This window comes from Macaca mulatta, chromosome 1 (genome assembly GCF_049350105.2).
Source record: "Macaca mulatta isolate MMU2019108-1 chromosome 1, T2T-MMU8v2.0, whole genome shotgun sequence".
NCBI lineage: Eukaryota > Metazoa > Chordata > Mammalia > Primates > Cercopithecidae > Macaca > Macaca mulatta.
In genome coordinates this window covers 171,665,872-171,737,960 of record NC_133406.1, presented here as the reverse complement: position 1 = coordinate 171,737,960, position 72,089 = coordinate 171,665,872, and the positions used below count along the sequence as shown (strand labels likewise).

The window sequence follows — 72,089 nt, the reverse complement described above, 5'->3', positions numbered from 1 at the left end:
ATCTTTAGCAGTTAACTGATGTACCCTGGGAATTCTGGGGTTTGTGGGTCATTAACACTTCTGTCTCTTTCTTGTGCCTCTCATTCTCCATTGTAAAAGACTCAGGTGACCACTTTCAGGAGGTCCTCTAATATACTGTCTGCGGCTGCCTGAGTAATAAGTTTATCCTTTAAGATTAGCTGTCCTTTTACTGACTCAGGAGATAGCTGGGTATGCTTTACCAAGGCCTGTCTTAGCCTTTCCAGGAAGGCAGTAGAATTTTCATCAAATCCCTGGTCAATCATGGACAAGTTAGTATAACTGAGAGACTTGGTCCTAGTTCTGTGTAAGCATTACATATACACACCTCAAAGTGTCTCCTCTTCCAGTCTTCCATCTTGTCATTGGGATCCCATTTAGGGTCATTCACTGGTACTGCTTCTCTTCCAGTTGGATAATATTTGCCCCCTTCCCTAAAACTACATGTGATGCAAAGCTTATCCCCAGATCTCTCTGCTGCTTACAGAACGGCCTGCTTTTAAGTGTCTGCCAGGGTCTGATTCAAAAGTAACATACCATCTCTCCAGGAGAGTTCAAATATTTGGGTGAAATTCTGGAAAGCCTCTATATAACTATCAGGGTCATCTGAAAACTTGCAAAGATCCCTCTTAATTTGCCTTAAGTTTTGTAGGGAGAAGGAAACTTGGACCTTACTAGTCCCAAATTCACTGGGCATCTGTTGCATGGGCAAGGGTGAGACCGGGGCTTGTTTAGGGTGAAGATTTCTATAGCGGGCAAGTGAGAGGCTGAGGCTGAATAGGGAGGTCGGGGTAGACCCAGAGAAGCAGGGCTGGAGGGAGCTGGTTCCTCTGCCAGTGGTGCCTCTGGGACTCTTATCTTCAATTCCCTGGGCATGCCCCTTGCAGTCTTCCCTGAGATGGCAAACAAGAGGGCTGGATCAATTCTACACTGTCAGCAAAGGTCTGGATTGCCTTGCAAGGTTTAGAAAGCCTGCACATATGGGATCTAAGGCCATCTGTCCTCATGTTTACAGAAAAGTTCCAACTACTGGATGGTATTGAAATGAATGGCTCCTTCCTGAGACCAAGCCAGTTCTTGCTGTAAATCATAATTTGGGCAAACCTTTGTGCAGAGGGTTATGAGGTGTTTTTCCTCCAGATTCTGAGGGTCAAAGCAGTCCTGATGGTTCAGGATAAACTCCTGAGGAGTACAAACTGGGGGTGGTGAACAGAGCTCATTGCTCATTCTGAAAGACAGGGAATAAAAGCATCCCCTCACTTCCCTTCCTTCTTTCAGTGAAAACTCAGAGTGTGATGGCGAGAGAACATGAGCGTCCTCCTTTTCCCTGCCATCCTGTTATCCCTGAGTCTTGGTGACCTTGGCAGGTGCTGGCCATAGGTACCAATGCAGTATATATCCAGGAAGCAGGAAACCCTAGAGAATAGGAATTAACTGCTCTGACCTATGTCTCCATTTTCCCTGCTTTGACAATCTTTGAGTTCCATGGGCCTGCTTATGCCATGGACCATGGCCTCCTTCTGCGGGGTGGGGGTTCAGTCAGCAGGAATTGGTCCTGTTCTTTTTACATTGTGCCTATTGCCTGGCTTTGGATCCCTCAGACCTGATTTTCCTTTCTAGGGACTTAGCCTGAAGCTTGGAATCGAGTTTGGGATTGAAAAAGTATTTCAGGGCCTGTTTGTATCTGAGTATCTCAAATGAGCCCTGCTGAATTTGCAGCTATCAGCCAGCAGGGGTTGTTCCGTTAACTTTCCTATCAGAATCAGATTGCTGGGGATGGGGAGCCCTCTCACTTAGAAAAGAATAAAGAGAAAAACAAAGGGGCAAAAAGAGGAGGTCCTCGGAGAAGAACCCCTTGCTTAGTGCAAGTGGATCTCTTTAATCTTTGCATCCTTCCCTCCGTTCAGACCAGGTTTAATTCCTTGGCCAGTGCAGAAAAGTTTTGTTGGCACGGTGGGCAAGAAGCACCCACCTTTCAGCCTTGTGGGGTCCCGGTCGTAAACTACAGTTTTCTTTCCCATCCCTTGTGGCTGTTTGGCATGGCTTTTGCAAGCTATGGACATGCCCAGATGCCTGAGCTGGGAGGGGAGAGCGTAAGGGAAGGTACCCTGAACCATGTGCCTCCAGCTGTCAGTGTGTAGGTGGAGATGGTACTTCTAAGAACAATTGCTCTGATTGCACCTTTGGTGGCTGAGCCAAACGCTCATTTTACTTAGTAACATTGCGCAGCCTATAGCAAAACTCTTAATGTTATAAAGGAAGAGATAAGAGCCATTTGAAACCATGAGAGAGACAGAAAAGATATGAAGTCTGGGGATTTTGACCAGCCCACTTAGGGTGGTTAAGCCTTTGTAAACGGAAACAGAGTTTTTCTTTTTTTTTTTGTAACCTGCAGGAAAGAGAGAGAGGTGGCAGGGCTTTGGAAAAGAAGCCGATCCTACAGTTTTGCATTTGCAGTCATTTTCCTGTATCCCAGGCGAGGCCCCAGTTGAAACGGGAGGAGTTCCCTTATCCCTCTTGAAGGGCATGCAACAGGAGTATGGCTCACTTCTTGGGTGCCCCACTGCTTAACCCCCTAGGGGCAGTATGCAGATGGGCAGGTTGTGGAAAACGTTTTTGGGTTCCAATCTCACAGCAGCATTTGGAGTTGAGTGTTTACAGCTCCTGAAGCCCCAGTGTGCGTATGTTACTGAAAGACAGGACTAGCTAAATTTCCTAGGCCGACTAAGAATTCCTAAGCCCAGCTGGGGAAGGTGATGGCATCCATCTTTAAACACAGGGCTTGTAACTCAGCTCACACTCAACCAATTAGGTAGTAAAGAGGACTCACTAAAATACAAATTAGGCTAAAAGGAGGAGGTAAAGAAATAGTCAAATCATCTATCATCTGAGAGCACGGGGGGAGGGACAATGACTGGGATATAAACCCCAGGCATTCAAGCCGGGAGTGGCAACCCCCCTTTCGGGGACAGCTGCCTCTGGGTTCCCTTCCATTGTATGGGAGCTCTATTTTCACTCTATTAAATCTTGTAACTGCACACTCTTCTGGTCCATGTTTGTTACAGCTTGAGCTGAGCTTTTGCTCACCGTCTACCACTGCTGTTCGCCGCTGTCGCAGACCTGCCACTAACTTCCACCCCTCTGGATCCTGCAGGGTATCTGCTGCACTCCTGATCCAGTGAGGTGCCCACTGCTGCTCCCAGTTGGGCTGAAGGCTCACCATTGTTCCTGCAGGGCTAAGTGCCCGGGTTCATCCTAATAGAGCAGAACACTAGTCTCTGGGTTCCACGGTTCTCTTCTGTTACCCATGGCTTGTAATAGAGCTGTAACACTCACCACATGGCCCAAGGTTTCATTCCTTGGAATCTGTGAGGCCAAGAACCCCAGGTCAGAGAACAAAAGGCTTGCTGCCATCTTGGGAGCAGCTGCCACCATGTTGGGAGCGGCCCACCACCATCTTGGGAGCTCTAAGAACAAAGACCCACACGTAACCTTACAGTGTGCTCTTTCAGTTTTGCCATCTGCAGGCAGTTTGTGCTAATCAGCTCAATTAGACCCTCTGCCTTATTGCAAGGGCAGGGAGCTTTCTGTACCCTGAGTTATTGCCCTAGTGTACCAGAAAAATCAGATCATGCCTGGGCTTGGAGGGTAGGCGCAAGGTTTTATTGAGTGGTGGAAGTTGCTCTCAGTGAGGTGGATGGGGAGCCAGAAGGGGGATGGAGTGGGAAGGTAGTCTTCTTCTGGAGTTGGGCCGCCCAGTATCCAGACTCTCCTCTGATTGCCCTCAACTGAATTCCACATTGTTCCACTCTCGATGGCCTGCCTGCATCTGCTGGTGTCTGCTCTTCTGCTCCTCTCGACGTCTAGTCACTTGTGTGTGTGCCTGCTAAGTTCTCTTGGGTTTATATGGGCACAGGATGGGGGAATGTAGCAGGCCAGAGTGGTCTTGAAACATACAATATTTGGTCACAAAAACTGGAGTGCCTGTTCTCACCTAGGTCCATGGGCACAACCCCAAGGGTGGAGCCCTTGCCAGGGACCCCACCCTTCTCTACCCTTCCCATATCATCAAGGTCAGGATATTCATTTATTCTGTATTTATTTATTCATTAATTCATCCACTCAGCAAATATTAGATATTAAACATACTGGAAACAAAATTAAATTTATTACTGAGCACCACTGTATAACAGGTACTGTTCTAAATATTATAGATTCATTAGTGAGTCAAAAACAAACATGAGGGTCTTTAAGCACTCTTTGAAGACCATCACTCACTTTCATTTATGTCCCCCCAAAATTCTTACATCGATCGATTAGAGGTAGAAAAAAGGATGTTCACCCCAGGTTATTTGTGTCTGCAGAGAGTTGGAGGAACTGCAGAGGATTACAGAGAAATACAGAGGCTTACAACATGGAGAATGGAGAGGTAAAATACAATGGATGAACATTATGACGAACTATGCAAGTGTTATAAACAGCAGATTGACACACAGAGTAATGTAGGTGGATCACAAAGGCATAGTGCTGAGTGAAAAGAACAAGCTATTTAATAAAATAACTTTTATGTGAAAATTTTTTTTGAGATGGAGTCTCGCTCTGTTGCCCAGGCTGGAGTGCAGTGGTACAATCTTGGCTCACTGCAACCTCCACCTCCTGGGTTCAAGCAATTTTCTTTTCTCAGTCTCCCAAGTAGTTGGAATTACAGGTGTGCATCACCATGCCTGGCTAATTTTTGTATTTGTAGTAGAGACGAGGTTTCACCATGTTGACCAGGCTGGTCTCGAACTCCTGTGTTCAGGTGATCTTCCTGCCTTGGCCTCCCAAAGTGCTGGGATTGCAGGTGTGAACACTGCGCCTGACCCTTTTATGTGAATTTAAAATATGTGAGGACAAAACACCAATATTTTCTTGAAAAGAATACTTTTTAAAAGATAGACAAATACATTAGAATGCTGCCTTGGTGGGAAGGACATGAAATGGAGAATGAGAAAAAGGCAATGAAATGAAGCAGTGAGTGTGTAAATGAGCAAGTGAAACCTAAAAGAGCAGTGTTCAGTGGACCGATGATGTTAACATTTTATGTTTAACTTAATCAATGACCCAAGTTTTCTCATATCCAGGGTGAGTAGGGCTTTTTGAGCAGATTTTTGTGTGTTACAATTTTTAGAATCTGTGGCATCTTAGATCATCTCTTCTGAGTGCATCTAATTCTGTCTCCAGTTTTTCTGATATCCAAATATGTTTTCCTGTAACCATGTGTGGAACAATACAAGCATACCTTGGAGATATTGAGAGTTTGGTTCTAGAACACTGCAATAAAGTGAATATTACAATGAAGCAATTCAGGTCAACTTTTTGTTTTCCCAGTACTTGTAAAAGTTATATTTACACCATATGGTATTCAGTTAAGTGTACAATGAGATTATGTATAAAAAACAAATGTACATATTTGAATTAAAAATACTTCATTGCTGAAAAAAAATGCTAACAATCATCGGAGCCTTCGGTGAGTTGTAACCATTTTACTGGTAGAGGGACTTGCCTCCATGTTGATGGCTGCTAACTGATTAGGGTGGTGGTAGGTAAAGGCTGGAGTGGCTGTGACAATTTTTTAAAGACAACAATGAGGTTTACTGCACTGATTGACTCTTCCTTTCACTAAAGGTTTCTCTGTAGCACATAATGCTGTTTGACAGTGTTTTAGGCACGGTACAACTTCTTTCAACATTGGAGTCAATTCTCTCAAATTCTGCTACTGCTTTATCCACTAGTTTATGTAATATTTTAATCCTTTCTTATCATTTCAACAATGTTCACAGCATCTTCAACATGAGTACATTCCCCCTCATAAAACCACTTTCCTTACTTATGAATAAGAAGCGAATCTATTTGTTCAAGTTTCATCATGAGAGTGCAGCATTTCAGTCATATCTTCAGGCTCTGTTTCTAATTCTAGTTTTCCTTGCTATGTCCGATATATCTGCAGTCAGTTCCTCCACTGTAGTCTTGACCTCCCCAATTCATAAGGGTTGAAATCAGTTGGTTGCAAATTCCCCTTAATATTGATTTTTTCTTTTTTTGAGATGGGGTCTCATTCTGTTGCCCAGGCTGGAGTACAGTTGCATGATCTTGACTCATTACAACCTCCACCTCCCGAGCTCAAACAATTTTTCCACCTGAGACTCCCAAGGAGCTGGGACTACAGATGTGCATCACCACACTTGGCTAATTTTTTATATTTTTGGTAGAGACAGGGTTTCACTATTTTGCCCAGGCTCGTCTTGAACTCCTGAGCTCAAGCGATTCACCTGCCTCAGCCTTATAAAGTGCTGAGATTACAGGCATGAGCCACCATGCCTGGCCTAAAATTGATATTTTGACCTCCACCCATGAATCACAAATATTTTTAATGGCATCTAGAGTGGTGAATTTTTTTTTTAGAAGGTTTTCAATGTACTTTGCCCTGATCCATTAGGTGAATAATTACCTATGACAGCTATAGCTTTAAGAAATGTATTTCTGAAATAATAAGACTTAAAAGTCAACATTACTCCTCGATTCATGGACTGCAGAATGGATGTTGTGTTAGCAGGCATGGAAATAACATTCATCTCCTTGTACATCTTCATCAGAGGTCTTGGGTGACAAGGCATATGTCAATGAGCGGTCATATTTGGAAAGGAATCCTTTATTCTGAGCAGTAGGTCTCAACAGTGGGCTTAAAATATCCAGTAAATCATGTTTCAAGCAGATGTGCTGTCATCCAAGCTTTGTTGTTTCATTTCTAAAACACAGGCAGGGAGTATGTGACATAACTGTCAAGGATCCTACCATTTTGGGAATGGTGAATGAACACTGGCCTCAACTTAAAGTCACCAGCTGAGTTCTCCCCTAACAAGAGGATCAGCCTGTACTTTGAAGGTCTGAATCTGGGCAATAGTTTCTCTTCTTTAGCTCTGAGAGTCCTAGGTGGCATCTTTTTCCAATAGAAGGCTGTTTTGTCTGCATTGAAAATTTGTAATTTGGTTTAGCCAGCTTCATCAATGTTCTTAGCTAGATCTTCTTGATAACTGCTGCAGCTTCTCTATTAGCACTTACTGCATCATCTTGCAGTTTTACATTACAGAGATGGCCTTTTTCCTCAAACCTCATCAACTAACCTCTGTTAGCTTCCAATTTTTCTTCTGTCACTTCCTCACTTCTCTCAGCCTTCACAGAATTGAAGAGTTAGGGCCTTTCTCTGGATTGTGCTTTGGCTTAAAAGAATGTTGTTGCTAGTTTGATCTATTCAGACCACTCAAACTTTCTCCACATGAAAATAGTAAGACTGTTTTGTTTTCTTGTCATTGTTTGTTCACTGAAGCAGTACTTTTAATTTCCTTCAGGAACTTTCCCTCTGCATTTATAATTTGGCTTAATGTTTGGTGCAAGAGGCCTAGCTTTTGACCTATTTCAGTTCATCATGCCTTCCTCACTTAATCACTTCTAGCTCTTGATTTTAAGTGAGAGATGTAAGACTCTTTCTTTCACTTAAGAGGCCATCGTAGAGTTATTAATTGGCCTAATTTTAATATTGTTGTGTCTCGGGCAATAATGAGGCCTGAAGAGAGAGAGACAAAAAACTGCTGGTGGCAGGAGCAGGCAGAACACATGCAACATTTATTGATTAAGTTTGCTGTCTTTTATGGGTGTTGTTTAGGGTGTCCCAAAACAATTACAATAGTAACATCAAAAGTCACTGATAAAAGATCACCACAGCAGATGTAATAATTAAAAAGTTTGAAGTATTGTGAGAATTACCACAACATGACACAGAGACACAATGTGAGCACATACTGTTAACAAAATAATGCCAGTCATGTTGCTTCACACTGAGTTGCCACAAACCTTCAATTTGTAAACAAATCCAATATCTGTGAAGCTCAATAAAATGAGTCATGCCTAGGCTGGATGTGGTGGCTCATGCCTGTAATCCCAGCACTTTGGGAGGCCGAGGAAGGCAGATAACTTGAGGTCAGGATTTTGAGACCACCCTGGCCAACATGGTGAAACCCCATTTCTACTAAAAATATAAAAATTAGCAGGGCATGATGGCACACACTTGTAATACCAACTATTCAGGAGACTGAGGAAAGATAATCACTTGAACCTGGAAGGTAAATGTTGCAGTGAGCCAAGATCACACCACCGTACCCCAGCTTGGGTGACAGAGAAAGACTCCATCTCCAAAAACAAAACAAAACAAAACAAAAAAAGTTATGCCTATATATGTGTATTTGTGTGTGTATGTGTTTGTACACATAAACATTTCTATATTTTCTTTTATTCAGCTCTTTTGATTAGAAATCCCATGGAGAAAAGCAGGAAATTACCAGGAGGAAAGAATTCACCTTTGATTTCTTCTTTTTTTTTTTTTTCTATAAACAATGATGATACCTATTATTTATTCACTATTTACTATGTGACAATGTGCTAAGCAATTTTATACCCACCACTGCATTAAAGTCATCAAACTTTTCTACACAAAGCTACCATTGTACCAATTTTATGAATGGAAAGACTAAGAGCAAGATTAAGACTGAGTTTGTGTAAGTTAACATTTACTATAACATAGGTCAGCGGGGATTCTGACCCTGGTTGTACATAAAAGTCATTTGGGAAACTTGAAAAAAATGCCATGTCAGCACCTCAAGATACTTTAATTTAAATAACCTACTTATTGCACATACTGGCATTTTCTTTTTCTTTTTTCTTCATTTTTTTTTCTTTAAGTTCTAGGGTACATGTGCAGAACATGTAGTTTTGTTACACAGGTATACATGTGCCATGGTGGTCGTGCCATGATGGTTTGCTGTACCTGTCAACCCATCACCTACATTAGGTATTTCTCCTAATGTTATCCCTCCCCTAACCCCCCACCACCCGACCCACCCCAGTGTGTGATGTCCCCTTCCCTATGTCTATGTGTTCCACTGCTCAAGGAAATAAGAGAGGACACAAACAAATGCAAAAACATTCCATGCTCATGGATAGGAAGAATCAATATTGTGAAAATGGTCATACTGCCCAAAGTAAATTATAGATTCAATACTATCCCCATCAACTTACCACTGACTTTCTTCACATAATTGGGAAAAACTACTTTAAACTTCATATGGAACCCAAAAAGAGCTCTCATAGCCAAGAAAATCCTGGGCAAGAAGAACAAAGCTGGAGGCATCATGCTACCTGACTTCAAACTATACCACAAGGCTACAGTAACCAAAACAGCAGGGTACTGGTACCAAAACATATAAATAGACCAATGGATCAGAACAGAGGCCTCAGAAATAACACCACATATCTACAACCATCTGATCTTTGACATATCTGACACAAACAAGCAATGGGGAAAAGATTCCCTACTTAATAAATGGTGTTGGGAAAACTGGCTAGCCATATGCAGAAAACTGAAACTGGACCCCTTTCTTACATCTTATACAAAAATCAACTCAAGATGGATTATAGACTTAAACATAAGATGGATTATAGACTTAAACGTAACACCTAGGACTGTAAAATTCTTAGAAGAAAACCTGGGCAATACCATTCAGGACATTAGCATGGGCAAAGACTTCATGTCTAAAACACCAAAAGCAATGGCAAAAAAAGCCAAAATTGACAAATGGGATCTAATTAAACTAAAGAGCTTCTGCACAGCAAAATAAACTATTATTAGAGTGAACAGGCAACCTACAGAATGGGAGAAAATTTTTGCAATCTACCCATCTGACAAAGGGCTAATATCCAGAATCTACAAAGAACTTAAATAAATTTACAAGAAAAAAGCAAACAATCCCATCAAAAAGTGGGCAAAGGATCTGAACAGACACTTCTCACAAGAAGACATTTATGCAGCCAACAGACATATGTAAAAATGCTCATCATCACTGGTTATTAGAGAAATAAAAATCAAAGCCACAATGAGATACCATCTCACACCAGTTAGAATGGTGATCATTAAAAAGTCAGGAAACAACAGATGCTGGAGAAGATGTGGAGAAATAGGGACACTGTTACACTGTTGGTGGGAATGTAAATTAGTTCAACTATTGTGGAAGACAGTGTGGTGATTCTTCAAGGATCTAGAACTAGAAATATCATTTGACCCAGCAATTTCCTTAACTGGGTATACACCCAAAGGATTATAAATCACCTTTGATTTCTAGCTGTTGGCAAAATAATACCAATCACCTTGCTTCACACTGAGTTGCCACAAATCAGGAAGGAATCTAGTTTTTGTGAGTCCAGTTGCTTGTGTAAAGTGAGGGATTCTTGTATGAAAATAAAATCACAAAATTATAAACACATAATTATGATAAATTATAAATTTTTTAAAGCTAACAAACACCACACTATAAAAAACCATCCAGACAATTAACATTTTTAATTAATTAATGCCCTGACATAGCTTTTTAATACCTATTTATCTAAATTTTAAGGCTGTAAATTTTTTTATCTTTTTTTTATGTGCAGTTATGTTTAATACTTTCTGTAGATTAACAATGTCATTCTGAATTTTCTCTGGCATTGTTAATCTAGGATTGTTTCTTGTTGACAGAGTAGAATAATTTTTTTCAGTTTCAAGGCTCAATTTTAGGTAGTATTCATCTGTAATTTTCTTTGTGGTTCTACTCAGATGCATTTCTGGCTCAGCAACAAGCCTACAAAGAACTCCTGTCACTCGCTCTCCCTACGTCCAGCAGAGAATAGAGAGATTTTTGCTTGCCTCAGCACCACCTACCACACTCATACTGTTCCACCATCATGATCCTGGGAATCAGAAGGACCAGTTTGCCATAATCTAGATGGTAGTGGCCCCATGATGATGCACAGCAGCATGTTATTGTTTTGTTGAGATCTAAGATAGGGTTGGGATGGCTGTTGAGGTACACTGGGGGCAGGCTGTTGATGGAACTAGACATAGATAGAAGTAGTGATGGAAGCCTGTCAGCCCGCCTACAGTATCAACACTGCCACCAGGAGCAGGTCTCCTGTTTTTCTGTTTATTTCTACTGCCTTGGAGAATAACACATGGAGAAATGGAAGATGCATATCTAAGTTGTAGGTTCTCATACTTATGCTTCATCTGCTTCATGGTAGATCTGTCTCTGTATAAACCTTTTTTGGATGGTTCTTTTTCAGGTATTGTTTCTTTTGCCTTGAAGTCTTTCCTCCCTTTAAGGCACATTCCTGCTTATAGTTGTATACACAGCTAAACTGTTAAATCATCTCTGGATACCTCTGCCAGAGTTAAGCATGACACCCTGCAGTATTTTACTCATTTTTAATCAAAATATTCACCATGGCATATTGTAATTTGTGTCACTGTATGTCTATCTCTCTTACTATATTAAGATGTTATTAAGGTTGGGAGCTATCTCTATTAATTTTATATCTTTTGCCTCTACCACAAGTTTTGTCACATGGTAAGATTTTAACAAATAATCATTAAATGAATAATTAAAAGTTTTACCTCTAAGCACCACCATCTCTAAAGGGTTTCTTTAACTCCTTTTTAAAGAATTATTATAGTGTTTTGTAGTATCAAATTCTTAACAAACTGTGCAGCAGAAATTAGTGTATGCTTTTTATTGTATTCACTAGATTATTAGCATATTATAGAAAAAAGTCTAGTCCTTGATTTTTGTTCTCAGAATCTAACACAGCACCTGGGATAAAGGAATGATTTACTTTGTTAAGATAGAAAAAGCTAACATTTATTGAGTATGCATTGGGTACTAGGCACTGTTCTAGGTGCTTTACATGAAATATTACACTTAATTCTTACAGTAACCTTGTAAGCAGGGATGTTATCCTTCCTTTCAAAATAAAAATACTGGGGCTTAGTAAAGCTTAGTAAAATGCACGAGTCTCGTTGTCAGCAAGTAGAAAAAACAGAATACAACCACTAGCCGGCTGAATCCAGAAACCCTGATTCTAATCAATTCACTACACTGCCTTTCAAGAAATCAATATTCAGTGGTTTGGGTCACTACATGACTCACTTTTACTGCTGCCAGTGATGGTTACATATGCCTTGTAACTTTATGTAAGTCACATACAATAAAATATCTGTCAACTGGAAAGCTCAGAGCATCTAGTTAATTGAATTTTTAAATTAAAATTTAGTAACCATTACCTTGCCTTAATAAGTAGAGAAAACATAACATAATTGAATGCTTATTTTCAAATTTAGAATCACTCAGGTTCTCAAGGACAGAATTTTGTATCTTATTAATTTCAAGTATACCTCATTTTATTGTACTTCATTATATTGTGCGTTGCAGATATGTTTTATAAATTGAGAGACTGTGGCAACTCATCAAGGAACAAGTATATTGGCATCATTTTTCCAATGGCCTGTGCTCACTTTGTGTCTCTGTTATATTTTGGTAACTCTCACAATATTTCAAACTTTGTAATATTTGGTTATTAAAAATAAGCTGTTATGATCTGTGATTAGTGATCTTTGATGTTATTAGTGTAATGTTTTGGGACACCCTGGACTGCACCCATAAAAGATGGCAAACTTAATCAACAAAGGTAGTGTGTGTTTTGACTGCTCTGCTGACTGTTCTTCATCTCTTTCCATCTCCTCAGGCCTCCTTATTCTCTGAGAAACAACAGTATTGAAATTGGGCCAATTAATAATGTTACAATGGTCTGTAAGTGTTTAAGTGAAAGGAAGTTTCCCACATGTCTCATGTTTAATAAAAAATCAGGAATGATTAAACTTAGTGAGAAAGACATGTCTAAAGATCACATAGACCAAAAACTTGGTTTCTTGTGTCAAACAATCAAGTTATGAATACAAAGGGAAAGTTCTTGAAGGAAATTAAAAGTGCTAATTCAGTGAACACATAAATGATAAGAAAGCAAAATAGCCTTATTGCCAATATGGAGGAAGTTTGAGTGGTATGAATAGAAAATCACACCAGCCACAACATTCCCTTAAGCCAAAGCCTATATCAGAGAAGGGTGCTCTTTAATTCTATGAAGGCCTGAGAGAGGTGAGGATGTGATAAGAAACTTTGGAAGCCAGCAAAAGTTGGTTCATGAGGTTTAAGGAAATAATACAGCTTTGTAATGTAAAAGTGCAAGGTGAAGCAGCAAGTGCTGATGGAGAAGCTGCAGCAACTTTTCAAGAAGATCTAGCCAAGAACTTTGATAAAACTGGTTTAACTAAACAATGGATTTTCAATGCAGACAAAACAGCCTTCTATTGGAAGCAGATGCCACTGAGCACTTGCATAGTTAGAGAAGAGAAATCAATGCCTGGCTTCAAAGCTTCAAAGTACAGGCTGACCCCTCTTGCTAGGGGTGAATTCAGCTGGTGACTTTAAGTTAAATCCAACACCCATTTACCATTCTCAAAATCCTAGAGTCCTTAATAATTACGTTAAATCTTCTCTACCTGTGCTGTATAGATAGAAAAACAAAGTTTGGATGACAGCACATCTGTTTGATGCAGGGTTCACTGAATATTTTAAGCCCACTGTTGAGACCTACTGCTCAGAAATAAAGGATTCCTTTCCAAATTTTACTGCTCACTGACAATGGCACTGATCACCCAAGAGCTCTGATAAAGATGTACAGGACATGATGTCATTTTCATGCCTGCTAACATAACATCCACTCTGCAGGACATGGATCAGGAGTAATTTTGATTTTCAAGTTTTATGATTTCAGAAGTACATTTCTTAAAGCTATAGCTGTCATAGGTGGTGACGCTAATTGATCTGAGTAAAGTAGATTTAAAATCTTCTGGAAAAAATTCACCATTCTAGATGCCATTAAAAACATTCATGATTCATGGGAGAAAGTCAAAATATCAACATTAGCAGGAGTTTGTAAGAAGTTGACTGTAAATCTCATAAATGACTTTGAAGAGATAAATACTTCAGTAGAGGAATTACCTGTAAATGTGGTAGAAATAGCAAGAGAACTATAATGAGAAGTGGAGCCTGAAGATGTAAGTGAATTGCTTCAATTGCATGATAAAAATTGAATGGATCAGGAATCACTTTTTTTTGGATTATCAAAGAAAATAGTTTTTTTGAGATAGAATCCACTCTTGGTGAAAATGATATGGACATTGTTAGAATGACAACAAAGTATTTGGAGTAATACATAAAACTAATTAATAAAACAGCAGCGGGGTTTGAGAAGATGGACTCCAATTTTTAAGAAATTATACTGTGGCTAAAATGTTGTCAAACAGCATAACATGCTACAGAGAAAACTTTTATGAAAGGAAGAGTCAATAGTTGTAGAAAAAATTTTGTTGTTTAATTTTAAGAAATTATGACAGCCTCCCCAACCTTCAGCAAACACTACCCTGATCAGTCCAGTAGACATCAACACTGAGGTAAGACCGAGCATCAGCTAAAGATTACAGCTTGCTGAAGGCTCTGATGATTGTTAGCATTTTTTGGCAATAAAGTGATTTTAAATTAAGGTGTGTACATTGTTGTTTAGACATAGTGCTATTGCATACTCAATGGACAATGGCATAGTGTAAACACAACTTTAACATGCCCTGGGAAACTAAAAACTATACTGAATTCTTTTTATTGCAATATTTGCTTTATTTTGGTGGTTTGGAACCACACTTGCATATCACTGTGCTATGCCTGTGTTTTTAAAGAAGATAATTTTGGAATCAGTAGATTAGATAAATAGAAGTAAAAGGGAATATTCAGAGAAGTAGTTTCCATATATCAGGAAAATGGCAAAGATCTGGACAGAGACAATTACAGAGAGGATGAGAAAAAGAGTCAGAATGTACAGGCCTTCCTAAGGGACATCTGAAGATAGTAGATGACTAGTTTCTTTCTGGGACTGTACAATGAGGAGGGTTGACATTTTCTTTATGCTTGGGCAGTTAAAAACTTGTGGCGTTGTGGAGACAGAATGATCACCCATAAGAATGGGTTTTATGAGAAAAATCATGAGCTCAGTAGGTAGAAAGAAATATAGATTTAGAGCCTTGGTGAGATATCGGGGGTGTAGATAAATATGTAGGTGTTATCAACATATGGATGGTAGTTGCAGCCTTGCAAAAGGAGAAGATATATAATAAGAATGAAGAACAAAGAGAGGAAATTCTAAAAAAAAAAAAAAAAAAAAAAAAAAAAAAAAAAAAGAAGAGAACAATTAAGGGGGAAAGTAAATAAAGCCAACAAGTAAGTAAGGAAAAGTTGCCATAGAAGTTGAAACCAGAAATATTGTGGCACCTGAAGACTAAGTGGGGAGAAAGTTTCAAGTAGTGGATGGTTAATTTGAAAGGTTTTAAACAAGGATTGAATATAATCAATTTTGCTTTTAGAAAGTGAACTAAATGAAAAAAAATACAACTTAAAGAAAAGGAGATGGACGCTATCATATGCTAGGAGAAAGGAATTGACCTCCACCAAGCTATAGAATTGAGGATATGATGAAAAAAAGAGACAGAGAGGAAGTCACTTGGCTGGAAACTGATGGTGGCTAGAAATAAAGATTGGAGAAGGCAAGAGTCAAAGCTGATTTTTTTGTTTCTGCTTGGTGAATGGTTTTCTGTTTACTGAGATGGGTAATGGCAGAGAAGCCGATTTGGGGAAACTTGGGAAGAGATAATGAGGTTTCATTCAAATTCATTGAATGTGACATACATGTCTTAAGACACTCAGGTGGCAACGTCCTGACAAAGACTCAGGAGGGAGTTTTGAGCTGGAGTTATAACTGAGAGTGGGAACAACACAGGTTCTAGGTAAACCATGAGAGAAACTGGAGATTGTTTATTAAGAGCACACGAATGCTTGAGAAGAGTGCTTAAGATAGAAAACCGACAGCTGTGTGAAAGAAGCAGAGCCAATGGGTAACTGAATAAAAATTTTCCTAAACATTTTCGTAAAAGGCAAACAGCAGGGTCACAGTGAAGCCATCTGGCTTGGAATATGTGGTGCTTATTAGTAATATATAAACTGAGGTAAGGAGAAGAAAGAATGTGGGCTTAAAAGTGTTCCAAAGTTGAATTCAAATCCTGGATCTTTTCGTTGTATGTTGTGGAACTTAGGGAAATTTACTTAATCTTGTTGACTTACAGTTTCCTTATGTGTAAGGTTATGATAAAAAGTTCTAATAAGGCAAAGATCTGCACATTGTAGGTGCTCAGTGAGGCTAACTTCCTCCATCTCTCACTTTCTAATACTTCTCTGGCTTTCTTTTTTCTCTCTTTCTTCCCTGTTGTGTTTTCTTTCTTTCTTTCTTTTTTTAAAATTATACTGTAAGTTCTAGAGTACATGTGCACAATGTGCAGGTTTCTTACATATGTATACATGTGCCATGTTGGTGTGCTGCACCCACTAACTTGTCATTTACATTAGTTATTTCTCTTAATGCCATCTCTCCCCTCTCCCCTCACCCCACTACAGGCCCAGGTGTGTGATGTTCCCCGCTCTGTGTCCAAGTGTTCTCATTGTTCAGTTCCCACCTATGAGTGAGAACATGCAGTGTTTGGTTTTCTGTCCTTGTGATAGTTTGCTTCAAATGTTGGTTTCCAGCTTCATCCATGTACCTACAAAGGACATGAACTCATCCTTTTTTATGGCTGCATAGTATTCCATGGTGTGTATGTGCCACATTTCCCTTCCTTCCTTCCTTCCTTCCTTCCTTCCTTCCTTCCTTCCTTCCTTCCTTCCTTCCTTCCCTCCCTTCCTCCTTCCTCCCTTCCTTCCTTCATTCCTTCCCTTCCTTCTCTTTCTTCCTTCCCTTCCTCCCTTCCTTCCTTCCTTCCTTCTTTTTTTTTTTTTTTTTTTTTTTGAGACAGAGTCTTGTTCAGACACCCAGGCTGGAGTGCAGTGGCATGATCTCAGCTCACTGCAACCTCCGCCTCCCGAGTTCACGCCATTCTCCTGTCTCAGCCTCCCAAGTAGCTGGGACTACAGGTGCCCGCCACTACGCCCGGCTAATTTATTATTATTTTTTTTTTTGTATTTTTATTAGAGATGGGGTTTCACCGTGTTAGCCAGGATGGTCTCGATCTCCTGACCTCATGATCCGCCCATCTTGGCCTCCCAAAGTGCTGGGATTACAGGCATGAACCACCACGCCCGGCCGTGCCACATTTTGTTAATCCAGTCTATCATTGATGGTCATTTGGGTTGGTTCCAAGAAGAAAACCTAGGCAATACCATTCAGGACATAGATATGGGCAAGGACTTCGTGACTAAAACACCAAAAGCAATGGCAACAAAAGCTGAAATAGACAAATGGGATCTAATTAAACTAAAGAGCTTCTGTGCAGGAAAAGAAACTACCATCAGAGTCAACAGGCAACCTACAGAATGGGAGAAAATTTTTGCAATCTAGCCATCTGACAAAGGGCTAATATCCAGAATCTACAAAAAAACCCTGTTGTGTTTTCAATCATTTGCAATGAACACTGCTTTAGCTTATAATCTCAAATTGAAACACACTTTTTCTGTTGTTAAGGAATTATACCGTAGTCAGGATTGCAGCCATAAATTAAAATAACTGTTTGGATACTCACATTAGCAGCACACATTTGAGAACATCGATTGAATAGGCTCTGATGCTAAGATGGGTCACCTAAAACACAAGAGAATAATGAGAGAGAGAGAGAGAGAGAAAGGAGAGAGAGAGAGAGAGAAGAAAGGGAGAGAAAAATGTTGAAACAGGCTAATATGGTTTGGCTGTGTCCACATCACAAAGACTGTTTTTACATTTTCAGAAAATAAATCTTCTGTTTCTTGCCAGAGGAAGGAAGAAGTAGTTACCTGACTGTATGGATTGTATGGAGAGAGAGAGAGAGAGAGAGAGAGAGAAGAAAGGGAGAGAAAAATGTTGAAACAGGCTAATATGGTTTGGCTGTGTCCCCACCCAAATATCATCTGGAATTCCCATGTGTTATGGGAGGGACCAGGTGGGGGGTGATTGAATCATGGGGACAAGTCTTTCTTATACGGTTCTTGTGATAGTGAATAAGTTTCATGAGACCTGATGGTTTTAAGAAGAGGAGTTCCCCTGCACAAGTTCTCTCTTTTTCCTGCTGCCATTCACATAAGATGTGACTTGCTCTTCCTCGTCTTCCACCCTGATTGTGAGACTTCCCCAGCCACATGAACCTGTAAGTCCAATTAAACCTCTTTCTTTTGCAAACTGCCCAGTCTCAGTTATGTTTTTATGAGCAGCATGAAAACAGACTAACACACAAGCTAAATAAGTTGTTTTTTAATTTCTGAATAAGGACAATTTTTAAATGCTGTGAATACTATGTCCATGGACACATTATAGAATCATTGAAAAAACTAGTAAGGATCTTAGAGATTATGGAATCTGATATTTCTCATTTTGCTTTCTTTTGCAGCAGAACTTTCTTCTGGCAGATAAAACCTTATGCAATTTTTTTAATTATTATTATACTTTAAGTTCTAGGGTACATGTGCATAACGTGCAGGTTTGTTACATATGTATACTTGTGCCATGTTGGCATCCTGCACCCATCAACTCGTCAGCACCCATCAACTCGTCATTTACATCAGGTATAACTCCCAATGCAATCCCTCCCCCCTCCCCCCTCCCCATGATAGGCCCCGGTGTATGATGTTCCCCTTCCCGAGTCCAAGTGATCTCATTGTTCAGTTCCCATCTATGAGTGAGAACATGCGGTGTTTGGTTTTCTGTTCTTGCGATAGTTTGCTGAGAATCATGGTTTCCAGCTGCATCCATATCCCTACAAAGGACACAAACTCATCCTTTTTTATGGCTGCATAGTATTCCATGGTGTATATGTGCCACATTTTCTTAATCCAGTCTGTCACTGATGGACATTTGGGTTGATTCCAAGTCTTTGCTATTGTCAATAGTGCCGCAATAAACATACGTGTGCATGTGTCTTTATAGCAGCATGATTTATAATCCTTTGGGTATATACCCAGTAATGGGAAGGCTGGGTCATATGGTACTTCTAGTTCTAGATCCTTGAGGAATCGCATTATGCAAATCTTTAAAAGAATTTCTCATATTGATGCAGAGATGGAAGCCACTGAGCCTTACTTTCTCAGCCTCCTTCAGTCCTCTACTTTGGATGATCACTGAGGCACCATAGTGAAACCCTAGGGCTCTGAAGCATGAAGCATGAAGTAAAATCATGCTTTTAGTCCAACTGCCTTATTTAAGGAAGGGGAAACTGAATCATATGAAGGTAAGTAGCTTGCACTAGATCCTGGCAGAGCAGTCTTCACTTTCCCCCAGGGCTTTTGTTGGAGTGGCCTTTTAAAGCCTGCATTTTGAGCAAATCTCCACCTTACCACTTTATTTTTGCAACCAGTGTTCCACAAAAATAAGAAAATATTCATAATGGAACTGCAGCCCCTCCATCCACAGCAGAGTCCCAGGAGGATGACAATCACATGGGAAAAATACATAAAAGTTCCATTCAGGGGATTAACTAGCCACCTGCCAAGTTCAATTAAGTAGGAGTGGTAGCTGGCAAGGGAGGTGGGCCTGAATGAGTAGATTCCTTGATGGCAGGCAAGAAGCAGAAGTCTCTCACGTGAAAATGTAGCACAGAATCCAACTGGGACTAAACTGTGCGTCTGGGAGCCAGGACTTCATGGGCACACATTCATTTCTGGTGCTTAGATGAGGAGACCACTGTTGTTGGGCTTTCCAAAAGCTATCTGTGCGTGTATGTGGGTGGGTGAGTGGCAAGGGAATAAGAGGTCTGAGCTCTGCATGGTCAGGAAGCACCAAAGAGACATCGGGGGCTTTAAGGATGAGGTTTGCTGGTTTTAGGAGGAAGGAAATGATGTCATAACTAATCTTTTCTGGGTTAAAATCTCAGATTTTATCCCAGTGGAATATTCAACTTATTTAAAGTAATTTTCTGAGCATCTACTATGTCCAAAAAGTTGTATGGTGAGCTTCGGATGATCAAAATAAGTTATTTTATTTAAGAATTAGATACGGTGAGAGAAGTAAGCATGCAAGTAAAAACTGAAGTAGTGGCTTATTCATTTGTTCATTGTCTCATATGGTGCTTAGCTCAGTGTATTTACTTACTGAATGCATTTATAGCCCATCTACATCTGAAAAAGATTTGAAGCAGTCACAAAACACTTTTCAAAGGTATATTAATAGAAAGAGAAATCAGGAGCAGAACAGAAAGAGTAATATAATTTTGGACTGCAAAAGAGGATTGCATTAAATTGGTTTCAGGTCGTGAGTCTACCACTCATTACCTGTGTGAGCACTTGAAAGTTATTTAAACCTTCTGTCCTTCAGTCTCTTCAGCTATAAAGTGGTGATAATGTCTACCTTATGGATTGTTGCGAGGATTAAATGACAACACATCTATGTTGTGATCAATAAAGTTTAATTATTTTGTTTTGCTTTCTGGGAAATTTCCTCTATATTTCCTTCCTCCTGTTTTATGAAGTTCTAAATTGCTATTGAATCTTGATGTTTCCGCTTAACTTCCAAGGACGATTTTGGGTATCATAAGTGTTCCTTTTTTGTGTGTAATGTACTTCATTAATGCAATTATAATTTTTCTGAATATAGTAAGGGTCTTTCATTCATAATTCATTTTAGTTTTCTTCTACCTTCATAGACTCTGATTTTTCCAGGATTTTACAATCAATTTTTTTGTGGTTATTATCAGTGAAATTACAGCATGGACTTTCAAACACATTTGACTGTACAGTAAAAAGTATTTTTTATTTCTGTACTCACTACCCATCTCACTCATACACACACACACACGAAAAGAGAGGGCAGGAGAGAGAGAAATACACATTTGCACATCACTGGGGATTAGAACTTCATGTAACAGTATTTCCCTTACTATGAACTATCAGACATCTGATCATCCATGACTAAAAATCCTAATTGAAGGCTCTAAGTGTGCTAATAGGCATTATTGACTGTGAGTTTCACTAAATTGACCTGGCTTGGTCATGCAGTTGATGATACATCAATGTTAATATTCTTAAGACTTTTCTATTAGGCTCAGCAGATTCTCAGGGAGGTTGCTACTAATTTCCTGTCTAGATGGTCAAGGACTGGTTGCCAGAAGTTTGGAAGCACAGTGGGGGAAAATGCTCCGGATTTCAGCATCCAAATGCACTTCCTTTATTCAATTCAATGTATCAAGTCTCAATTCTATCTGGTGAGCCACATCACAAAGACTGTTTTTACATTTTCAGAAAATAAATCTTCTGTTTCTTGCCAGAGGAAGGAAGAAGTAGTTACCTGATTGTATGGATTGTATGGAGTACTGTCTGATCTTTTTTTCTTTTTTTCTTTTTGAGGCAGAGTTTCACTCTGTTGTCCAGGCTGAAGTGCAGTGGAGCTATCTTGGCTCACTGCAACCTGCTTCCTGGGCTCAAGCTATCCTCCCACATTAGCCTCCCGAATAACTGGGACTACAGACAAGTGCCTCCATGCCTAGTTAACTTTTGTGGTTTTTATAGAGATGGAGTTTCGTCATATTGCCTAGGTTGGTCTGAAACTTCTAGGCTTAAGTAATCTACCCACCTCAACCTCCCAAAGTGCTGGGATTACAGGAATGAGCCACCATGCGTGGACATAATCTGATTTGTATAGTTGATTCCTACACAGATATTCAACTAATCTTTGTAATTTTAGCCCTATTCATCCCCTCTTTCAGAATACTGATGTTACCAATTCCTGAACCTACTGGGAATTCTGCAGCCTCAAAATGATTTGGTTTTTAACTTTCACCCCATCAGCCTGTGGTTTAGTATTCTCAAATCTCCCAAATATTGACTTCTCATCCATTTGTGGTTTAGACTTTATGAGTTTGCTGCTGATGTCCTCTCTGCCTGTCTCCCTGTCCTTTGTGATTAAGCCTAAAATCTTCTTTACCGTCAGTTTAATGGAGTTTTGGAATGGGTAAATATAGACATTACTTTTGAAAGTAAACATGTACATTCAGTGCACCACGTTTAACTGAAAATTCTTTTCCATCTGTATACCTAAGTAGCTATGTGCCTTTGAGCAAAAATATGACAATAGTAAGATCTTGTAAAATGATAAGATACTTTCCTTGGGTATGAAAAGTACCTTGCAAAGTTTCTGCAACATTAAAAGCAGAGGTGACATTCAAAATATTTCACAAGCATTGCAGCATGAGCACTGGCCACCTAGATTCATCAGGATTTTTGTTCCATTTCAAGACTATTAGAGTCTCGGGAGAAAGAAACCCATTTCATGTTTCTTATTTCTTCTCCTTTTCCACAGCCTGTTATTAGGAGTCAATCATTGTTTCTACTATTTGCAGATATAGGAAGTGGCTTTTCATTACACTTACTAATAATTCCTATAGATTTATACTTTAAAAATTATTATTCTAATTTAATTTGGGCTCTATATCACTGTAGATATGACTTTTTGAAAATTTCATCCTCTTATCCTGCTACCTGGTTAGGATGGGATGATTCATGCAGAAAAACAGGCAAGGGGGCCGGGCACAGTGGCTCACACCTGTAATCCCAGCACTTTTGGAGGCTGAGGCAGGTGGATCACCTGAGGTCAGGAGTTCGAGACCAGTCTGACCAACAAGGTAAAATCCTATCTCTACTAAAAATACAAAAATTAGCTGGCTGTGGTGGCAGGCACCTGTAGTCCCAGTTACCAGGGAGGCTGAGACAGGAGAATTGCTTGAACCGGGAGGCAGAGGTTGCAATGAGCCGAGATCACACCTCTGCACTCCAGTCTGGGCAACAGAGAGAGACTCTGTATCAGTAAAACAAAAAAGCAAAGGGAACATTCATTTGGGGATCACTGAGCTATTGTCTCCCCAACCAGAGCCTTGAGAGTGAGAATCTCCATTGGTTGGAGTTTATGGCGGTTACTCTTTCTCCAAATGGAGTGAAGAACTGAGTGAATTTGAGGACCAAGAATAAATGTGAGTGTTTGGTAGCCACTTCACTACTTCTCCAAAGTGTAAGCTCTGAAAGAGTGTTAAGGAGAAATAAGAAAAGGAGAAACATCCATACAGTGTAATTTACACAACAGTAATTGGGTTTTCCTCACATTTTCTGGGTAGAACAGAATGCTACATCCCCTTCAAGAGATATTTTCTCTCTGGCCTAGTTCTGTGTTTCTTTTTCTTCACGACATTAACAGTTGTACAAGTACCTTATGCAATTTCAGTGAATTGTTGCTCAGATCAATCAATAAAGTTCCAGTACTGACAATTTCTCAAAGCGCATACCCCTTAAAAGCCACCTTGTGAACAATTCTGTATAAGCCTCATTTAAGGCTCCCTTGGAATTTAAGTACTCTGCAGGAACGATGATGCCTAATCGATTTTCCACAGCAAATTGACCCCCTCAGACCTTGGGCAAGCATTGGAGCTCGCCATAATAAACTGAAATGGGAGCCTTTAGGATAAATGGTTGTGGGGGTGGGGGAGAAGATTCAGAGGTGCCGACCTGCATTGGAGAATGCTGACTCATTCATCCTCCCAAATAGCCAGTTAGCGTGGAAACTCTCACAGTGGTAAAAGAGATAACCAAAATGCCTGTATTCCTTCTTTTGCTGAAAACTACAGGCCCTTTTAATTCATATTTTCTTGATATTTTGCCCTCAAGATGGAGAATACAACTAGGTATGCTTATCATATTTTTAAACAAAACGTAAGATTTTTTTTTCCCCATTACAAGAGGAACATACTCATCTAAAAAATTGTACTATACAGAAAGGCCAAAAGAAGCAGGGAACATTCTGCCATGTTCTTAACACACAGAAATAATTATTGTTTCTGTATATTTTGGGAAGTCCTTTTTCTCCCTAGAAGTAAATTTTTGAATATATGAAAAAATACAGTTTTAAGCCTATTGTTTCTAGAATTTGATTGCTTGCTTTCCTCCAGCATAAGATCAAGGTATTGAAAATTCATTGTAAACATTATATTTAATTACAGCCCAATATTTTATTGAATAGTTTGATTTAATTATCTTTTGCTATGTGATATTCAAGTTATTTCTAGTTATTTCAAATTTAGAATCTGATAAAGATAGTATTTCAAAGTAGTGGGCAAATGAAAATAATATTCTGAACACCATCACCCCAAAATAACCACAAATTATATTACCTTTCTTAACTTTTTTCTAAATAAATTCCAGATGAATTGATCATTTAATCTTTAAAATGGTATCAAAAAAGGGTTAGCAGAATATAAGGGTGAATTATTATATAATCTTGGTATAGAAGGGAATTTCTAAGAAACAAAGCAGAATTCACACAAAAATATTTAGTATATTTAACTGCACAGAATTTAAAAGCTGCTTTTAACTGGATACATACATACATAACATTGAAGGAAACATGACAAACCAAACTTCCTAAAATACTCTTAGAAAAATCAATAACTAAAAATACAAAAAAAGACATAAAATGGTCTAAAATTGATGCATAGATGATACACTACAGAAAGGATGACAAACATTTAAAATGTTCATATATTATAGTAACAAAAGACATGTAATTAAAATATGTTTTATCTAAACACTAGTAACATCTTGTGCTGTCGTAACTGTGGGGAAATAGGCATTTCCAAGCACTTATAGGAGTTGATATAACTTCCCTACAAGATATTTTAACAGTATATATCAAAGACCCTAAATATTGGGTACTTTAAAGAAATTGGGCCAGGCACAGTGACTCACACCTATAATCCTAGCACTCGGGGAGGCTAAGATGAAAGGGTTGCTTGAGGCCACGAGTTGGAAACCAGTCTGGTCAGCATAGTGAACCCTGTCTCCACAAAAGAAAAATTTCAAAATTAGCTGGGTCTGGTAGTGCACTCATGTAGTCCTAGCTACTCAGGAGGCTGAAGCAGAAGGATTGCTTGAGTCTAGGAGGTCAAGGCTGCAGTAAGCCATGATCATGCCACTGTACTCCAGCCTGGTGACAGAGCAAGACCCTGTCTCAAAAAAATTGAAATAGAAAAAGAAAGAAGAAAGAAATTGAACTCTTTGTATTTATTCTAAGCATGCAATTAAAGAAGTATCCATAGGTATGTACACATAGATATTCATCTCCATGTTGTATATAAACCATGAATAGTTGAAAGGAACCTAAATGTCTAGCAATGCTAGATTGTTAAAAAGCATACTGGCATGGTCTCATAATAGAAAGTCATGTGGTTCCTAAGTAAAACGTTGCATATTTATATATTATAGTATTACAGAATTGAGGAGAATTATTATTTTTAAATGAGAAAAAAATTATTAAAGAAAATTTTATTTTATGGTAATCTATTTTTTGCATATATTTATGTTTCTGATCACTTGGAAAACATCTGGAAGAATCAGCCAGAAAATGTTAACAATGATAATTTCTGGGGAATGAGATTTTGGCTGATGTAACTTTACGTACCTCCTCCAATCTATATTTTCCATTTTTTGTTTTATTAGAATCATGTATTTCTTAGTCTGTACTTGTTCAAGTAATAAAAATATGTAAGTAGTATTTCAAAAAATACTGAAATCCATATATTCTTAAGTATAATTATATTTATTATTTTTTTACCTTAGGATACATAATTAGAATTGGGAAGTTCAGTTCAAAAGGTGGGAACATTTTTGAAATTCTTGACATACGTTGCAAATTGTCCTGTATCAACATAGCAACTCCAGAAAAAGCAACATAAAAGTGCCCATTTTTACCATACTCTTGTCATCACTGGTGAAGTGACTATTAGTAAGAGTACATTTTCACATTTTAAAATATTTGTTAACCCGTAGAATTTTCACTGTGGAAAATTGTTTCTTGGAAGGCATATTTTAAAAACCATAAGAAGAGAGCTTATACTGTAGACAGTAGGTTTTTCAGATCATCATAAAAGGCCACATTAATTCCTTGGCCTATGGGGTAACAGTTATTCTAGGAGGGAAAGCAAATTGGAAGCCTCTGGAACTCCCTCACTCCAAGAAAGATAAAACAAAACAACAACCGCTTCATCCTAAGGAAGAGTTCCTGAGTGCAGTGGGGTGATCTCGTCTCAGTGCAACCTCCGCCTCCTGGGTTCACGCCATTCTCCTGCCTCAGCCTCCCAAGTAGCTGGGATTACAGGCGCCCGCCACCACACTCAGCTAATTTTTTGTATTTTTAGTAGAGACATGGTTTCACTATGTTGGCCAGGCTGGTCTCAAACTCCTGTCCTCATGATCCGCCTGCCTTGGCCGCCCAAAGTGCTGGGATTACAGGCATGAGCCACTGCGCCCGGCCAGGGCTGATCCTGTTAATCTACCATTTAACACACCACGATTGCACTGGAAAAGCAGACAGGTCTTGGAGGGTGACAGTGGACTCTCATAAACTTGAACAAGTACTTGTTTCGATTGCAGCTGTTGTGCCAGATGTGGTATCTTTGCTAGAACAGGTTCATGCTGCCACGGAACATGAAATGTGTCCCCTGATCTTGCGAATACATTCTTTTCCATTTCTATCAGGAGGAAGAAACAGAAGCAAATTTCATTCACATGGGATGGAAAACATTTTACATTTATGATTTTGCCCCAGGGCTATGCTAACTCACTGGGCCTGTCACAATATAATCCAAAGGGATCTGGATTGTCTGAACATTGCACAGAATATCAATGTAGTTCAGTGAATCAGAGGCATCATGTTCATGGGATCAAATAAGAAAGAAGTAGAAAGCACCTTAGAGGTACTTCAGAGAGTGGAAGAGAAATCTTAGGAAGCGTCCTGCCAAATTAATGATGTTTTTAGAGATTCAGGATTCGAGGGCATGCCGCAATATCCCCTCACATTAAAGAACAGATTCTTTTATTCTAAATTTTTCACAACTAAGAGGGAAGCACAACATTGGGTAGACATTTCTGGGTTCTAGAAGCACATATTCCACACTTGAGAATATGTCTCTATTAATGATCCCAGAGCAATAAAGCCCTCAGCACCTGATACAGGCTACAATGTAGGCAGCCCTGATGTTGAGCCATGTCTGGATAGTTCATATAGCATTATAGATATCTACGATGAGAAAAAATGGTATGTGGAGTTTATAGCAAGCTCTGGTTGAAAAACTACAATACAGATCTTGAGTGTTCTAAAGAAAAAAGTCATGTCATCTGCTGCAATGAATTACAAACCATTCGATAGACCACTCATAACACGCTACTGCATCCTGGTAAAGACAAAGCTTGCCACCATGAGCCATTAAACACTGTTTGAACAGAACAGCTCATCAGAAGCTGGATTCTATCAGGCCCACAAGTCATATAGCTGGGCAGGTCCAGTCAGAATAAGGTCATTGTGAGGAGCACCAGGCAAGACCTCAGGAATCGTATTGGAATGGAGGACTGAGACTGACCAGAAATGGCCAGCCTACTGATTAAGAACACTTTTTAGTCATAATCCAAGACCCTGTCATCTATCATTAAAGACAGAATTCTATCATTAAATGAGCCAGTACATCATCCTGAAAATTCTTATGAATTAACTGTCAAACTTCTACTATTCAAATGAGTGGAGTCATTTTTGTAAGGCTTGATATATTAATTGTTTATATCATAAGAATGACTCTCAGTTAAATCTCAAGAGCTTTCATAAACCCTAGGGTGACACTGGCATTTACTAAGACGTTGGTTATACTCCCTACCTTTAATATTCTTTGTATACCTTCTTGCTTCATTCCTCCACCATAGTTATCAATAACATATTATCTATTATTCATCTTGTTTATCGCCTCTTTCTCCCATCAGAATGTAAAATCAACGAGAGGAGTGATTTCTGTCTGTTTTGGTAACTCAAACTAAGACTATACTTAACATACAGCAGTTGCTCAATAAATATTTTCTGAATGAATGAAAGATATATAGGAGTCTAGTGCAGTATCCTACTTCTGTCTGGTTAATAGGGTTATATTAGTACACTGAACTTGGAGGGAAATAAAATGGATACTCCAGTTGTAGCAATAACTGTGAGTTACAGGAAAAACTGGGAGAAGTGGAGAAGCTGCTTTATGGAGGTGTTAACTATCTTCTGAATCTTTTATTTATTTATTTTTTCTTAGAGACAGGAACTCTTTCTGTTGCCAAAGTTGGATGGCAGTGGCATGATCATAGCTCACTGCAGCCTCCAACTCCTGGGCTTAAGTGATCCTCCCACCTCAGTCTCCCGAGTAGCTGGGACTATAGGCATGCCACCATGCCCAGATTTTTAAAAATTTTTTTGTAGAGACGGGGTTTCTCTATGTTGCCCAGTCTGGTCTCAAACTCCTGGGCTTATCCAATCCTTCCACCTTGGCCTCCCAAAGTGCTGGGATTACAGGTGTGAGCCACTGTGTCCAGCTGGCTTTCTGGCTATTTGTTTATGTCCTTTCTTGAGGGGACAGCAGTAGTCCTGGTTAACCATAGACCCAGCTCTACGCTACTTTACTTAATAACAGGAAAACCAAAAGTAGGAAAATTCTGACCTTTCAGGTGATTTTGAAGTTCTCCATTTGGTGAAGGAACACAGGTGTGGAGGCCGTTCCTACTAATTTGAGGTTGCAACCTTTGAAAGCCATGAATGTGAAGCCCGGACTAGCTTCACTCTGGATATTAGGAAATGCTCTTTCACTTTTGCTTTTCTTCTTCTCTGGTGTCTCTCTCTTCTTTGAACAGGTATACCTTTGCCCTCAGAGTGAGAGATAAGTATTTAGTAGTACAGAGATAGGTAGTGAGAGATAGGCTCAGGGATGAACAAACGGGAAGTTATAGTTTGGTCAGCATATGAACATGCCAAAAATGGTGTGTGGATTCAGCTCAACTCGTTAACAGATGCAAGGCAGAATGGCAAAAAGGAAATTATTTATTATGTCCAACAGCATGCCTAAAGGCAAAATAATTTATGGTGATGAAGAGACTATATATGTCTCAAACGATAGGAAATTAATAATGATGCTTCTGTACTCTTGGAATCAGGCTTGAATTCAGTGGTTCTTGGGAATTCCAACAGCTACTTCTTATTCACATTCAAACTAAATTTATATCAGCATTAAGCTAAGAGAAACTGTATCTGTCAATTTATTCCTACAAAGGGTCACATATCTACTATCTACCTTAGGAAATTCCTTGCCATGAGAAAGCAGTGGAAACATATTTAGGCGAGAATATTTTATGTAAGATTTTAAGAACTTGTTGAGGCTTGTTTTATTGATCCAGTCTGGAAAAATCTTAGGCCATGGCTCTGGAATGGCTCTTTTTAATTATATATATATACACACACACACACACACACACATATACACACATATATGATATATACATACATACACATACATATATACATGCACATATATTTTTTAAAATTAAATCATATTAAATTTAATTTAATTCTATTAAATTCTATTAGATTAAATTAAATTCTATTAAATTCTATTAAATTAAATTATATTTAATTCAATTTTAAGTTCTTAGATACATGTACAGGATGTGCAGGCTTGTTACGTAGGTGAATGTGTGCTATGGTGGTTTGCTGCCCCTATCAACCTATCACCTAGGTATTAAACCTCATGTGCATTAGCCATTTATCGTGAGGCTATCCCTCCCCACCGACACCCTGAGAGTGTGTGTTGTTCCCTTCCCTATGTCCTTGTGTTCTGATTGTTCAGCTCCCACTTATAAGTGAGTGCATGCAGTGTTTGGTTTTCTGTTTCTGTGTTAGTTTGCTGAGGATAATGGCTTCCAGTTCCATCCATGTCCCTGCAAAGCACATTATCTTATTACTTTTTATGGCTGCATAGGTTTTCCTGGTGTATATGTACCACATTTTCTTTATCTAGTCTATCATTTATGGGCATTTGGGTTGATACCATGTCTTTGCTATTGTGAATAGTGCTGCAGTGAACATATGCATGCATGTATCTTTATAACAGAATAATTTATATTCCTTTGGGTATATACCCAGTAATGGGATTGCTGGGTCAAATGGAATTTCTGGTTTTAAGCCTTTGAGGAACCACCACACTATCTTCCACAATGGTTGAACCAATTTACATTCCCTTGGTGAGAATTTTTAGATAATATTACATTCCATTTCCAAATAAAAAATAGCAAAATAAATTTAAATTGATCCAAGTTCTTGACAACCTTTTCAATATGGTTATATAAACTGCCATGTTATTCCATTAAAATATAATCACTTTAAATTCATTTTCTACTGAGGATTCATTACAAATGATGAAATTATTCCCAAGTACTATCACTAAGTGAATCACAGTGAATATTTGAACCTTCATTGTCTAAAATAAGTATTTTTTTTTCAAATTTGTCAAAATGCAAGAATTTGTAGCATGACACTTGAGGGAGTTGATCTAGCACAAAAATACAGACTTTTGGATTCTGTAAATTTTACCTTGAAGGAAGTGTGGGATGTTCTGAACTGCATGCTATTCTATTCAAATTCTAGCTGTCTTTTCACACTGAAATACATGACACCTACAGTATGCCACTGATTGACCACTTGTAAACTCAGGAACTTAATGAGGTGACTTTATATATATATATGTGTGTGTGTGTGTGTGTATATATGAATAAATTAAAATTATCTATATATTTATGATATATAGTTTAATTTATCCCTCATCAATTCCACTATGAATGCAACTATGAACGGCTGGTGCTATTATTTCCATTTTATGGATGAGGAAACTGAGGATCAAATAATTTACATAATTGTGTCCCAAGATTATGCAGTCAGTAAGTGTGATCAGTCACATATTCCAAAACCAGTTTGCCAACAGTAAAGCCTATCCTCACCAATATTATGCTTGGCTGCTTGTTACTATAGTAGTGTCATTTTCTGACATCCCTATCATTGTTTAATGTTTACCTGGCAGTATCTGGAAAGGTGCCAGCAAGGTATCCCATCACTTTTCTGTTTCCTTTTTAACACAGTCTCTTCATCTTATGAGCTAAATAGTTTTTAAAAAGTAGAAACAGGAAAAAAATTAAGATATACTACATACAAAAAAAAGAGTTATGTTCACTTGAAGGACACCATAGCATTTTAAAAAGTCAAGATGTACATGTGTCTTCTGAGTATAAAGACTTGAGTTTCAATCAAAAGTTTGCCAATTATTGACTGTGAATCCTTGTTTGATATTCTGGTCACTAGTCTATTTGCTCTTTGATTTTTTTCCTTGTACTTTCTCTGCTCTATTCTGTATTAAAGGGCACTGACTTCATCAAATTGCTTTTCACAAGCTCTTTTGCCAATTGGATTCTAGCTAGGATCAGCCAATGGAGGGCACTGGACGAGAACTGAAAGGTGAAACAAGAAGAAAGCTGGTTTCTTTCTCTCCCACTCTCTTCTACAGGGAGTCCTTGGGCAGCGGAGTCCATCTTCTTTGTAGTTTATAGTTCTTGCATTGTAGTGATTGTAGCTTACACTGGGCCACTTTAGCACTTAGAGTCTGGTAATACCACCTACTCCTTGGCCCTTCAGTCCCAGGGCTGATGATGGCTTTTTGCTATTCCTGAGTTCTGAGTTGCTTCACTACTTCTTATTTGCTTTTTCAGCTCTGCCAACCCCTTTGAGAATAGTTCTCCATATTAAATATTTTCTACTGAGCTACTCACTGTGGATTCATTTTGCTAACTGAAAGTGACATAGCATGGCCAGATATTCAACTTTACTGAGACTCAGTTTCCTTGTTTACAAAATAAGAATGATAATAACTATTGCAAGTTACTTTAATCCTTAGCTAGAATAACTAAGAAAAAAAAGACATATTAGTAAAATCAAAAATGAAAAAGAATATATTTCAACAGATGCCTCAGATATAAAAAGGATCATAAGAGACTACTATAAATTATTATATGCCATAAATTATATAATCACAAAGAAATGGATAAATTCCTAGAAACATACAATTTATCAAGACTACATCAAGAAGAAATAGGAGCCCTGAACAGACTAATAACTTATTTGTTATTAAGATTTAAGCTGCAAACAAAACCTCTCAACAAAGAAAAACCCAGAACTCGATAGTTTTAACAGGTGAATCCTGTAAAACATTAATAATAATTCTTCTTAAACTCTTCTATAATATAGTAAAAGAGGAAGCACATCCAAACTCATTTTATGAGGCCAACTTCACTCTAATAACGAAGCCAAAGACACCACAAGAGAACCATATATCTGATGAACATAGATGCACAATTTCTCAACAAAATACTGCTAGCAAATTAAATTCAACAGCACATGAAAAAAATTATGCTCCATGACCAATTGTGATTTATCTCTGGGATTCAAGTTTGTTTTAACATATGGAAATTAATCAATATGATATACCACATTAACAAAATGAAAAATAAAAACCGTGTGACCATCTTGATACAGAAAAAGCATTAACAAAGCTCAATATTTATTCATGATAAAAACTCTCAACAAAAGGTGTATATAAAGAACATACCCCAACACAATGAGGGCCATTTATGGAAAACCCACAGCTAACATAATCAATGGGTAAACACTGAAAGCTCTTCTTTTAATTAGTAACAAGGCAAGGATGCCCTCTCCTACCACTTCTATTTGACATTGTACTGGAAGTCCTAGCCAGAGCGATTAGACAAGAAAAATAAATAAAAGCCATCCAAAAAAGAAAGGAAAAAGTAAAATTATCTGTTTATAGATTATAAGACTTTATATAGAGAAAACGCTAAAGACACCATTAAAAATTATTAGAACTAATACATAAATTGAGTAAAGTTGCAAGAAATAAAATCAACATGCAGACATCAATAGCATTTTTTACATAATATCAAACTATTCAAAAAAGGAAATTAAAACAAACCTCATTTACAATAGTATCATAAAGAATAACAGACTTACAAATAAATTTAACCAAAGACACAAAAGATACGTTCAACAAAAACTAGAAAACATTAGTGAAAGAAATAGAAGAAGACACCAATTAATGGAAAGGTATCTTTTGTTCATGGATTGGAAGAAATAATACTATTAAAATACCCTTATTATCCAAGGAAATCTACAGAATAGATTCAGTTAAATCCGTGTCAAAAATCCAATGGCATTTTTCACAGAAATGGGGGAAACAATTTTTGAATCCTAACTCAAATTCTGGGTCAGCGAGACCAATCACTTCTGTTATTAGGGGCAGAAGATCACGAAAAGGTTTCACTCCAGGTGAGTCCCTTGGCAAGACTCTTTTCAGCACCTGGAGAATAGCAAAGCTAATTCAACAGGGCATGCATGGTGTGGCTAGCACATGAAGTTTGAGAAAAGTACATTAGAGAAAAAAGAAATAGTATATGGAGGAATTTTTCTGGAAACCTGCCTGTATACTGAGCTGAAGAGAATCCTGACTTGAATTATCCAGATGACCTGTTCCAACCAGAATTTTATATAAAGTAGGAAGATGGGGAAAGAATGACAATGACTATACAACTCATACAGTATTCTGGTAAAAGTCACATAGCAAGAATGAACTGTGCCCTTGTTCCAACTTTATTACTGGTACTTGGTGATGTTCTATTTCTCCATCCTCAAATACTTCCTGACCCACAGAGCTAGACTTTGGTAAGGTGAAATTTAATAAATATTTATTAACCTTTATTATGTGTCTGGTAGTGGTATACATCTAGGGATGCAGCAAAGTGATTTCATTCCAGAGAGAGAGTCAGACAATTAAAATAAAAACATACTTGAGTAGCATGGATAGTATGCTAGATGATGGTAAATTACAGAAAGAATAAACTAGGGAGTGTGAGGAAAGGGGCATACTTTAAATAAGATGATCAGGGAAGGCCTCAATAAAGAATATTAAATATGGATAAAGACTAAGCAAATGAAGAAACAAGCAATTGTCTTTCTAAGGATAGATCACTTAAACAGAGGAGAGACGAAGAAAATGTTCTGACACAGGAATGCTCAATGGGTTTATGAACTAACAAGAAAGCCGGCATGTGGACGAAAGAAAGATGACAGAAGATTCAGAGAAGTAACGGCATGGGGTAGGGTGTAATAGATCTATAGGATCTTGGAGGCTACTTTGGCTTTAGTCGGAATGAACAGCAAAGCCATTCAAGTCTTTTGAACAGAGAAGTTATATTATCTAATTTATGTTTTAACATGATGCCTGCAGTTTCTGGTTGTTGGCAGGATGAAGCAGGGCAAGAGTGGGAGAGGGGAGACTGGTTAAGAAAACCCACCTTCCACCTGCTTCTTTCCGTGTCCTTAGCCTCTCCTTGCAGGTTGTGTACTTCCTTCTCAACCCCCGCTCCCACGGCTCTTTTACTGCAAGTCCTCTTATAATGCTCTTTCTAATTTTCTCAGGAAAAGAGATAATAAACTCATTCACTTTGAATTATAAGTGATATATAAGCTTTGCTGAATAAGCAGAGTGTGTAGCTTAAACAAAAATAATGGAGCTCTAATTATAGAATTTCAGATATAAGTGGACAATATTTTATTTGGGTCAGAGGGTCTTCTGAAAATACCTAAATGACTTTATACAGATACCCAGATACTACGAGTAATGAAGATAACTTCAGTTCAAATCTTTTGTAATAAAAGGCAAGTTGTACACACAGAAATGCAACCAGAAGAGCAGGCTTCCTTGCAAATCTCACAGGATAATAGAATATTACATATACCCTGTCAACCTTAATCCAATTACTTACTATGTCTTTTACGGGTTCTTCCTCCTTAATCTGTCTCCAATAAATCTCTTCCTATTGTTAGGACATTCAACTGCGATTCTGAAAACTGATTTAGTCTCCTAATTTGCTTCCAGTCCTCCAGGCTTTATCCCCAACCAAACCAATTTTCACACCAGAATGATCTTCCTAAAATTCAATAAATAAATAAACAAACAAATAAATAAATAAAAATTAAAAGTTGCAATGGCTCTCCCTTGCCTTAGGATAGTCCAGTCTCTTTGTCTGATGTATGAGTTCCATTAGGAACCTAACCATCCCAACGCCATATTAATACCTCCCACACACATTTTCTACTCCAGCCACACTCCCTGTTGTCTCTTTCCTCTGGGGTTTGGTGCTCTCTATTTTCTTTTCCTGGTAAACATTCTTATTCTCTTTATCTCCCTACTTTCCGCCAACTTCTCTAACAGCTCATTTCTATTCATTCTTCAGGGTTTGGTATAGACATCTACTCCTACGAAAAGCCTTCCCTGATGCCTATGACTCAGATTCCTCTTCCAAGGGTTCCCATAGCAACCTTCTCTGGCATTCTCACACTTACATAGCAAAGGGATTTTCTGTTAGTTACTGGTTTGTCCTCCCCATTAGATTTTGAGTGCTTAAGGACAGGGATCTTGCTTTATTTGAGTGTCTATGGTGCCTAAGAGGATGTCTAATATATAATAAAACTCAATAGATGATTGGGTATATAAATGAAATGATTGGGTATATAAATGAAAGCTGTATATGGAACTTCTTATGGAAGTTCCAAATATGAAAGAAGACAAAATGATATTACTATTCTCCAAACAAACCAGTTGCTCAGGAGAAATATAACTATCCCTGATGCTGAGACCAAAGGGAAGTTTCTCCCTTGGATCTTCAAAGAGAATGCACTAACAGTATATAATAGGCTTAAATAATATGTAAAAAGAAGTAAACAATTACCCCAGTAGTTACTACAAATTGGTGCCACTAATCTTTAATTTACTGAAGTTAGTGAGGCTAGACATGATGATGACTTCAGTCTTTTTCCAGTTTTAAGTAGTGTTTAAATAGCGATGATCATTGCAGTGTAATTCTCTGCAAAAAGTTCACATATTCATTTGTAGGTGATTTTCTAAAACCCAAACATATGCTAAAAACCTTTTTAAACAGAACATTTGTCTAATTTAACACTACTTTAGGTAAATAATTCTTCAGTGTAAAACAGAGAATTATTATATGTGAGTCTAAAGAAATCTTATGATTATGAATATACAGTATAAAAAGCCCAATTAACAATAAGCATAAATTAAATTGCAATTTTTTTCGAGGCCATTAAACAATGAAATTATGTTTTTCTTTCCATTAAGCTACAAATTCTGTAGTTCTAAAAATAAAAATTACAATGAATATGGACCTCTTTTTTCATTTTTAAAAACTTTATTGGAAAATAGCAATCATTGGCCAATTGATTATTTCCTTTTGGGTTAACAGTAGGTTATTTAAGTCACTTCCAGTTTCCATTAGGTTCTAAGGATTAATTATAGTTTTTCAAACCCTGAAATTTCTTATCCACCTTGTGACCCCAGCCTGCCTGCTTTGAAGATCTATTATCATGTTCTCAAGGCTCTAGAGGGAAACTTTATGAACTCATGACAGCTCCCTCCTGAGATCCCTGCCTTAGCAATAAGAGACATTGAACTAAGTACTTCATCTGTATTTTCTCAATAAACTAAAAGAAGAAACTGAAGAAAAATTAATATAAGTAGAGTTTATTTGGACCATGCTTTGGACAGCAATCTGGGAGGATACAGTCAAGTTGTCCTAAATATATACTCCAATTAACAGCAATTATCAATGGATTTTCTTTTCTTTTCTTTTCCATATATCGAATGGATTTCTAATGAAAAAGAAGAGGCAATTCCTGAATTGTTTACCAATAATTTACATTAAAATAGCATAATCTATTGATGAGCTAAACATTATTCTTTGTATGACAAATTCCATGGCCAGGCACAGTTGCTCATGCCTATAATCCCAGCATTTTGGGAGGCTAAAGCAGGAGGATCACTTGAGCCCAGAAGTTTGAGATCAGCCTGGCAACAGAGCAAGACCTCATCTCTACCGAAAATAAAAAAATAAAATAAATTAGCCTGGTGAGATGGTGCACGCCTGTAGTCCCAGCTACTCGGGAGGCTGAGGTGGGAAGATTGCATAAGCCTGGGAGCTTAAGGCTGCAGTGAGTCATGATCGTGTCACTGCACTCCAGCCTGGGCAATGGAGCAAGACTCTGTCTCAAAAAAAAAAAAAAAAAAAAAGGAAAGAAAATAAAAGAAAAAACAAACTAAAATTCCAGTAATATGAAGATAATGGGTGAGACAGCTAGTCAGGAACAAAATTACTTTAAACAATTGCCCTCAGGCATGGAGGAGGAGGTGACATGACTGAAGTCCCACACTCCTGTCTCTCTGGGCCTGATACATTTTACGTACTTCACACAGCTCAGATTGCTCTGAATGATTTTTCTTTTCTCAAGTTTTTAGTCCAAATCATCCTCTAAATTGCTGTGTAAATCTGGTCAATGAAAATCATGCCTGTAGTTCTATTAAAGGAGGTATTTGAATAAAAGGTTCCCTAAATTTCATTTCATCTTTAGTGTCCTAAGTTTTGGGACTATCATTGTACAGGGAATTTTAATTGTTTTTATAAATTTTCCAGCCAGACAAGTGCTGAACTGGATGCCTCAGGCAAGGTGTACCTTTTTGAACCCCTAGACTGATATTATCAGTACTTGGACCTCCTTTTTAGGATTTAGCCCTTTGGGGGTCCTAGGATGCTATAAAAGAACACACACACTTTTTTGGCCATAAAAATGTGTCCTGCTACATTGTCACCCACCTTACCATGGAAGTTAGGTAACGTCTCAGTCCAATCTTGTTCAGACAGAGATACTTCCATGAAGAAATCAGCTCAATAATGACAGCATTGTCTATATCCGGTCATCATAGCAATCTTCACTACAAAGGTGATAAAAGGAGACATCTGCTGAGATTTCAAGTGCCACATAGACTAGATTCCAAGTTTAGAACAATTTAGAACATTAAAGATTCCAGGGTATTTTACATTTCATTGGAGCTAGTAAGAACAAAAATCAAAGGAAGGAAAAAACGTGAAAGTCAGTATGCAATTCAATTGCTATTTAAATCTCTTTGGCTTTGAAGGCACGAGACAGAGTAAATGCAGGAAGGAGAAATGTGAATTATCTAACCTCAAGGGTCCTGCAAACCCTGGTTCCAGCTGTATCTGAAATCAGTAAAGCAAAACCATGACTGAAAGAACTTACATGGAGATTTAAGTGGTAATTGGTGATGACATCATTTGTGGTTGGACTAGATGTGAAGTGCGAAAGAAAGAGAAAAGTCAAGAATTACTCTGTTTCTGACCTGAGCAACTAGGACAGAGTTACCATCAATTATAATGAGGAAAACTATTGACCCAGTGTGCATTTGTCCTAAGCTTGTTTTGTGAGATAAATTGTTCATGTTTCCATCTCCATTGATGGCCCAGAATAGTTGCAGAATCATCAAATTTATATTCTTAAATGTTCCCTCCAACTTGGCTTTTTCAAACCATTGTCATTGTTGCCGTTTATAAAGGACAAAGCACTCTTGGAGATGGAGAACTAGCCAAACCACCTGAAGTAAGGGACTGTCATCACAAGAAAAATATTCAAATGCTAGTGTTTGATTAGAAATTTCAGAATAATGGCAAGGCTGTTCCTATGAAAATCCAACATATCTTCTCCCTTAAAATATAACTCAATATGATTAATTCTTCAAAAGAACCATGACATTTTGCAGACATTTATGCATAAACTAAGACAACAGTTTGGTTCTGTGAAATCAGGCTGCAACCTCTTCCAGAGACAGTGTTGGTGCCCTCAGAATACACTATTTACATGGATTACAGTGCTCACCAAAGTTGTGCAATGCACTGGCCTTGACGTCATCATTCTAATTCCACTGAGAAGAGTTATGGAGAGGGCGAATTATAAATTTGTATAGGTGCTGATTGTAATAAGGAGCCACAGTGTGTACACTGTACTTAAAACCGAGTGAATTATGGAGTGAATAAATAAAAGTTTCCAAAATAACATTTCCAGAAATATCTAGCATGTTTCCATTCATTTCTTTTCTTTTTAAGTGGGCCAAAACTATGTAACATGGACACCTCTAATTGCAAGGAAGGCTGGGACTTCGTTTGTTGTTTGTTTGTTTTGTAGCCTGGGAACACTGATGCTCCAAAAGCGTAGGTCTCTTGGTAACACAGAGGAGAATGAATAATTTGGTACACAGCCAGCACTAGTAGTGTCTGCCATATATACCCCTTTCTTTGTTTATATAAATTAACTTGGTTAACCATTTGTTTTCTTTGCAAAAAATTTGCTCTTGGATACCCGCAAAAAATTCCTGATAGCATTTGAGAAATTGCCCAATGATAATATTTTATATAAAATGCACTTTGTCACAATAAGAAGTAACAAAGAGAAAGACCAGTGAATTTGTGTTTCTTTGTTTTCTTTTTAATATAGAATGGGTTATAACATTATTTTGAAAACTAATGTCTTATCCCAATCTTTGATTTTACTAGTTTACTTATTAACTTATGGAAAATAAACTCAAAGACACTCAGAAAACACATTTATTCTTTATTAATGCAAAAAAATTAGTGACCAGAATTGCTATTTTCTAAGTACCCTTAGACACGGTAGTGCAAACAAAATACTTAGAACAACATTTTGATATTTGTTAAGCAATCAATCATGCCACTTGAACTTTTTCATTCTCACCATATCCTGGAATACTTGAAAAGCCAAATTCAAAATATGAATGTTCTGGGCAACATAGTAAGACTTTGTCTCGACAAAAAAAAAAAAAAAATTAAAAATTAGCAAAGCTTGGTGGTGCGGGCCTGTAGTCCTAGTTACTTAGGAGGCTGAAGGTAGGTGGATCACTTGAGACCAGAAGGTTGAGATTTCAGTGAGTCATGACTGTACCACCACATTCCAGCCTGCACGACAGAGCAACAGCCTGTCTCTAAATAAATAAACAAATAAATAGAAATACAACAAGTTTTTGGAAAATATGAAATCAAAGTAAAATAAACTAGTTAGACATGAATAAAATAGGCCATGTGGAACTCAGAAAACTGTCATTATTCCAGAGTACACCACTTTGATGAGCAAAATGCTTATTTTCCACATAATCTCTGCCTCTTTTTCTGTTTCTATGCTTCCCACCTGCCTCTCCTTCTCTGTCTGTTTCTTCCTCTCTTTCCATGTGAGGATAAGATTTGATAAATGATGCATCCTGGTCTCTGGTGTATCATTTCTAAAATCACATTGATAAGGACAGGAGGCAGGAAAATACTGGGTAGTAGAGGACAGTACCCTGCAAAGGCCCCACCCTCAGGCCTGGAAACACACAGCCCTAAATAGAAACATGCATTGCTAGTTTTCCTGTTCAAATATCACCTTTTCCAAGGCCACTCTGGCCTGCCATGCCCCCATCCTCTGCTCATATAGATTGCAAGCTCCACAAGCAGAGAAACAGAGGAACAGAAGAGTGGCAGAGCATTGCAGCAGAAAAGGAGAGAAGAGAAGGAGCATCCGAATGTTGAGAGGAGTTTGGCTGGGGACGGTTGGAGGGGAATTTACCATAGACGGCCAAACCCCAGTGGAAAGTCATCTTCCCACTCCATCCCCTTTCCAGCTTCCCATCCATCTCACTGAGACCCACCTCCACCACTCAATGAAAGCCCCTCAGTCACCATCCTTCAAGTCCAGGTGACCTGATTCTTCTTGGACACTGGACAAGGACCTGGGTACCAAGCAGTCAGGGTGTAAAAGGCTGTTACCCCGACTCTCCACTGAGCTGGTTTAACACTTAGCCATCCATGGATGGCAACTGTTAAAAGGGCATTAGTTGTAACACATCCCTAGATGCTACCATGGGGCTGGAGCCCAAAAGCGCTTGCGTCAGCTCCTGTACTTGCCCATCTGCATGCTCCCCCACCCATAAGGGGCTTGAGTGAGTGGTGGTGAGCAAATGAGTCACACCCCTGTCACAAGTCCTACGACGGGGTCAGGGAACTCTCCCATTTCAACATGCTAATCAACAACTTATATCTATGTACAACATTTCTTTAAGACAGTCATTTGAAGGTTTTTATATTTGTTTCTTTTTAGATAGATGCTTTCCATTTTAGGGGCACTCCTTTTTCTCCTTGCCAAACTGATGAAAATATCCCAACCTGTTAGAATACTATTTTATCTTACTTCTCTGAAAGCCATCAATTTTTCTTACATTATATTTGCTTACATTCAGAAAATGACATTTCTATCTTTTCTTTTGATTCTAGGAGTTTTTTTTAATTACAGTCCTGCCACCCTATATTCCCTGCCTAAAATACTCTATTCTTTGGAAACCATCTAATGTAAATCTCAAGAAAGGGCCACTAATGAGCTAAAGATTGACATAGTAATTGTTGTTTCAATGAGAACAACATTCAGAGGGTGAGGAGTGTGCATTTCTCTTACTTCGTTTCAATAGTAGCAATCAAACTTCTAATTAAAATTAGGCCCGCAATTATTTCTAAATGATTTTGATGACTTCATTAATCTGCAGTGATGAGTTACCTCTCTAATATTTAATATCCTAACAAGGCAAGCCACGTATTATCAAGCTCAAGTCAAATTTCAGTCAGACCTCTATTTCTGGACACTAAGAATCCATTGCTTCTCTTGTATGGTGAGGGGCATATTTTCAGAAACAGTTCATGTCCTAAATAGACTGAACATTTGTCTCACATTGTAAACTTCCAGAGGGCAGACAACAGTGGCAGTTGTAATGCATTTTAGCTCCCTCAAAGGAGCACTAAGGGGAGGTGAAGAAGCTGCTCATCAACTCTCCCAGCCACTCGGCTGGAACTCCTTGGTTTTGAGGTTGAAGTAGCTGCTCTCAGAGGCTAGTGGGACCTCTTTTATTCCTGAGGGGAGAGTTGCCCTTTTGTAAGAATCACATCTTTAAAGAACAATTTTATTGTAACATGCTCAGAGGTTGCTTTTATCATAGTCCTGTCCTTGGGGATTCTCATCCGTGATCTCATGATGCTCCTAATCTTTACCTCCAATCCTATCTTCTCTTTTGTGATCTGGACTCAACTGAAACTGTCCTTATAAATTTTAGAAAATTTATCATAGAAGAAGTGAGGGGAAGAAACCAAAATAAACCAAGCTTCCGGCACATTCAGCATTAATCATTAGGTCAGCTTGCTCTCTGACGTGCTTCCTCATAGTTATTCACAGCCTACTGCCACAGAATCACATAAGCCCTGTCACAGATTATAGCTCCCCTTAACTGCTTTATAGTCAACAACCTAAACACTATGAAATATTAAATTCCCATTTGAGGTATTCTTTCAAGGCCTGCATACCAGTGAAATTACTGACATCAGCTGGTCTGAAGGACCCCAAGAGAAGCTGACTTACCCAAACAATGCAGTTTCCACATCCTGATGATTTCATCCTTCTTGCCCCAACCAACGAATGGCCCCAATTTTTCATCCCCTTGCCCTCCAAAAATCCCTTTAAAACCCCGGCCCCAAACTCCTTGGAGAGATGGATTTGAGGGTCTCCTTCCATCTCCTCAGCTACCCTGAGATCATTAAACACTTTCTCTGATGTAAACCCAGCTGCCTCAGTGTATAGGTCTGTTATTATGCAGCGGGCATATGAACTTGGTCCTCTAACACAACCATCCAACTCATTTCTAAACCTCACTTGAATAACAAAGAATCAGGGCTTTGTCAATCCATTTTCTTTACTTTAAAATATGTTCATTATTGAGGAATCCCAGTTACCTATGTGAGAAAGTTGAGGCTCCGGGCTTCGCAGAAAGTCTCCGGCCAGCAGGTAGCAGGTTAAGCAAGCACCGGCTGCACGAATTTGCTCTCGCTCACCGCTTGTAAGACTGGGAGCACGCCGCATTCTCGCTGGCGACCGGGGGTCGCGCATGCTCTGTGAGAGGGAGTGGGTCGCGGCTCCCACCAGAAGTGTTCTCCCTCAGTCTGCATTTTCTTCCTGTGCGAGGCCGGCTGAGGGCATTTCTCCGGCTGCTTCTGCTCCTGGGTTAACAATCAAGATGGTACATGCTGAAGCCTTTTCTTGTCCTTTGAGTCGAAATGAAGTTGTTGGTTTAATTTTCCGTTTGACAATATTTGATGCAGTGACATACTTTACTATCAAATGGATGGTAGATGCAATTGATCCAACCAGAAAGCAAAAAGTAGAAGCTCAGAAACAGGCAGAAAAACTAATGAAGCAAATCAGTATGAAAAATGTGAAGGTCTCAGAATATGAAATGAGTATTGCTGCTCATCTAGTAGACCCTCTTAATATGCATGTTACTTGGAGTGATATAGCAGGTTTCGATGATGTCATTACAGATCTGAAAGACACAGTCATCTTACCTATCAAAAAGAAACATTTGTTTGAGAATTCCAGGCTTCTGCAACCTCCAAAAGGTGTTCTTCTCTATGGGCCTCCAGGCTGTGGTCAAACGTTGATTGCCAAGGCCACTGCCAAAGAAGCAGGCTGTCGATTTATTAACCTTCAGCCTTCGACACTGACTGACAAGTGGTATGGTGAACCTCAAAAATTGGCTGCTGCTATCTTCTCCCTTGCCATAAAGCTACAACCATCCATCATCTTTATAGATGAAATAGACTCTTTTCTATGAAACCGTTCAAGTTCTGACCATGAAGCTACAGCCATGATGAAAGCTAAGTTTATGAGTCTCTGGGATGGATGGGATACTGATCACAGTTGCCAGGTCATAGTAATGGGAGCTACCAGTCGTCCTCAGGACATTTACTCTGCTATAATGAGAAGAATGCCTACAAGATTTCACATCAACCAGCCTGCTTTAAAACAGAGAGAAGCAATCCTGAAACTCATCTTGAAAAATGAAAATGTGGATAGGCATGTAGACCTGCTAGAAGTTGCCCAGGAAACTGACGGCTTTTCAGGAAGTGACCTAAAAGAGATGTGTCGAGATGCTGCCCTCCTCTGTGTTAGAGAATATGTTAATTCTACATCAGAAGAAAGCCATGATGAAGATGAAATTCGGCCTGTTCAATAGCAGGACCTGCATCGGGCAATTGAAAAGATGAAGACATCAAAGGATGCAGCATTTCAGAATGTTTTAACACGTTTGTTTAGATTAAGAGTAAAGATTATTTGTACAGTTCTGTGATCTAGTTTGGTGCGTCCTCTTATCAGTCAGTGGAAATAGAATGGAAAGAGTGTTCTTTAAACAATGAGGGAGCTCGATGTTTATGGTTTTATACTCTGAATTCTAAGTTATTGAGATATAGTTGTTACATAAGTGGTATTACTGTTTGTCAAAAATCATGAGGAGGAACAGTTGAATCCATCCTGAACATGGGTGCTTGTGTTTGACCTCTTTAGCCATATATTGTACAGCCTTATAGAATCTAAGCTGGTCTTAAAGTCATAAATCATTCACTGGGTCATTAGTGAGAAACAGGGATGTGGTTAGGTGCTGGTTCCTAGACATGCGAGTATGCGTTTGTGTGTATGCGCATATGTGTGTGTATATTAAATGTATATATGCACACATTTTATATTGACATTCTGTAGATATGTTTGAATACAGAAACCTTTTTTACCCCAACTACTGAATCCAGGAGTACCAAATAATATATAGTAAAACTAAGATTTAAGGTTGTGTCAAAAAGGTACAGTGATTCAGCCATTTCCATTTGTCATTTGTTTCAACCTTTTTTAAGTTGAGTGTTTTTCTTTCTGCAGTTGATTAGTTGGATCCTCCGCATCTTGCATATATACATGGGCTCAATTATTATGTTTGTCAGGATAATCAAATAAAAATATTAGTTCGTGATCAGCATTAAATGGTTGTTAGGCAGTCATGTGCTCAATACTGATTTCACCTCTTTCTGTAAGTACACTGAGTATAAACTTTTTAAGTTTAAATTGATTTACATGAAAGTGGATTAAAAGACTTTTCAAAAGCAAAGGTTTGAAAAACCTCAGTACCCTTTAATACATGTACGTTTCTTTACTTTCTTCATTTAATGTAACATATGTCTGTTGTAACTATGTTTCTTAAATATTATTTTAAGGTTATGTGTTCTTTAATTATGGTCAAATATAATTTGGTCATCAAAAATGAAATAATAGTTTAAAACAAGTAGCTGTTACTAAGTGTGCTAAAAATACTCATTTTGTAATTAATTTTACTTTACTTAGTATATTATAAATTGTACCCTGGTCAAGTACAAATGTACACATCAAAATGCCCATATTGTATCTATCTGTAGTCATTTAATGTGAATTATATGTCAAATTTTTTTCAATATTTTACTAACCAGAATTCTGTTATAGGCACCTAAACATGCAGCATGAGGAAAATGGCACAACACAATCTTGAGGTGCCTTCTGAATCATCAGATTAAATTATGCTTCATATGTTTTTGCTTTTACTATACTTATTTAAAAACTCTCAATCTTTATTCATGTGTTACTGGATTAATTTATCTGATAATGTCTCTCACAACATCTATAAGATCATTTATTCTTTGGTTGTCCTTTGAATGGTGGGGTAGAAGTTTCAGGTGAACACTGGATAACAAAAAGCAAGTTAATGGAAGATTGTGAAGAGGATGGAAAAATTGAATACAAGATACCAAAAATGGAAAAAAGTGTCCCATTTTTAATAACTATATTATTATAGTTTTATAATTATATAAATGTGTAATAAAGGGGTCCCTCTTTAAAAAAAAAAAAAAGTAAGTTGAGGCCTCTTTCTCAATTTCTTTTTTTTTTAACCTCTCATAATTAATCAATGATCAACTCTCAATCCTTCCATCCTTTTAACATTTCTCTGTCCTCTCCATTACTTCATTCCTGACATTAAACAAAAAAACTTAGACCATTATCATTCAAAGTACCTCTTGATAGCTGTCTCCCAAGCACTGCTTTCCTGTTCCCGATAGTAATCTAAATGTTGTTCCCATATACACCTTTCCTGTATATGACCTGGATAATTCAGAAAAACCTATTCCAACCCCCAACTTCAGGGACAGGTCTGATTGATTGAATGGCAATTCTACCATCCTTATCCCAAAGAGTGGTTCCTAAACCTAGCTTTTCATATTCCCATGAACAAAAGATTAGATGAAGAGCACATAATCCATTTTGCCAATGAGATGCAAGGGGACAACTGCTGGAAATTTTCCGAAGACTTAAAACCTGAATTAATTCACCACATGAGGAAAACCAGCCAGAAGATAAGGTATAGCCCAGGAACGAAAGGGAAATGGATCTGAGACAGGTGCTTTAATCCATCTTCAAAGCCCACCCTACTTCACTACTTTCATTGCATGAGCCAATAAGTTTACTTATTTATTAACAGAATTGGACTTGGAATATCTCTCATTTGCAACATAGAAATCTTAACTATTGATTCTCTGTCACTATGGTTATCACAACAGTCTCCCAAGTTATTTGTCTATCTATGGTATAAGCCCCTAATGCTGACCACTCATTCTCTTGACAGTGATCTTTTGAAAAACTTTTCAAATCTAGTCATGTGCTCCCTGCTTAATCTCCTGCCGTGATACCCTATCATCTTTAGAATAAATTAAACCTCATCAACCTGACACACAAGGTCTCAATTATTGAATTTTTTTCTGTCTCCCCAGTCTCATATCTCCCTTCTTCTGAATGTAAATTCTATGCTGTAACCCTGGTCAAATGATTAGGGCTCCCAGAACACAAGGTTATCATTCACCTCTTTGCCTCTGACATGCACGTTTCTCATTCTAGAATTCAATTTATCTCCATTCTCTTCAGCAATCACCTATTTTGAACCTATATTGTATCCAAATGTGTGCAATGCGCTGGCAAAGTTATTTTCTCCTTGCTTACCTGATGCCACCCTGCTGTAAAACCTGTCTCCTCCTTAGAGAACTGTCCTTTCTCCTTTGTTTCATGCTTCCTTTCTTGTTAACACATATACTACTGTTTTAATGGTTTGTTATAATTGGCCTCTCTTTAATGTCTGTCTTAAAGTCAAGATATATTTATTATTTATCTCCATATTTCGAACTTCCTAAGGTCGAGGTTAGTATATTGATTTATTCACACAATTGAGCAAACAGAAAACCAGATCGTTAAAACTGGGAGTCACATTAAGTATGAGCTAATACTAAGAATGAGTGAGGTGACCTACTGCCTGCTGAAAAATGGCCCCTGATACTTGGCTTCTACGTAAGAGGTGCCATAGCAAGTGAAGTGGCTGATGGTGATTGGAGAGCATGTACAGATGCCAGAGACATGCACATCTCAGCTCAGATCATTGCTGGGAGGTAAATAGGCTCCATGTTGCCAGCACATCTAATGGTCGTTCAAAAAAAGAAAAGAAAAACCCACCACAGAGGGCCAATATGATTGGCCTCACCTTTATGGACTAAATATGTCCAGGGCCCGATAGCATCCTCCAATTTATTCCAGTCTCATTTTGCAAGTGAGGAAACCAAAACCAGAACCAAAACACAGTTTCCCCTAGGAGATCACTTGATTGAGAGTACATGCCTCTGCTGCACACTCTAATGGACGCTGCACATTTAAAGATTTAGAGGAGCTTCTTTATCTGTATCCCTCCTCCATCACAGTGCATGTTCTATGAATGTAGAGAGTTCCCTTGTCTTTCACCTTCCACAGGACCAGGATCGCAGTGCTCTGGAAATACTCCTTGAACGGATATTAAATGGAAATCATGCTGCTGTCAGACAGTATTTGACCCTTGGCATCATCACCACCTTTAACATGTAGATTTGTAGATCCACTCAATAGGACATTTCATAAAACTTTCCTTGCTGAACTCTTGGAAGTTTGGAGTGGAATGGATGGTACATCTTAAGGTACTGGGAGAGTTATGTAGATTAGTCTCTGCTATAAGGCATAAAGGTGACATAGAAGAATAACAACTTGTGTTAGGCAAAGAGGAAGAAGCATCAGTTATAGAGGTGGATATGGAGAGCTTCCTTAACTGAGTGACCAAGTGTATGTAGGGTTCTGACAAATAGAGAATGAACTGTTGGCCTGAGGAGTTGGTGTGCCATCTCAGCAAATGTTGGGCATATATTCACAGTGTCTTGCTGCACTCATTTTTGCCTCCATGAGCATCTCTGTACTAAGTAAATGTTTAGGGGAGATTTTCCTAGCTGTCAAAGGCAGAATAATGGCCTGCTACATATCCATACCCCAATCTTCAGAACCTGTGACTATGTTACGTTATATGGCAAAGAGTAATTAAGATAATGCATGGAATTATTGTGGCTAATCAGCTGACCTTAAAATAGGGAGATTATTCTGGATTATCCAGATAAAACCAATGTAACAATAGAGTCCTTATAAGTGGAAGACAGAGACAAAAGAACCAGAGTCAGGTGTAAACTAAAAATAAAACTCTAAGCCCCAACCAACTGTACAAACCTCCTCTTGGCTAAGAAGACACCATTAAAAAACTTGAAAACTGATAGGCTAGGAGGTCAAACACACCTGGTTATACTCCCTTCCTTTTGGAGTTTAGCGAAAACAGTGTTAAACTGGAGATCATAAGACTGACAGGACAGACTATGTGGCAGTCAGATATCAAACTACAAACAGGACTTAAGGCCATGCCAGGCAAGGGTTAAGTCATCCACCCTTACACTTAAAAAATAAATTATGTTCTAATTGTCACAAATATTTCCTTTTTCTCTAGCAAGTGGCTACACATACTGGCCTTCAAATAAGCAATGTTGAAACTTTCCACTTTACTAATCATTAGACACTGACTAACTGAGGGCCCCCGTTTCACCAGCCCTAACTAAAGCTTTGATTGGACAAGAGACTGATTTCAGCAACTTTCTCCCGATTAGAAGACCACTGACCATGGATAAGTTTTGGTCAGTTTACAGAGGCTGCACGTTTGAGTGCCTTTGTGTCCCGAGAAGACTTGCAGACATACAGGGTCTAGTTGTCATATATCTAAGTGTTAAGTCTCCACCTCAGAGTGAACATAGATTGTATGTTACATGCATGTTTATTCAGTGCGCATGTGTCAGGACCATCTTCCTGAATATTCAGAGCTTCTCCTACATCCTGTTAAATATGTATGTGTAGCCAATCTGTTCATCATAAAGCTCCTAGCCTAACCCCTCCTTCTTTGAAGTGCCACCCCTTGTCTTTGCCAGACTATGCTTCCGACTCTGTGAAATGGCCACGTGCAGGCTGTAACCCTTTACAAGAAATAAAATATCTTTTTCTAAATGTGTGGATCTTGTGTTTTTAAATTAACAGACTATGATGTGTGACCATGAATGCAGAGGTTAGAGTGATGAAGTTGTGAGCTTTGAAGACTGAGGAAGAGATCCATGAGCCAGGCTATGTAGGCAGCCTCTAGTAGATGGGAAAGGCAAGGAAACAGAGTCTCTAGAGCCTCCAGAAACACTCCCTTATTTTTGACCCAGTGAGACTCATTTTGGACTTCTGATCTCCAGAATTGTAAGAAAATTAATTAGCATTGTTTTAAGCTGCTGTTTATGGAAATTTGTTACAACAGCCATAGGAAGCTCATACATTAGCTGTTTGACTTTGACAAATCACCACACCTTTTGGAGCCTTGCCTGTGTGAGACGGTATATAAAATCAACCCTAAAAACTAGCTTTACTCTTATGATTAATATTACATAGACGATACTACTGAGCTAACAATAGTTTTAATGGGGTGTAGGCCTCTGTCTTTATCATAATTGTGGTCAACCTACATGCTTGATTTTTCTGTTTACATGGTGCTATCAACCCTGAACAGCTCTGGGCAGAGAATTCTGGCTGACTCATTGCAAGCATCACTGAATTCCCACTGCATATTGCCATGTTCACTGACTGAGGTTTCTGCTGGAAATATCTGTTGCCTAGTTAAGGGAGTGTTCCCTGCTTTGAGAGCCTAGGCAACTGCATATGTGAAAGTTTCTGGTTTCCTGGGATTACAAATTAAATGTCAGGGAAGATAAAAATGCTGTGAAAGGATTCCAAAAAGCAGTGCAATGAATTAGATAAGGAGAAGAATCCCTGTTTGGCTTGGGAAGCACTTTCATTGAAGCCACTAATAGGTAAGTCTTAGATGATGGCATTCCCCTCATCCACAGCTCCTCACCTATTACAATAAAATTAGATGTTGTGCTGGTTGAAAATCATGCACTCTCTCTCCTGAGTAAGATCAGGAATCAGAATAGGTTGTGTTTTTACCATTAGCAAGTTATATTTACATTCTCTTTGATTCTATTTCTTCATCTGTAATATGACACTAGAAGAGTAACAAAAGACACTGCAAAATTTAAACATGACAAGGCTAACATTTTTGACTGCTTACTATGTGCTAGGAATTGTTCCAAGTACTTTTAATGTAATATTTAGTCTTCACAACACTATGAAACATTCCAGTTTTACAAATGAGAAAATTGAGGCATAGGGAGATACATTTCTCTAGGACTCAGAGGTACTAAGTGCGGAAAATTTTACTAATATGCTTAAATGCCTCTCTAAGATTTGGTACTTGGCATGGTAAAGGTTCAATACTGTGAACTGATGTTGTTATATGGCTGCCTTGCAGTATAGTGTAGTTGTTAGGATTAAGAAAAAAGTCTTTTGAAAATAAAATAATAGCATGTAAGGAGCATTTCTATAAGGGAAATGCTATCACTCATTCCTCTTTGTGCACTCTTAGCTTGCCTGGTGTTTGCAACCACATCCTAATTCTTCTTCCTCTAGTATGTTCCCTGACCTCACAATGCTGTGAGAATGATATTCTAAAATGCAAACCAGAAGGTGGCATTCCATGACTGAAAGCAAATATGCAATACATTCAACTCCTATAATGTACTATAAAGGTCTTTCAACATGCTGTGGTTAACACCCACTTCTCCAGTCCCTCTGGGGCTCCATGTTCACTAACATACTTTATTCAAGCTCTGTTAAAATACTTACTTCATTATCTATGGCATCACAGATGCCATAACTGTATCACATTACTTTTTGGCTGGACACATTTGCACATGTTATTTCTTGGACGTAGAATATCCTTGCACCATTTTCACGCCAGGTCAAGCCATGCTCACCTTCAAAACTACGTGCCTGGTGTGGTACAATATTTTTAATGAACATTAGATAATATGCAAAGTGACTGGTCTACAAATAACATTTTTGCAAAAGGAAATAACTCATCTTTTGTTCAGTATTTTTATTTCCTGGGTCAAATTCTCTCACTCCATTCTTTGTTCCTTGTTTTATTCACACAAGCCCCCTGGTTATTTTCTACTTGACTTTTATCCTTCTGTTTGGTACACAGTTCAGGTTCTCCTAACTCCAGGATTCAGCTTCCTTCCCAGCTACATCATTGTTCCCCTTATTCACAGACAACCATCATGGTAATACCTCTTTGGGCTCCTGCTACTTTCAGGACCTCCCCTCACCAAAGTCTGGAGGTTGAGGCCTGGCATTTTAGATCGAAGGTCAACTTCCTTTGAGAAGTCTTTTCTGATCTCTCTAGGAAAAGCTGTGCTCTCCTCCTATGGAGTTGGTTCATTGTTTTACTATAGCATCCATCTTGTTGGGTGACTAATATGTACTGATTCTGTATCTAGAGTGGAGTGGGCCTCTAGAAAGCCGCAATAATGTTCTAACTATTCCTGTCCCAGGCCTTGCCACTTAGGTTTGGAGGAACCACTTAACCTTCTTTTAGTTTCACTTTCCTAAACTATGAATTGTTATAATATTCTGCAGAGCTATAACAATTAGGTACTATGTAAAAAGAACATAGAATAGTGTCTGCACATACTAAGAACTAATATTTGTTAGCCAATACTATTATCTAAATTCAAAGAGACACTGGATAATTTCCTCAAGACTGAAGGTGAAGAGGAGGAAGAGGGTTGACTTTGCCTTCTCAGCTTATTCAGAAGCCACTACTGATCAGACATTAACTATGGCATCAGCCTTAACCATCAGAGTGAAAGATAAGGATAAAGAACCAGGGTTATGAATTTGTTTCATTGCCATTGTATCAGTACCTAGTGCGTCTGGAGTACATCCTGGGCACCTATGACACCCGTGATGTCCAGCCTTCTGTAGCCCATCTTTGTGGTGTTGGCTGTTCACTTTGCTGTTTGATTGTCTCCATAGGCCTTCCACGAGGGTTGCCTAAGTCCTTGTTAAAGGGTATACCCCTTTTGACCAATGACCTGGACTTTGCCAAATCTCTTCTCTGAAGGCCAGATCTGGTCTTTTCTACATCATGGCTGAATGCTCCAAAAAGCCTGTTTATTCTACCATTTGAGTGCTATCAATTGGACTACTATCTGGGGAGGACTATCAATTGGACTACTATCTGGGGAGGACACAGTCCTATAGCCCAATTTGTGTCCTCAGCCCTGGCTTGTCCTCCTTACTCCCCTAGTGACACTTCTAAGTTTCCAGAATTTTTTGCTACTCAGAGTTCATATGAGTTATGTGAGAGGATGACTCATATTTTTGTAAGAGTTGAAAGACTGATGACAAGCAACTAGATTCTGATATTCCATACCTTCCTTCCCAAGCCAATGTATAAATTCTGATGGTGCATTTATTGGCAAAGGCTCTCCCTTCACTCTCTATTTCTATGTGCTTAGAGACCATCACTACATCTCTCAATAAAGGAAGTTATTTGATCAAGCTCCTCACATTGTTTGGTTCGTTCAACTGCCTTTAAAAAAAAAAGGAAAAGAAAGTGTGTTTTCTCTTAAACCTGGATATCGATACAGGCTATCGGTTTGAAAATAACTCATAGCAAGTACTGCTTATTAGTGTCATGCATAAAGTCTACCTGGTACCCAAATTCCTATCGTAAAATGAGATTTTGTGGCAGGAACGTTTAAAAAAGAGCCTTTGTGTAATGCAAAGGGGTGTAACTATTAAATCAAAACGAATGACTGTTCACCCAGGCCCATCTTTCATATTCTTTCTAAAGATACTTTTGAACGCAGTGGGATGTATTCCTCTTTTGGCATAACTTTTAATACTTAGATTGCCTCTGCACTGTGCCAAATAGAAAACCTTCAGCCAGGGACAAAATCTCATCTGTAGAAATTATATTTTTGTGAGTTTGTTGAAAACTCAAAGGAAAATTTTCTCTAAGCACTGGTTTACCAAAAGATCTTAAAAGGTAGCTTTTTGGAATTTTTCCTGGTGAATTAAATTGTGAACTGGATTATGTGACTTACTGCTTGAACAATTCAGCTTGTGCTCTTCTTGATAAGAACTGAAGAAAAATATGAATCATAAAAAAATGACTTCAGAATTAAGTAACCAAATATAAGGATTGAGATGGGTAATAATGGAGTCCTATAATGGACTTATGAAATGACATGACAAAACTCTCCTATATATGTGTCTATTTACTTTTATTCTGGGCTTTAGAAATTATCAGATGCTATTTTACACATGAAACTCACCTTTTTGGACTTTGAATCATGTTATTATTCTTGACTTTTAAACTAATTTGTCTTCTTTGGTTTTATAAAATCAGGATTAGCTTCAGCTATTCCTTTTCTCATTCTTCGTAGTTTGTCAGTCAACAAGTCCTGCCAGGTTTGTCATTGAAATGTTTCTCTAGTTCTCACTCACTTCCACCACAGCACAACATACAGACTCTCAAAACACATACCCTCCAGTTACATTAGCAGTATTCTATTTCAGGGTCAGCAAATAACTGCCCATGGGGGAGTATGCCAATTGTTTTGCTAATAAAGTTTTATTGGAACACATCCATGTTCATATGTTTATGCATTGTCTGTGGTTTCTTTGGCATTACAGTGACTGAGTTGAGTAGTTGCAAAGTCTAAAATATTTGCTATCAGGCTTTCCACAAAAAATGTTTGATGACCCCTGTTCTAGTTAATGCTTGCATCACTTGGGTAATTGTAGACAGTCATCCCATTGGTTTCCTTGCTGCTACTCACTCTAAAACTAATCAATTAATCATACTAAGGTCAAAACCACTTTCTCTCTCAAATTATAGCAAATTCCATCTAAGTCTTCAAGGTCCAGATTACCTTTAATCACGAATTTAGGAACTAAAGATACAAAGGTGAACAAAATAAGCCAGATTATTTTTCTCACAGCTTTTGTTCTCTATTTTAGAACAGATAATAGACAATCAATCAGCAATGATATAACTGTGTAATCTGTACCTTGACAGGTATGATAATCTAGACAAACTGCCTAGATTTAAATACTGGCTCCATTCTATGTCAACTGTGTAACTATGAGACATTTACTAACTTTTAACCTCAGTTTTCTTATCTCTACTATGGTTTTGGTCATCAAATGAGATCATTCACGTCAAGCATGTGATATTATGTCTGATGCATACAAAATAGATTTAAGCAATAATTATAGAGAAATTATAACTTTGGAAATAGTGAGCAGAAATATTTAGGTTTGCCTTCAGTGTTGTGGAATAACTGGTATGACTGACGTTTACACGGAAATCCAAGGGTAGGTTAGCAATAAGAAAAGGAACAGTGTTCTGGGAACTGGGATTGGTACGTGCAAAAATTTGGAGGAAGAAAATTTTCTAATTTCCTGAATGCTAAATAATTGCTGTCATCTCTGTGCTCCCTATAGTACTATATTTATATTGCTAATATACCTGTTACCACATCATGTTACAGTTGTGTTTTTGAGGATATAGCCTAGTCTTAAATTTTAATCTTTATATTCCCAGCACTTATAAGCGGCTTAACACATAACACAAATGCTCAAAAAACTTTGTTTTGTAAAAACCCGCAAAAGTCAAACAGCATGATCTTTTGAATAAAAAAAAAAAAAAAAAGCCTAGGCTTAATTTCAGGTCTGCCATTAAAAGGTGGATGACTTTGAACACATTGAATGACTTCTCTGACCCATGGGTGACTTAGCTCTCAAATGTGGAAAGGAACACCTGCTACACAGATTTGTAAGACTTAACTACAGAGCACAGGAAAAGCTTTTGTTGTGTCTGCACATAGTAGGTATTATCGATAATGAAGCTTTTATTAATTTGGACTTGGGGTAATAGCACAAACTCTTTTAGAGGTTAACTGAGCAACTGAGAGATACCAGCTAACTTCACAAACATGCAGTCCAGGTAAACGGACTAAATATCCAGGTTTTTGGCCTACTTTTTTTCATTGTATCCAACAAATATTTATGGAGTGTGTACTCTGTGGTGGGTACCTGACAAGGTGCCCAGAAATTTGTGTTGAACAAGACATGTCCAAGCCCTGCCTTCTTGGAGCATACAGTTTAACACAACATGATTGTCAAACATATCATGCATTTTGTCTGAGATCATTTTTTTAAGCAATGTGTAAGTAGCCTGTGTAGTCCCTTACTTAGAGTAAGTGAACTCTGAGTGTCTTTAATTGAGAGGATACTGAGTAGAGCCGGAAGTGGCATATTTAATTAAACTGGGCCAACAAGAATGAGTTTGTTTCGTTTTTGTTTTTGTTCTTCTGCTTATATTCCCAGAGAGTGGCCAATACAAATACAGTGATTACTCACTCTGGCATCAATCCCACCACGTAAGGCCTTGACCTCATTGAAATCACCTTCCCTTCTAATATGCAGGTTTCTCTGTACCTCCTTCTCACTATTCTCTACACATGATAATCTGATAACAAACTAATTAATAAATATCATTTGAATAATATATGTCATAACAAAGTAAAGATCAAATAAAAATAGGTAAGAATGATAATGACCACTCTTAACTTTCTTTTTACCACAATCCAGGCATTTTATATTACTCCTAGTCCTCAAAAACTATCACAATTTAGAAATTATTAAATTCATTTTGCAAATAGAAAACTAAGTCTCAGAGAGGTTAGCTGGCTAAACTCATTTACTGGGTGAGAGAGCACACTTGGATTGTAGTATAGATTTGCCTGAGCCTGAAAGCTATGCACTCTCCATGGTGCAACATCTCCTGTGAGAGGCAGAATAATGGTCTCCAATGTTCACATGCCAATTTCCAGAACCTGTGAATATGTTAGTGTACATGGCAAAGGGGAATTAAGTTTTCATATGGAATTATATTGGATGAGCTGGGTAGCCTAATGTAATTACAGAGGCCCTTAAAAGTGGGTGAGAAAAGTAAAAGAGTAGGTAAGAGTACACTTCCACCAATGGTATCCAAGAGTATTATTTTACCGTAGTATTTTTAGTGTGATGGATAGGATCAACCTTGTTTATCATTGTTAATCTGTCAGAAATAGAATGGATGCTAGTTACTTCAACATGTGTTTATTTAATTAGACATTAATTCTTTCAACAAGTTCTTGTCAACAAATATATTTTTCAATAAAAGCAGCTTTTATGAGATAAGATATGATGTGGGGATTCAACCCACTTTTGCTAGCTTTGAAGTTGGAGAAAAAGGCCACAGGCTAAGGAATGCAGGCAACCTCCAGAAGCTGGAAAAAGAAAATAAATAGATTCTTCCCTAGAGCTGTCTGAAAGGAGCATGGCCCTACTGACATGATGATTTTAGCCCAGTGTGAAGGTTAATTTTATTTGTGTCTCTAGACAATATAGACTAACACACACTGTGAGACCCATGTCAGGCTTCTGGTCTATAGGTATTAGAAGATAATAAATTTATATGGTTTAAGTAGCTAAGTTCAAGGTAATCTGTTATGGAAGCAGTAGAAAACTAGTATCCCACCTTTGTAGGTGCAAAATGATTAAAAAACATACACCAGAAAACGATAGAGTTACATCTTATCATCCTGTTGGAAAGGAATTTAGAGGATCAAAACTTAGAAAAAAGATGCATTCAGTGTCAATTTTGGTATATGAGTAAGACTTCATGTAGAAATAAAGAATTTCAAGGATGAATTTAAATCAAGGCTTATTAAAATAGAATGTGATTACATATTATAGCTGGGAGTTATAACTGAAAGGAGAGAAGAGAAGGAAGGAGAAAGAAACTAAAAACAGGAAAGGAAAGGAAAAAAACTTTCAACTGTGTTTCTTAAAAAAAGAAAACAGATTCGTGTAACTTTTTTTAATTATTGAGAAGGAAACAGCATGAAAACAAAAATAATAGGGCAAGAAATATCTTTTATCATTGCTTTCAGTTCTGGATCTTTGCATTACATTAATTCAATAGAGAAGTTTTTCTTCCCTCTATGCCTTATTCAAGCAATCATTTTAGCTTTTTGAAAAATAAATAATACAAATAGGCTTTGTGGAGATCTTGCATTTACTCATGAAAATAATAGACAATACAAATAGGATTTGTGGAGATCTTGCATTTACTCATGAAAATAATAGACAGATCTGAATTATTTATAAAGCCAATTAATTTTACAAAGACACTGAATGGCAGGTAATGGCAAAGGAGGGATTTGCTGGTAATTTAATTTTAAAAAAATTGTGAAGAAATCTGTGCCAGGTTTTAAAACTTAATTAGCCTGTGGTGCATTAATAGAAATGCTTGAAAAGAAGCCCGTTTGGTGGTAACTTTGATTAAAGTGGGAAAGCTACAGGCAAATCTAGTATCACAATGCTGCCTGCAAGTCCTTTTGGGATTTTGCTTGCAAACAAATGTAAAGATGTGTGATTATGTGAACATTATTCTGAATTATATTCCAGGAAAAAAAAAAACTGAGTCACAAAAGTTAAGAGCTAGAAGGCTTGAAATAAGGTTGCAAAACTCTTAAGGTTTGCTAATTTTCCTGAATTCCAGAGAAAAATTATTTCTTCTCCCTTGAAACATTCCTTAGCTTGTCTATTCTTTGCTAGGGATGACTGTTGTAAGTTTAAGAAAACATCTAGCATGATGTCTCTGCAATAACAGCTTTTTGTACTCATGTTTCAGTTGGAAATTTTGATTAATAAGGTGCTGGAGTCTTTTTCTAGATTGAAACAGTAAAACAAGCATATGTGGAAAAAGAACTAACAGTACCAATGTGCGCTCAGTGAAAAGTAAATTTTCCACCATACCAGACCCCTGCTCCACCTCCCAATGGCTATCAATGTCACCAGTTTCTTAATCAGCTTTCTAAAAATAGTGTGCTTATACACAAACCACTTATCCATTTATTTGACACATATTTTTACAATGAGCAGTATTCTGCATCTTGCTTTTCTCATTTAACAATGCATTTCAGAGATAATTTGATATCAGTACTTACAGGTTTTACTTCACACTTATCAATAAAGGGAAGTTGTTCCATTTAATTGATATATCATAATCTATGTAACTAGCCTTCTATTGATAGGCATTTATATTATTTCCAGGGTTTTACTATCACAAAAAAACTCCATAGGGAATGTACTTGAGCATACGTTTCTGTACTCATATAAGTATGTCTGTGGGATACCTTCTTAGAAGTAGACTATCTTGACTAAAGCAAATAAGTGTTTAGCCTTCTAACAGGAATTTCTAAATTGTTCTCCAAGAGATTGTTCCAATTTACATTTCTGCCAGTGATATCTAAGAATATTATTTTGCTGTAGTCTTTTTAACGTGATAGATATGATCAACCTTGCCTATCATTGCTAATCTGTCAGGAATAGAATGCACACTCATTACTTCAATATGTATCTATTTAATTGGAAATTCATTTATACAACCAGTGCTTGTCAACAAATAAATGTTTCAATAAAAACAATTATTATGAGGTTTTTTCCAGTTATCTATTGCTATAGACAACTATCCCAAAACTTAGTAGCTTCAAATATTTTATTACTATTTTATCTCATGATTCTGTGGGTTGGGATTTCAGAAAGAATGCAATGCACAGTTGGTACCTGTACACAAAGTACAAATACAAACTGTGTTAAGTGCTATAAAATGTATACAAGTAGATCTTCATCTGGTCTCTGGGATTAGGGCAAGGTTTCCTTGAGGAATTGAAATTTGAAATGAGATCAGAAAAAAAAAAGAGGAATGAAGTATGTAAAGAGCACCAAGGCAGACAGCAGGGCTTTAGGGAAAAGGTGGAGTGGGAAGAGAGGAGAGTGATAAGTAAATCATGTATTTCAGGGAAAGTCTAGAGCATTTACAAATTCTTTAAAATGGGAGAAGACATGATGGTTCAAGGACCCAAAACAAAGTCAAGTGGCTACAGAGCATGGAGCTGGGAAAGAAGGCACAAAAGCCTTTCTTATGGACCATCTTAAGGATTTGAGTCTTTATCCAAAAATCAGTAGGTAATAAATAACCAGGAATTGCTTTCCCAGTCCAGGCTCTTGGTTTATTACTGTGTCCTCTCTCAACAACCCAGACTCTGCCCATGGTTCAGGCTCCTGAGACAATGTCTTCCTCCCACCCTTTCTAGTCTCTTGGTTGATTTATGGAAATAAATCAGGCAAAGGATTTGAGATGCTGGAAGGTTTCTCTTTCCAATGGTTATCCTATTAGGAGTTAGTGCAGGGAAGAGAAACAATTCCATGTCTTTCAAGAAGTAAGGGATTTAATGTAAGGAATTGGGTGCTTATAAAATGATTAGAAGGGCTATGGAGAAGAAAAGTCAGGAGGTTTACTAGTGAACTACTGATTGCAAGATCTATCTCCTGTAGGTGAAAACCATCAAGACCCTACTGGTGCTACAGTCACAGTCAGAGCTGCCTCACACCCATGGAACACCAGAGCAAAGAGTGCAGTCATCTCCATCATGGACATTTGTTGGAACTTTGGGGAAATGACCCCCGCATGCTTTCCGCCTCCCAAATCTTGAATGAGCACATTTCATTGACAGAAACCTAATTGCATACACAATCCTATTTGCAAGACAGCCAGTGCTAAGTGGTTTTCTAGCTTGTAATTGCTGAACTATATGAAAGGAAGTGGGAATAAATGCTGAGAACCAACAAACAAGGTCCAATACATTCACCGAACCTCCCTTTCCTGAGAGAAACAAGCAAGGATGAGAAATGAAGAATGAACCATAGTAAATGCTCAATGATTTTCAGTAATAATTGAGGCTGTGTTCCAGGGAGATAAAAATTCAAAATGTGTGATACTGTGTTGCTCATTGTATGTACTTTTTGGATGGATGTCCCCAACAGATAGCACCTTGTTTCTCTAATCTGTTTGCAAAGAAGTTGGAAAATATTACAAAAAGTAAAAACATGGAGATCAAAATGTTTCATTCACAATTCACTAAAAGGTAAACTTTTATGTGTAGGATTATGTTACAGTTGTGTTGTGTATGAGAGTCTTTTCATTATATCCAGAACTTTAATTCTTTTTCTAGTATGTGTAATTATTAAAGTAATCTAATTACCTTACCAGGTTTTGAGAAATAGTGTAATTGCCTGTAAATGAATATATCATAGTGGAGCAAACATGGTAATTAGAATGAGAAAATGTGAGTTATCGCTCTTGTCACTTTCTTGAAAAGTCACAACCTTCTGGCACTTCAACTTCCTCATACGTGAAATTAGAATTTGGGGGTTAAAAAATTTCCCAGATACATCCTCTCAAAGTCTACTTTATTATTTTGTAATTTTATGGATTCAGTAACTTGAGTTGGATGCAGGCATAACCATACTGAATCTTCCATTTTAGTTCGAAGTCTAGAAGTTTAGAAACTTTGAACTACTCTTCTCTTGTTGCTTTAAAGAAAACAAACCTTTATAGGGCTACTTTTCTCTCCACATCTCACTACATAGATTCTTTTTCATCCCTGAGGTAAAAAAATAATCAGTACATTATACTTATTTTTCAAGAGGAAAGTTTGCAGTATTGGAAACATCCCTTTAAATCACCCTGTGTAAACTTTCCTAGTGAGCAGAATGTCCAGTAATTCAGCATCCATAGCATAGACTTCTTAAAATCTGTCACTGGGAATTGAACAATGAGATCACTTGGACACAGGAAAGGGAACATCACACACCGGGACCTATTGTGGGGTGGCGAGAAGGGGGAGGGATAGCATTAGGAGATATACCTAATGTAAATGACGAGTTAATAGGTGCAGCACACTAACATGGCACATGTAAACATATGTAACAAACCTGCACGTTGTGCACATGTACCCTAGAACATAAAGTACAAAAAAAAAATCTGTCACTGGTAGTTTGCAAATACCATGCGAGCAGTTGAGGGCCAAGTCCTCATTCAGGGCAGTGTAACAATTTGACCTACAAGGACTCCATCCTCATACATTCATTCAACTTTCTCTGAAGACGCTTGTGTCACAAACAAGAGATCTCTCTGCAGCGTAAGGCTTCTTATTTGAAAAACCAATTTCATGAACAATAAAATTTCACAATTTTTGTTCTTACCAATTACAATTGCTTGAAATGGATGCTGGGTTTTCATGAGCTGCTTTTTTAAAATACAAAGAACGAAGGCTTCCCAGGCATTGCTGGAGGTACCAGCTGTGGTCCTGCTATGAGGACTTGTAAAAACAGTAAAAAATTTTGAATTTGTATTGGACATTTTTCCCTTCCAGCTGCAGAGTTAACTTATTTTTTTTCTTAATGCAAATTTTTATGTTGATGCTTTTTCTATCTTTATATCCTTATTTGACCATTGGAGCAATTTATTGAATGTCATCTTTCTGGAAAGATTTTTGTCTTTCTAGAATTAACATGCTGAGTCAGAAGCTGTCCTATATATCCACAAAGCATAAACATCAAGATGCCTGACTATGTCAAGCTTACTCTGTAAGAGGAAGCTATGAGTCCAAATGCCTATCAATATTCTTACCTCTTTTCTCATGGGATATCTTATTTTTCTGCTATATTAATTTTCCTTTTCAGATGTCTGAGGTTGTGCGACATTACTAATTCTGCCTACTTTAACTCAGCGTGTCTGTTTATCTGTAATGTCATTGCAAGTTTACCTGTAATGTCACCCAATAAGATGGTATTTGAAGATGGGGCTTTTAGGAGATAACTAGGTTATGACGGTGGAGCCTCATTAAGGGGATTAATGTCCTTACAAGAAGAGGCAAGGAACTACCTCAGTCTCCTTCCACCGTGCGATGATACAAGAAGTCAGCTATCTGCAACCTGAAAGAGATTCCTCACCAGAACCTGACCATGGTATCACCATGATCTCTTACTTCCAGCCTCCAGAACTGTAAAAAATACATTTCTGTTGTTGATCAGCCACCTATGCTATGGTGTTTTGTTATAGCTGCCCAAGCTGACTAAGATACTGACTTTAAAAAACGTTCAAAAGTAACTGGAAGGTTGAAGGAGAACCTGAAGGAGTCATGCAGACTGATGGCTGCTGAAAATATTTCCTGGGGACTGTTCATTTATTGAGCCTGTGCTCCATGTCATGCACTGTGCCACAAGCTGGGACACAACAATTAAGTCTGTGACCTCAAAAAGCTCATGCCTAATGGGCAAATCAACAAACTGCTTCAGTAGAGTGAGGTGAGTGCCGCACTGGTGAGGGATATATGCCAGGTGGTTGGAATAAGCAATAGTTGGCTTATGTGTCACCAAGTAATTGGTAACATTTATGCTGAATATTCAAATAGGATGTGGTGGCTTATCAAGAAGTCCAAAGCACAACAAAGGAAATGTTCAATCAGCGGGAACAGGGATGCAGAATTCTGCTCAGGAGAATAGCATATGCAAAACTGTGGAGAAACTTATCCTTAGAAAGCTATTAGTGATTTGGCATCATTGGATAGCAAGTTGAAGAACTAGTTAAAGAGTTATAGGACTAAATAGATACATATCAGAACAGTGAGATTTATCCTCATTACTTTAGGAGCCACACTGTTTCTTTTCTAATTGAGGGTTTTCCCTTTCTTCCATTTATTTTCCTTCTCAAATCACTGATGTAATCATTAGGTTCTTAGAATTCTTCATGTTAAACTTTAATTTTCAAGTAAATGTTCAAAACCCTGGCTTAATAAGGTGGGTACAGAAATGACAGTTGCTTTTTTGGGAAAGACAACACATGTCATTGTGACAGTGTGAGGAGAGAGGCCTGGGGAGGGGTGAGGAATATTGAGAAAGAGTGGCTCAGAGGCAGTCAGAAATGACTCTTCATGGAGAGAATGGAAGCGTCCCAGAATTGCCCAAAATGAGTATAAGAACTAAGAGGAAAACAAACTGAGATCTCATTTTTCTAATGGAATGGTGGTGTTCTGCTGTTGGAGCTGAAAAGACAGAATAGGAAATATTGCAAGTTGATAGAGTCATGGAGTGAAATAGTATTCCATGCCTTCATGGAATCAAGGAAACGGAGAAAAGAGGTAATATTAGGAATAGAGTAATGAGGAAGACTCAAGGAAATGTTGAGGCTGAGGAACAGGTAAAGGTTGAGGTAAAGCTCAAAGTTGGCTCAATGGTCAGATACAGAATGAGGTATTGGCATAATAATTAGAGATAATGTTTTAGCACTAATGTGGCTATTATGACTCCAAAGAAAAAATACTACCTTCACATATTGCATCTGAATATTCCTTGAGCTAAGAAATCAGTAAAGCAGAGATCAGTGAGGGTTTTCTGCCCAGAATCAAAATTCAGTGTATGTTCTTTTGTGAGAAAGGGACACATTAAGTAAAATATTCCAAAAGATTTTCTCATTCAGAAATCTAGCAAAATAAAGAATTTAGCATCTGTACCGGAGTCCTGGGAACCACAGCAGGTAGATCCCAAAATTCCAGCCAGGAAAGCACAAGCATTTGCAGGTCAAGTGATTAGTTTTACAGAGTAGAGATTATCAAGAGTTTTCAACATATAAACACAGTCTATATACTGAGTGTTAATAAATGTGCTTTGTAGCATTTCTGTTAACTATACTCCTTAATATAAATTTATGTTCAGAGTGCTTATCTAATATTTCAGGTTTTCCAAGGAATACTGGCAAACTACGGGGTAGATTTCCAACCCCATTTTTTTTTCATGAATCTAATTACATAAGAATTCGTGAACAATTTCATTGTTGAAACTACTATATAATTTTGTTTCCATTGTGAACAAGTATACTATACTGGTATAGATGTGAATAGGCAAGCATTTTGAAGAATGAGGAAATCATGTAATAAGAATTGCAGAAAATTTATGTTTAATCCTAAGAGATTTAGCAGAGCTCTAGGGCGATGAGTCAGTAATGGAAATTCTGAAGAGGAGTTAGCACAATGGTTTACGAGAGGTAGTATGAAAACCAGAGTTCTGGACAGGACTGTTTATAACCCAATAGGGCAAGAGAATGTCTGAAGTCAGGAAAAGAAGTTGGTTAAAAATCTGAAAGTGATTGTCATGGTTTTGAGCAGATTTAAGATCCAAAGTTATTAATAATAAAATTGGAGTCATAAACCAACAGTCCTTGTAGAGAACAGAACAAGAAAAGGATGAGCTCAGATGCATTCCTGAAAATTTGCTATTATGATTCTAGCTTGATGTTAATGCCTTTGAGGGAAACTGAGATGCAGCACAGAGCTTTGTAACCAAAACTATTCACTCCTTTAAGCAGCCTTCTCAAAAGGTTTATTCAACTGTATTTTTACCAAAAAGAAGTAGCCTCAGACAGCTTCTTCATGGGTACTCCTCAAGATGTCTCCATGGATAATATGAAGCCAAGGTAAAAGATCTCTTTGTTAGAAGGCTATGGGTGACTAGTCACATGGGCAAGGTGGCATAGGGCATGGAGCAGGACTAGGGAGAATGGGTACCTCCTTTGATTCTTGCTGCAACTGGTCAATAACAGATGAGACAGATGAACCAAGAACTTCCATTTAACATTTCATGGAGGTCATTATGGGAATGAAATAAGCCAGGCACAGAAGACAAACATCACATGTTCTCACTCATATATGGGAGCTAAAAAAGTGGATCTCATGGAGGTAGAGAGTAGAATGGTGGTTACCTAAGGCTGAGAATGGGAGTGGGGAGGGAAGAATGAAGAGAAGTTGGTTAAGGGTTACAAAGATACAATTAGAGAGAAAAAATATTGATAGTACAGTAGGGAAATCATAGTTAACAATAACTTATTGTATATTTTAAAATATCTAGAAGAAAAGAATTGTAATGTTCCCAATACACACAAAAAAGATAAATATTTGAGGTAATAGATACCTCAGTTACCCTGATTTGCTCATTACACGTTGTATCAAAATAGCACCTGTATCTCAAAAGTATGTACAACTATTATATATCAATTTTAATTTTTAAAAAATTCACAGAACATAATGTGCAGCGATTCACATTTTATTTATTTTTGAAATGTTGTGCCATCACATATTTATAAGGAGGAAAAATATCTTAAATGTAGTAAGCAGTAAAAGCCGGACAGGCTCTTGAAGACATTAGCCAGAGTCACATAGTAATGGATCTTCCATGTTAACACTGAAAATGCCTGGCCAGAAAGCACTTCATCACTGAGAGGAGGATTTTAAACTCGGCATCGCCACCAACACTTTACTTTGATTAGAGATTCTGTCAATAGGTTTGATCAATGTTCTGCTTGCCTGGTGGTACCTCCTAAATTCTCATTTGCAGCTGTCACTTTTTAGGGAATTGCAAACTCTCAGATCATTAAAATGGCATGCCATGTGACTCAGATTTGACAGACAATCGCTTACTAAAAATATCTGTCCTGATCAGTGCTGATGTTCTAAAAGGATATTTTCAGCTTCTTGTTCTCTCTGCCTTTCTGTGATGACACTGTGCCCGGTGAGTTAAAAGCAACAGAAGAAAGAGCATTATTAAAGGCAGCAGGTTATTGTAGAACATGGCCTGCCAATGGGGATTTGGGTCGGAAGCAGGAGCTCATGCAGCCCTGTAAAGGTAATATCTCTGCTGATCCTTGTAGCCCATGGACCTGTCACTGCATACTCCCACGCTTCTCAGACAGCCATAACTCTTCTCTCCAAATGGCCTTTAATTAGAACTGCTGTCGCTGTTGCTTGGTTGGGTAGGTTTGATCTTACTTTGTTCAAGGCCATTATAATCTCTTCAGGTTCATGCTTAATTGGTGTGTCAGAGATCAGGGCCTTGCATGATTTCTCAAATTGACAAGTAGTGATGGTTATGGGCTGGGATGGCTAGATACATTGTGAGAAGGTGGTCTCAAGATATCATTACAAGGTTAATCTATGGTGTTCTCAACTCTCCTATTACATATGTCCTGGGTTTTAAACAGGATGGGTAGCAAATGACAGGGTAGAAATTGGCTTTATAAACTGCCTTCTTTTGTGAATTCTTCTTACATGATCTGCCCACTCCGGGATTTGGAATTTTAACTGTAGTTGTCATTGTGACTTACCCATTCCAGTATCTACCTTTAGCTATTGCTGAAAGAGTTGCTTTACAGACATTCTTGATATTTCTGTTGAGAAATATCTATTTCCAAACTGAATACCATACCAATGAAGACTACCCACTGAATAGAAATACGTTGTTATTGCTCCTTATGTCATATTTTCAAAGATCATTTCTTTACTCTAAATCTAGAAGCCCAAGATTGTGCTGTTTAAATATTTCACCCTCATCATATACATGCTATTTTTGCTGACACTTTGTTCTGCTACTTTGTTGTAAGTGAATGCAGTGAAAATGTAATTGACATTTTTTCCTTCTGCCATGACTGTTCAGTCCTCTAGAATTGCATTGAACAATGAACCCAATCGATAAGTCAGGGCCCAGTGTCTACCCAGATTTCTGAGCTAACTGAGGCAGGGACAGAGAACATGGTTCTCCATTATGGTTAGTACTGGATTGAAGATTTGTTTTTAACTCTCTGATGAGTTAAAGGTAAGGCCTATGGTTCTGTGTAATCTCTTGAGTTATAAAATCCTATTTGCATTTCCTCTCTTCTGGTCAATTTCATATGAGTATATTTTTAAATTGGATTCTTTGCCCAGCACTCCACATGAACTGGAACTCTTCCTGAAATCTCACATCTTCTCGTGGGAACTCTGACCACTGGGTTGCTCCCATATACTTCCTCTCTTAAGGATCTGTATTCCACTCTAAGTTACTCTGTAATCGGTCAGAATCTTTCTGCAGTCTGGAATTTCTCCCCACAATATTCTCTTAGAAAATTAAGTTCTTCTAACTATCTTCTCCCATTGATGAGGGCCCCCAACACTTGGCTTTGTAAAACTGCCGTTTCTCTCACCAGTCTCAGCCTGATTTTTCCAGCCCATGCAATAATCTGGAGGGACTGAGACGACATCTAATCCTAGAATGCTCTGCTCCCCATTGGTGAGTTTTGCTAAGGTTCTAGAACACTTCATACCCAAACCTCCTCTCAGTATAATTCATTACTGATACCACCACCAATGCTATAGGACTGGGGAAAGAGGGAAGGATAATTTAGCTACATTCTGTAAAGACTTCTTAAAATTTTTCTGCAGAGCTATATTAAATCACAATTTCTTTTTCTTTTTGTTTGTTGAAATTTTTAACTTAATTTTAATTTTTATTTCAGTAATACATGTATATTGTTCAAAATGTTAGTTAATGCTTCGAGGCTGACCATGGAAAAGCAGGAGTTTCTTTCTGTAAATATCCTTTCATCTGATTCTCACTGCATGAGGACAATCTTTTTAAGCACATTTCGCTGTTTCTTCTGGTATTTAATACCATATTTCTAAAATTAACTATCTATTGCCGTTTCTTGCTTTTTCCAGTTTTGAGGTTATTTATGCATTTTGAACTCATGGAAGATGAGGCTTAAGGGGTTCTCACTTCCTTCTAGTCACCATAGTCTCACCCAAGTTTTATTCCACCCCCCTCTGTGTATATTTCTGTCACCATTTAGATTGAACAAAAATGTAGTATGTTTATTATTCTGACTCTCAACTCTGTTCACACCTCAACCTAAGGGGTATACTATGATTATATTTTCTTTCTTCAACTTTTAATTTTTCCTGAAGTGGCTAATTGTTCCTTTTCTTTGTTTGTTCAGTTTCCTTTTTACGTACCATGAATTCATGTCCATACTCTCCAATACAACAATGAAACACCTCTCAATTATGTCAAAGTGGTAGGGTAATCTATTGTCCTATTTCTTTTAATATTAATATCCCCCTGGAGCCCTGTCTTTTTCTTTTCTAATCTGTACTCTGGTTTTACTGCACAGCTGCCACCCTGGGATTTCTTTTCACTTTCCTTCTAGGATTCCTCTAACTTGTACACTGCTTCCTGGATCCTATATCTTCATCTTCTTGGTTTACTCCATTCATTTTGGTAGAACATATCCATGGTAGAGAGATTCTAAGTTACTGCCATTATTCCTACATCCTGATATTCATGCCATTGCATTGGTGGGGATATAGAAACTTGCTTTTATCCAATATAATATGGCAAAGAAGACAGGTTGTCAGTTCCATGATTATATTACATAAGACTGTAATGCATAATGCTCGTCTTACTAGAAGGCTCTCTTTCTTACTGGCTTAAAAAAAAAAAAAAAAGGCTTCCATATTGTGAGGTGTACTGTGAAGAGGGTCACACAGTGAGGTGGTGAGGACAGCCTCTGGCTGACAGTCAGCAAGAAACTGAGGTCCTCAGTTTGACATCCTGCAGGAACTGAATGCTGCCAACAAACATGAGAATGTGGGAGCAAATCCTTCCCAGTCAGACCTTCAGATGAGAACAAAGTCCGAGCTATCATCTTGGCTATAGCCTTGCAGCTAAGTCATGCCCAAGCTTCAGCCCCAAAGAAAGTATTGAATAGTTAAAATATGCAGTTTTAAGTCACTAAGTTTGTGTTAATATTATTACACAGCAATAGAAATGAATATAGATTTCAGAACCTGGAAATGGGGTATTGTTATAATAAATATTAAAAATTGTGGAAAGGACTTTGGAACTCGGCAGTGGATGGAGGCTGGAAGAATTTTGAGAGGAATATGAGAAAAATATTGATAGGCTGTTATAAATTTAGATTTTAAGGATTCTGCCAGTGAGGTCTCAGAGCCAGTGAGTAACGCATTATTGGAAACTGGATAAAGGAGCATCCCTTTTATGGAGTGGCAGAAAGCTTAGTGAAATTGTAACCTGTAGTCGTGTGGGAAGGAGAGCATGAAAGTAATAGATTTATTTAACTAAGAAGATTTCCAAACAAAGTGCTGAAGTTTCTTTCAACCTAGTATCTTCATGCCACTTCTGGTAAAATGTGAGAAGAGAGACATACTTTGAGGGAAGACAGTAAACAAAAAGGAAACAGAAATTGATTATTCTGAAAAATTTTAGCCTCTCCGTATGTCAAAAGACACTAAAATTAAGAGATGGCTTCCAAGCACTGTTAGAAAAGTATAGTCTAGACAAAAATTCTGGGGTATGCCTATACAATTTTTTATTAAAACTTCAGATCAAAAGATCATAGTAATGCTCAATCACACAAGGAGCCCTTGAAAGAGACTAAGAGTATGCTTTTTGGAATCTCTCAATCAAACCATATGGCACTTAGAAATATTAAGGGTATTGTCCCTCACCTATCTCAGAAGGAATCCAAAGTGCAGAAGAACTTGAAACAAAATGTGGCTTTTGCCTGATGGAGTGGACCTTAGAGGATTTAAACATTTTTGAAAATGTTATTTTAGCAAAACCACTGCCAGCTTGAACTGAAAGGTAGAGGGACAGTGTCAAAAACAAAGAGGCTATCAAACACTTAAATTACATAGCAAGAGGCAGGCTAATATAACTGCTGAGTAACAAATGCTTGTTATACTTTTCTTGACTTAGAGGGTAGAACTAAAAGTCCAGAACCAGGGAAAATAATTCCTAGATCTTAAAAGCTAATCAAGAAACTCCCAACATTTGTGAAGCTGGCTTTTAGAATTGCTGTGATTCAGTGATTCTTGCATACTATTTGTCCTCCTTTTAAAAATAAAAATGTCTATAGCTGTTATCCTATGCCTGTCCCATCACCATAATTGGAGTGTGTTGGGGGGAAGGTAACTTGTCTGTTTAGTTTTTGCAGATCCATGCATCAAGAGGAACTATACTCAAGGAAACTCATCCATGCCTGAACTTAATTTATATAATGAAATTCTGAACTTTCAATAGATGCTCTAATAGGTTGAGAGTTTTGGAGATCTTGGGAAGGAATGAATGTATTTTGCATGGGGAAGGGACATGAATCACTGAGGGCCAGATGATGGACAATGGCAGACAGACTCTAAAAATGGCCCCATGATCTCCACTCCTGGTATCCACACCTTCTATAATCCCTTCCCCTTATTCAATAAAGTATATAAGAAGGACAGGTTTTCACTTCTGTTATTACATTACATACAATTGTAGTACCTGTCTTGCTGGAAGACTTCTCCATTCCTGGCTTTAAAGAAAAAAGTTACAAATTGTGAACAGCTGCCCCATGAAGAAGCCATGTTACAATGAACTGGGAAAAGCCACTGGCCAACATCCAGCAAGAATCTGAGGCCCTCAGTCTGCATTCCTCAAGAGACTGAATGCTGCTGACAAAAATACAGGAGGAAGTGGATCCATCCCCAATCAAGCCTCTAGATAAGAACCCAGTCTTGGCCAAAACCTTGATGGTAACTTTGGAGAAGACTCAGCTAAGCTGTGCCTGGACTCCTGACTCACTGAAACTATGGGCTAACAAATGTGTGTTGTTTTAAGCCAATTAATTTGCAGTAACATTATTATGCAGCAAAAGTTAACAATTTATTATCTCTCAGTACCTTATCCTTGATTGATGTTTGTTCTGTATAAAATTGCACACTTAAAATATGTATATTTTACTCAAATTTTTGAAAAATAATATTGTCTTCTAACCCATATTATTGCTATTTAGAAATCTGATACATTATAATTTTTGAACCCTTGTATCTGTTCTCTCTCTTTTTTTTCTATTATAAGCTTCCAGGATTTTTGGTTGATGCCAAATATTTAAAAAGATAATGTTCATTGATGCAGGTCATTTGGGGTGGCCTCTGCCAATTTAGAAACAGATGTCCATCAGTTCTGAGAAATTTCTTTCTTTAAATGCTAATTTCATCTCTTTTTTTTTTTTCTAATTTTCTGTTTCTAGATCTCCTATTAACCACCTTCCTCAATCAATCTTTAGATTTTTGTATTTTTTCTCTACTATTTTCCAAAGTTTTAATCTTTTTATTTTCTTGGACCTTTTCTTAACTTTATCTGCCATACTATTTGTGAAATGTCTTATTTCTGTTGTCATGTCTTTAATTTCCAAGTATTCTTTCATTTTTTTTTCATTTTATTCTAGGTGTTATGCCTATCACCAGGCAATGAAATAATGACTGGCCCAGTGGGATTTGTACTTGAGCTATGCAAATTAAAAGATGGTCTATCACAGCACTACTCCTCAGAATTATAAAGTCCTCACATGCTTTATTATTTTTGACCTCATTTGATCATAACACACCTTCTTCCAGGTCACCAAGGATAAAATTCCTGGTGACAGTAGACACGGAGTGTCTGGGCTTGGGTCCTGGTTTTGCAACTTAATAGCTATGGCATCTTGGGTAAATTCTTTAAATTCCCTAATGTTCCAGTTTTCTCATCCATAAAATGAGACTAGTGATTTTGGAGGCCAAGGCAGGTGGATCACGAGGTCAGGAGTTTGAGATAAGCCTGGCCAACCTGGTGAAATCCCCTCTCTACTAAAGATACAAAAAAACTAGCAGGGCGTGGTGACTCACACCTGTAATCCAGCTACTTGGGAGGCTGAGGCAGGAGAATCACTTGAACCCAGGAGGCAAAGGTTGCAGTGAGCTGAGATCATGCCTTTGCACTACAGCCTGGGTGACAGAGTGAGACTCCATCTCAAAAAAATAATAATAATAATAAAAAGAAAAAGAAAAATGAAAATGAAAATGAGACCAGTGACTTCAACTGGCTAGTGTTAGGTTGAATCAATATAATTCCTATCAAGTTCTTAATATATTGCAGGGTAAGTGAACCATAAATGTGTCTCTGGTTGGTGGTGTTGTAGCCCTTCAGAGTCAGCTGGAGAAATACTTCACAAAGCTTTCCTTGACTGTCTTTATTATATACTTAGTTTTTGTTTCTCTATGTTTCTACTTCACTAGTTCATGCTTCCCTTATATAACCCTTTTTGTCTTCTAGTTTCATACTCTAAGCTCCTTGAAGGAAGGCCTTATGCCTTTTCATTCACGTATTTCAATGCCTAATACAGTATCTGCATCGAACTAATGCTCAGTAAATAATTTTTGAATGAATCCTCAAAT

At 37.9% G+C, this 72,089-nt stretch overlaps 1 pseudogene; it reads left to right on the top strand.

Moving 5' to 3' along the window:
- Positions 1-42,887: 42,887 nt before the first annotated feature.
- Positions 42,888-44,314, top strand: LOC702244 (outer mitochondrial transmembrane helix translocase pseudogene; annotated as a pseudogene).
- Positions 44,315-72,089: the final 27,775 nt, after the last annotated feature.